Source organism: Petaurus breviceps, unplaced genomic scaffold (genome assembly GCF_028583685.1).
Source record: "Petaurus breviceps papuanus isolate PSGF00001 unplaced genomic scaffold, PetGlider_PUasm1.0 175, whole genome shotgun sequence".
In the NCBI taxonomy this organism is placed as follows: domain Eukaryota; kingdom Metazoa; phylum Chordata; class Mammalia; order Diprotodontia; family Petauridae; genus Petaurus; species Petaurus breviceps.
The window spans coordinates 62,922,758-62,983,705 of NW_027185764.1; the positions used below are offsets into that span (position 1 = coordinate 62,922,758).

Below are 60,948 nucleotides of genomic sequence, written 5' to 3' on the forward strand. Positions count from 1 at the left end.
TTCTCATTCTCCTTCCTTGGATCATCATAAGCTTTCATGAACTCAATTATCAGTTCCATATAGATGATTATCAGATCTACTTACAAAACCCTAGTCTGCAGTCTCCTATCTTCAACTTCCTATTATGACAATAAATGACAATTCTACCTAAATGCCCAAATTCTGCCTGTCCTATTAGACATCTCAAGCTGAATACCCTGTTGACATCTTAAACTCAACATGTCCAAAACTGAACTCAATTATCTTGCTCCACCCCACCCACACCCAGCTTTCTCTTCTTCCTAACTTTCCTATTGCTTTTGATGGGACAACCAGCTTCTCAGTCACTCAGGCTCACAATCTACATATTACCCTTGACTTCTCACTTTCTCACTCCACCATGTCTAATCTGCCTTTGCCAATTCCTATTGTTTTTATCTAAGTAACATCTCTTGTACACTCCTCTCCTTTGACACTGCCTCCACTCTAATACAGACCTTTATCACTCATATCTGGGTTATTACAATAGCCTGCTGGTTGGTTTTCCTGCCTCAAGTCTGTCTCTACTCCTGTCCATCCTCCTCTCATCTGTCAAATTTATCTTCCTAAAATGCAGGTCAATATACATACCACCTCCCTCCCCCTCACCATTCAATAAAATCCAATTGCTTTCTACTAACTCCAGGATCAAATATATAATTCTCTGTTTGGCTTCATAACCTGGCTTCATAGTCCTTTATAATATAGGCCCTTCCTACCTTTCCACATGTATTTCCCCCAAGTACTCTGCACTTTTAACACTGCCACAAAGCACTCCATCTCTCAACTCTAAAACGTTTTGATGACTGCCCCCAGACCTGGAATTCTCTCCTTCTTTATCTTCATCTCCTGGCTTCCCTGACTTCTATCAGGTCCTAGCTAAAACATCACTTTCTGGAAGAATTCTTCCTGATCCTCCTTAATGCTAGTGATTTCCCTCAAAGATCATTTCCAAATTATCCTTCCTCTATCTTGTCTGTACATAGTTGTTTGCATATAGTCTCCTGTGAGCTCCCTGAGAGCAGGGATTTTTTTTTGTTGGTTTGGTTTGGTTTTGGGGTACTTTTTGTATCCCCAGTGGTTAGCCCTGTTCCTGGTACATAATAGATGTCTTCAAAATGCATGTTGAAGAAAGGAAATTATAGCAATATATCACAAAGATTATACATTATGACCAGGTGGGATTAATTCCAGGAATGTAGACTCAAGATTAGGAAAACTATCAGCATAATTGACAATATCAATAATAAAAACAACAAAAATAATATGATTATTTCAACAGATACAGAAAAGGCTGTTGACAAAATATTAAAACACTGGAAAAGGGGGACCACTAGGTGGCACAGTGATTAGATCACCGGCCCTGGAGTAAGGAGGATATGAGTTCAAATCCAGGTTCAGACACTTAACACAAAACTAGCCGTGTGACCTTGGGCAAGTCACTTAACCCCAATTGCCCTGCCTTCCCCCTCCAAAAAGCAAAAAAAGAAACTAGCAAAGATAGGAATAAATGTAGCTTTTTCTAAAATAAGTATTAGATATCTAAAATCATTAACAAGTATTACCTGTAATAGGGATAAGCCAGAAGCCTTCCTAATAAGATCAAGGGTGAATCAATGATACCTATTGTCACCACTCTTGTTCAATATTGCACTAGAGATGCTAGCTATATCAACAAGGGAAGAAAAAGAAATTGCAGGAATTAGAACAGGCAATGAGGAAACAGTACTATTGCTCTTTGCAGATGAGAATAATTTTGTACTTAGAGAATCTTAGAGAGTCAACTAAAAACCAGTTGAAATAATTAACAACTTCAGCAAAGTTGCAGGATAAAAAAATAAACCCATATAACCCATATAGTATTTCTATATATTACCAACAAAGTCCAGTAGCAACAGATAGAGAAGTTCCATTTAAAATAACTGCAGACAAAAATTACTTGGAGTCTACCTGCCAAGATAAACCCAGGAACAATCTAAACACAATTACAAAACTCTTTTTTTGTCTTTATTAATTTGTTTACTTTAGTTTATAAGATTCAGTTCCACAATCCCTTGAGTTTGAAATGTTCTCCCCCTTCCTCTCCGCCCCCACCCATGGCGGTATGCAATCAAGTATAGGGTCTGCAAATACTTTCACATTAGACATTAGTCAGATTGTAAAGAAGGATTGTAACCAATGGAATGAACACTGGGAAAGAGGAAATCAAACCAAACAAGAAAAAGAATGAGAGCAGGTATTTTGCTTCAATCTGCATTCAAACTCTGTTCTTTCTAGTTCTTTCTCTGAATGTAGACATCTCTTTCCATCATGAATCTTTTGGAGTTGTCTTATAACCTTGCATTGCTGAGAAGAGTGCAGTCTATCAAAGTTGGTCTTCACACACACAATGTGCCTGTAATTGTGTACAAATTTCTCCTGGTTCTGCTCTTCTCACTCAGTATCAGTTTGTATAAGTCTCTCCAGGTAAATATGAAGTCTGTCTGCTCTTCATTTCTTTTTTTTATTTAAATGTTTTGGTCTACTAATTTGTCTACTTTTAGTTTACAAGACTCAATTCCACAATTCCTTAAGTTTCAAATTTTCTCCCCCTTCCTCCCCTCCCACCCATGACAGCATACAATTAAGAATAGGATCTACAAATACTTTCACATTAGACATTAGTTAGGGTATAAAGACAAATTGTATCAGATGGAATGAAAGATGGGAAAGAGGAAACAAAACCAAACAAGAAAAAGAAAAGGATCCGGTAGTTTGCTTCAATCTGGATTCAAACTCAGTTCTTTCTAGTTCTTTCTCTGGATGTAGACATCTCTCTCCATCATGAGTCTTTTGGGATTGACTTATAACACTGCATTGCTGAAAAGAGTCCAGTCTAACAAAGTTGGTTGTCACACATACATTGTGTTTGTAATTGTGTACAAATTTCACCTGGCTCTACTCTTCTCACCAGCATCAGTTCATACAAGCCTCTCCAGGTAAATAAGAAGACCATATGCTCCTCATTTCTTATAGCACAATAGTATTCTATTACACTCATATACCACAACTTGTTTAGCCATTCTCCAATTGATGAGCATCCCCTTGATTTCCAATTCTTTGCCACCACAAAAAGAGCTGCTATAAATATTTTTATACATACGGGTCTTTCTCTCACTTCTATGATCTCTTTGGGATACAACCCTAGAAGTGGTATTACTGAATCAAAGGGTATGCAATTATTTATAACCCTTTAGGCATAGTTCCAGATTGCTCTCCACAATGGTTGGATCAGTTCACAACTCCACCAACAATGCATTAGTGTTCCAATTTTTACATCCTCTCCAGCATTTGTCATTTTCCTGTTTTGTCATCTTAGATAATCTGACCAGTGAGATATGGTACCTCAGAATTGATGTCATTTGCATTTCTCTAATCACTAGTGATTTAGAACATTTTTTCAGATGCTTATATATATCTTTAATTTCTTCTTCTGAAATTAGGGAATAATTTGTATTCTTATAGATTTGACTCAATTCTCTGTACATTTTAGAAATGAGGCCTTTATCAGAGACACTGGTCATAAAAATTCTTTCCCAATTTCCCACTTCATCTTAATCTTGTCTACATTGTCTTTGTTTATACAGAAACTTTTCAATTTAATGTAATCAAGATTATCCATTTTGCATTATAATGCTCTCTAACTCTTGTTTGGTTATAAAGTCTTCTCTTCTCCACAAATCTGACAGGCAAATTATTCCTTGCTTTCCCAGATTGTTTACAGTATCAACCTTTATACCTAGATTGTACACCCATTTAGACATATGGTGTTAGATAATGATCTATGCCCAGTTTCTGCCATTCTATATTCCAGTTTTCCCAGCAGTTTTTGTCAAATAGTGAGTTCTTATCCAAAAAATTGGGGTCTTTGGGTTTATCAAACAGTAGATTACTATAGTCATTGACTGCTGAGTCTTGTATGCTCAATCTATTCCATTCATCCACTACTCTATTCCTCAGCTAGTACCAAGTAGTTTTGATGACTGCTGCTTTATAATACAGATTAAAATGTGGTATAGCTAGGCCACCTTCCCTAGCATTTCTTTTCATTAATTCCCTCAATATTCTAGACTTTATGTCCTTCCAAGTGAATTTTGTTACTATTTTTTCTAGCTCTATAAAGTAATTTTTTGGTAGATTGATTGGTATGGCGTACAAAACACTTTTGACACTAATAAAGATAGATCTAGCCTGGACAGTGTGGTGCAAAGAGGCCCGGATGACATGGCATGCAGAGGCCCAGACTAGGCCTGGTCAATGTGGTGGCAAGTTGATCCACCAACCACAAGGGCTATTCCCAGGCCTATCAACCCAGGGCTAAGAGCTGTCAGAGCTGGGTAAGAGACAAATGCAGGGCCTGTGGCAGGGGCAGCAGTTACTCCTAGGACTACCAACCCACAGCCTGTAAATTTAAAAAGCCCCTACCTGAACTTCCAGGGAGCAGGATGGCAGAGTGAACCCTGGCTGCTCCATTCCCTGCCCCCCCCCCGCCCCTGAAAACACAGTAATTATTACCCCAGAGCAAAATTTTAAACAGTAAAGGCTTGGGAACCCTAGAGGAAGAGCATGGCTAAGGCCTGGCTTCAAAATGGGTAAAAAAAACAGGCTGCAAAGACAAAGACTCTAGAATCCTATTATTGTGAGAGGGAGGAACCAAATTCAGAAGAAGACAGTATTGACTCCACACCTACAGCTTAAGCCTCAACAGGGAATATGAACTGGTCTCAAGCTCAGAAAGCATTCTTAGATGAGCTCAAAAAGAACTTTGAAAACCAAATTAGAGAGGTAGAAGAAAAAATCAATAATTCTTTTAAAATCAAAATTGCAAAATTAGAAAAACATTACAATGAAGAAAACAGCTCCTTAAAAAGAAAAAATGTGTGAACTAAAGATGAAATCTGAATATTGGAAAAGGAGCTTCAAAAATTGAGGAAAATAATTTGCTAAAAATTAGAATCAACCAAATTGAAGCTAATGATTCTATTAGGCACCAAGAATCAGTCAAACAAAACATCAAGAATGAAAAATTAGAAAAAGAGGTGAAATATCTCAATGGAAAAAAATTGACCTGGAAAACAGATCCTGGAGAGATAATCTGAAAATTATTGGTCTACCAGAAAATCATGATGAAAACATGAGCCTGGACAACATCTTCCAAGAGCTCATCAAGGAAAACTGCCCTGAGATCCTAGAACCAGGGGGTAAAATAGAAATCAAGAGAGTCCACCTCCTGAAAGAGATCCCAAATTGAAAATTCCTCTAAATGTTGTAGCCAAATTCCAGAACTATCAGGTAAAGGAGAAAATATTACAAGAAGCCAGAAAAAAAAATTCAAATATCATGGAACCACATTGTGGATCACACAGGATCTGGCAGCTTCTACACTGAAAGATCAGAGGAACTGGAATATGATTTTTCGAAAGGCAAAAGAGTCAGGTTACAACCAAGGATCACCTATCCAGTGTGATAGTAATGGCAATTAAAGATTCCCCTGTATTGGCTTGGTTTTCAAATTGATTGTATTAAAACCCAGAGTTTGTTAATCCCACCTGTGGGATGGGCTTGTTGATGTGAAAAGAAAGTCCTGAAGTGGGAGGAGCTGGTGATGTAGATTTGGAGAGACAAGAGAGAGGCGGAAGTTCTTTTTGGAAGCAGCACCTCGTGGAGAGAGAGAGACTAAGAGATTGCTGGTGGCCGCTTTGAATTGCCCTGGACTTTTGAGACCTGCCCCCTGAGCTGCCAAGGACTGAGGATACATGGCTGTTTTGCTGGTACTTTGTCTGTCTGTTTTGATGTTATTTTGCCAGATTTGTCCACTGGTGAAAGACTGTCCTGTTGAAGAAGTCCTGGAACCTGGCATTTGGTTAAGAAGGCCTGAGACTGTCCTGCAGACAGAGAGTGAATACTGTCCACTGGTGAGGGACAGTACTGTTGTTGCAGGGGTCTGGAGACTGTCCGGCAGACAGAATGAATACTGTCCACTGGTGAAGGACAGTGCTGTTGTTGCAGGGGTCTGGGAGCCTTTCTGTTGGTTCAGAAGCCCTGAAGAAGGATTTTCTTGTTGTATGTTTACAGAAATCCTGTGAGAGGGCTTTGCTAATGTGTTCAGGGGTTCTAGGACTGTTCTACAGACAGAGGATAAATTCATGAAGGGACTGGCAATGTATCTTATGGCCTTGCTAAGCCTTGTCTCCCCAGGAACTAAGATTGCTGAGAACTTGCCTCGTGTCAAGATGAAGAAAAGACCTCCATTTGGGTATTAAGTGCTGTGTTTAAACTTGATGTAACTCTGGGGTAGATTCAATTGTGATCCTAGGGGTGGGGAACTTTTGACCTTATTGTGTTCTGTGATTGACAAATGAAGGTACTTTACCTATGTTTGGAAAATAATCTCCATTTGAGAAGAGGGGTTTTGTGGTGGACCAAAAGAAGGTATAGCCTAGGGGTGGAGTAGTATTTAGAACAGGGACTTTGTAATTGATTGAATGATTGGAAAGTCCTGGGGTGGGGTAGTCCTTGGAGATTATTTAATCACACTTAGTAAATGCTGTATTTTGAATGATGTCATGTTTCGATCTTCTCTGTTCTTGGTTTGTTACTGAATAAAATAGAGAGCACCTATGCTGGTATTTTGAACCTGGGAAGTTGCCTTTCCTTGGCATTACATTACATCCAGCAAAACTGAGCATAATCTTCTAGGCAAGGAGATGGTCATTCAATGATATAACAGACTTCCAGACCTTCCTGATGAAAAAGCCAGAGCTCAGTGGAAAATTCAACCTCCAATTACAAGACTCAAGAGAGACATAGAAAGGCAAATAGGGAAAATACACACATACATAACTTGTTATTCAATAAGAGCAAACTGTTTACATCCCTATATGGAAAGCTGATACCTGTTAATACTGAGAATTCTATACCTATGGCAACATCAAAAAGAGATATAGATAAATAGAGAGGGTGTGGGTATAAATTACACAAAATGATGATAGAAAACTTTATTAAGGTCTGCAAAGGGACTGTAATGGAAGAAGAGGAAAGAATGAAGCAGAAAATGGTAAATTATGCCACACAAAGAGGTATAAAAGCATTATAGTAGAGGGAAAGAAGGGAGGGAGGTGAGCATTATATGAGCTTTTCCCTCATTGGTTCTGGTGCAAGGAGGGAATAACATAATCAGTTAAGTATAGGACTCTATCAAGAAGAGACATAAAACTTATCATAATAGAGGGAAAGAGGGGAGGGAGAGGAGAATTGCATGAGATCTATTCTCATCAATATTGGTTCGAGGAAGAAATAACATACTACATTAAGAATTAAAATCTATCATACCATACAAGCAGTAGGAGGGGGGAAGGGCTAAGAAAGGGGGTGTGCTTAGAAGGGAAGAAGTAGTAAGGAGGAAGGGTAAGAAAAGGGAGGGGGGCTGATAAGAAAGTAATACTGAGGGAGGCAGCAGTCAAAAGGAAAACTCTTAAGGAGGGTAAGGGAGAAGGGGGACAAATAAAAGCATAAACAGGGGAGGGAATAGGATGAAGGGAAAGAGACAGATAGTAATCAAAACTGAATGTGAAGCAGAATGGATTAAAAACCATAATCCTACAACATGCTGTTTATAAGAATCTTAGAGAGATAACACAGGGTAAAGGTAAAAGGCTGGAGTAAAATATATTATGCCTCAGCTAAAGTAAAAAAAGCAAGGGTAGCAACCCTTATCTCAGACAAAGCAAAAGCAAAAATAGATCTAATTAAAAGAGATAAAGAAGGAAACTATCCTACTAAAAGGCACCATTGAAAATGAAGCAATAGGTCGGCTAGGTGGCGCAGTGAATAGAGCACCGGCCCTGGAGTCAGGAGGACCTTAGTTCAAATCCAGCCTCAGACACTTAACACATTAGCTGTGTGACTTTGGGCAAGTCACTTAAGCCCAACTTCCCTCTAAAAAAAAAAGAACCAATATCATTACTAAACATTTATGCACCAAGCAATACAGCATCCAAATTCCTAAAGGAGAAATTAAGGAAGATGAAGAAATAGATAGCAAAACTATGCTAGTGGGGGACTTCAATCTCCCCCTCTCTGAGCTTGATAAATCTAACCTCAAAATAAACAAGAAAGAAGTTAAGGAGGTAAATAGAATTTTAGAGAAAATTGATATGGTAGACCTCTGGAGAAAATTGAATGGGGATAAAAAGGAATATACCTTCTTCTCAGTGGTATATAGCATATACACAAAAATTGACCATGTACTAGGGCATAAAAACCTCACAATTCAGTGCAGAAAGGCAGAAATATTAAACACATCATTCTCAGATCATGATGCAATACAAATTATATGTAATAAAGGGCCATGGAAAGATAGACTAAAAACTAATTGGAAATTAAATAACTTAATCCTAAAGAATGAGTGGGTCAAACAAGAAATTATAGAAACAATCAGTAACTTCATTCAAGAGAATGACAATAATTATACAACATACCAAGACTTGTGGGATACAGCAAAAAGCAGTTCTTAGGGGAAGTTTTATATCCCTGAATGCATATATAAATAAAATAGAGAAAATGGAGGTCAATAAATTGGGCATGAAACTGAAAAAGCTAGAAAAAGAACAAATTGAAAATCCCCAATTAAATACAAAATTAGAAATAATGAAAACCAAGGGAGAGATTAATAAAATTGAATTTAAGAAAACTATTGAATTAATAAATAAAACTAAGAGCTGGTATTATGAAAAAAAAAACAATGAAATTGATAGACCTTTAGTCAATATGATAAAAAAAATTCTTTCTAGAAAAAAACCAAATTATGAATATCAAAAATGAAAAGGGTGAATCTACCTCCAATGAAGAGGAAATTAAAACAATAATTAAGAATTATTTTGCCCAATTGTATATGTATAAATTTGACAATCTTAGGTGATATGGATGAACATTTATAAAAATAGAAGTTTCCCAGACTAACTCATGAGTAAGTAAACTACTTAAATAACCTCATATCAGAAAAAGAAATTGAACAAGCCATCAATGAACTCCCTAGGAAAAAAATCCCCAGGGCTAGATAACTTTACTAGAGAATTCTACCAAACATTTAAAGAACAATTGACTCCAATACTTTACAAACTATTTGGGAAAATTGGAGAAAAAGGAGTCCTACCAAATTCTTTTTTATGACACAAATATGGTACTGATACCTAAATTGGAAAGAGACAAAACAGAGAAAGAAAATTACAGACCAATTTCCCTTATGAATATAGATGCAAAAATTCTAAATAAAATATTAGCAAAAAGACTACAGCAACTTATCACAAGAATAATGCACTTTGATCAGGTAGGATTTATTCCAGGAATGCAAGGGTGGTTCAATATCAGAAGAATAATGCACTTTGATAAGGTAGGATTTATTCCAGGAATGGAAGGGTGATTCAATATCAGGAAAACTATCAGTATAATTGATCACATCAACAACAAAACTAGCAGAAACCAAATGATTATCTCAATAGACACAGAAAAGGCTTTTGACAAAATAAAACACCCATTCCTATTGAAAATACTATAAAGTATAGGAATAAGTGGAGTCTTCCTTAAAATAATAAGTAGCATCTATCTAAAACCATCAGCAAGTATTATATGTAATGGGGGTAAGCTAGAAATATTTCCAATAAGATCAGGGGTGAAACAAGGATCACCCTTCTTATTCAATTTGGTACTAGAAATGTCAGCAATAGCAATAATAGAAGAAAAAGAAATTGAAGGAATCAAATTAGGCATAGAAGAAACTAAGCTATCACTCTTTGCAGATGATATGATGATATACTTAGAAAATCCTAGAGAATCAAGTAAAAAAAATACTTGAGATAATAAACAAATTTGGCAAAATTGCAGGATATAAAATAAACCCACATAAATCCTCGGCATTCTTATATATCTCTAACAAAATCCAACAGCAAGAGATAGAGAAATTCCATTTAAAGTTACTTTAGACATTATAAAATATTTGGGAATCTACCTGCCAAAACAAACCCAGGACTTATATGAACATAATTACAAAACACTTTCACACAAAGTCATATCTAACTAATTGGAAAAACATCAATTGCTCATGGCTGGGTTGAGCTAATATAATAAAAATGACAATCTTACCTAAATTAAATTACATATTAATGTCATACCAATCAATCCACCAAAAAATTACTTTGTGGAGCTAGAAAAAATAGTAGCAAAATTCATTTGGAAGAACAAAAGGTCCAGAATATCAAGGGAATTAATGAAAAGAAATGCTAGGGAAGGTGGCCTAGCCATACCACATTTTAATCTGTATTATAAAGCAGCAGTCATCAAAACTACTTGGTACTGGCTGAGGAATACAGTAGTGGACTAATGGAATAGATTGGGTACACGAGACTCAGCAGTCAATGACTATAGCAATCTACTGTTTGATAAACCCAAAGACCCCAGTTTTGGGGATAAGAACTCACTATTTGACAAAAACTACTGGGAAAACTGGAACATAGTATGGCAGAAATTGGTCATAGACTAATAGCTAACACTGTACACCAAAATAAAGTTGAAATGGGTGCATGATCTATGTATAAAGGCTGATACTGTAAGCAATCTGAGAGAGCAAAGGATAGTTTACCTGTCAGATCTATGGAGAGGGAAAGACTTCATGACAAAGCAAGAGTAAGAGAGCATTATAAAATGCAAAATAGATAATTTTGATTACATTAAATTGAAAAGCTTCTGTACAAATAAAGCCAATGTAGACAAGATTAAGAGGGAAGTGGAAAATTGGGAAAGAATTTTTACAACCAACGTCTCTGATAAAGGCCTCATTTCTAAAATAGACAAAGAATTGAGTCAAATCTATAAGAATACAAGCCACTCCCCAGTTGATAAATGGTCAAAAGATATGAAGAAGCAGTTTTCAGAAAAAGAAAGTAAAGATATCTATAAGCATATGAAAAAATGTTCTAAATCACTAGTGATTAGAGAAATGCAAATCAAAACAACTCGAGGTTGCACGTCTCACCGACCAGATTGGCTAGGATGACAAAACAGGAAAATGATAAATGATGGAGAGGATGTGGAAAAATTGGAACACTGATGCATTGTTGGTGGAGTTGTGAACTGATCCAACCATTGTGGAGAGCAATCTGGAACTATGCCTAAAGGGCTATAAATCATTTCATACCCTTTGACTCAGCAATACCACTTCTAGGGTTGTATCCCAAAGAGATTATAGAAGTGGGAGGAAGACCCGTATGTATAAAAATATTTACAGCAGCTCTTTTTGTGGTGGCAAAGAATTGGAAATCAAGGGGATGCCCATCAATTGGAGAATGGCTGAACAAGTTGTGGTATATGAATGTGATAGAATACTACTGTGCTATAAGAAATGAGGGGCAGATGGACTTCATATTTACCTGGAGAGACTTATATGAACTGGGCAAGAAGAGCAGAACCAGGAGAAATCTGTACACGATCACAGATGAAATGTATGTGTGATAACTAATTTCAATAGACTGGGCTCCTCTCAGCAACGTAAGGTTATGAGGCAACTCCAAAAGACTCACGATCAAAAAAGATATCCACATCCAGAAAAAGAGATGTGGAGTCAGAACGAAGATTGAAACAAGCTACTTGCTGTGTTTCTTTTTATTGTTTTGTTTTGTTTCCTCTTTCCCACTGATCATTCTATCAGTTATAATCCTTCTTTACAATCTGACTAATGATTAATGTGAAGATATTTGTAGATCTTGTATTCAAGTGCATGCTGCCATGATGGGGGTGGGGAGAGGGAGGGAGAGAAAATTTGAAACTCAAGGAACTGTGGAACTGAATGTCATAAACTAAGAGTAAATAAACAAACCAATTTAATTTTTTAAAAAAGATAGAGCTAAGCAATTGGAGAAATATTAGTTGTTCATAGGTAGGCCAAGCCATTATAATAAAATTATAAATACATAATACAAATAAATATTAATCAAGATTAATTTACTTTTTCAGTGCCATACCAGAGTACCAACAATTATCGTATAGAGCTAGAAAAATATAATAACAGAATTCATCTGGAAGTACAAAGGGTCAAGAATATTAAAACAATTAATGAAAAAAATGTGAAGAAAGTTTTTCTAGCAGTACCAGATCTTAATTACCAAGCAGTAATCAATGAAAACAATCTGGTACTGGTTAATAGAGTGGTAGGTCAGGGGAATAGATTAGGTACACAATGCACAGCAGTAAATGACCATAGTAAACTAGTGTTTTATAAACCCCAAAATTCATTCTCTTGGTACAAGAACTCACTATTTGACAAAAATTCCTGGGAAAACTGGAAAGTAGTTTGTCAGAAACTAGGTATAGACTAATATCTCATGCTGTATACCAAGAAAAGGTCAAAATGGGTATATAAATTAGACATAAAGGATGATATAAGCAAATTATGGGAGCATGAAATATCTTACCTGTCAGAACTATGGATAAGGGAAGAGTTCATGCATTGTATACAGTATCAGCAAAATATGTGATGATCAACTATGATAGGTTTAGCTCTTTTCAGCAATACAATGATCTAAGACAGTTCCAAAAGACTCACAATGGAAAATGCTATCCACACCCAGAGAAAGAACTATGGAGTCTGAATGCAGATAGAAGCATACTATTTTCTCTCTTTTGTTGTTTTTTTTCTTTCTTGTGGTTTTCCCTTTTGTTCTGATCCTTCTTTCACAACATGACTAATGTGGAAATATGCTTAATATGATTGTGCATGTATAGTCTATATCAGATTTCTTGCCTCTTGGAGAAGAGGGAGGGAAGAGAAGGAAAGAGAACAATTTGGAACTCAAAATCTTATAAAAATGAATGCTGAAAACTGTCTTTATGTGTAATTGGAAAAAATAAAATAAGAGAGAAGAGGTCATGACAAAATAAGAGATAAAGAGCATCACAGGATAAAAAATGAATAACTTTGATTACATTAAGTTAAAAATGTTTTGCACAAACAAAATCAATGCAGCCAAAATTAGAAGAAAAGCAGGAAAATGGGGAAATTTTTACAGCAAGTTTCTCTGATAAAGGCCTCATTTCTCAAATATATAGAGAATTGAGTCAAACTCATAAAAATACAGATCACTTCCCAATTGATAAATGGTCAAAGGATATGACCAGGCAGTTTTCAGACAAAGAAATCAAAGTTTTCTGTAGTCATATAAAAAAAATGCTCTAAATCACTATTGATTAGAGAAATACAAATTAAAACAACTTTAAGGTACCATGTGACAACAATCAGATTGGCTAACATAACAGGAAAGGAAAATGACAAATATTAAAGGGGATGTGGAAAAATTGGAACACTAATGCATTGTTGGTGGAATTGTGAACTGATCCAACCGTTCTGGAAAGCAATTGGGAACTATGCCTAAAGGGCTATAAAAATGTGCATACCCTTTGACTATATGTAAAAAAATATTTATAGCAACTCTTTTGTGGTGGCAAAGAATTGAAAATTGAGGGGATGCCCATCAATTGGGGAATGACTAAACAAGTTGTAGTATATGATTGTGATAGAGTACCATTGCGCTATAAAAATGATAAGCAGGATGGTTTTTAGAAAAACCTGGAAAGACTTGCATGAATTGATGCAAAGTGAAGTGAGCAGAACCAGGAGAACATTGTACACAGTGACAGTAATATTATATGATGAGCAACTGTGAATGACTTAGTTATTCTCAGTAATACAATGATCCAAGACAATTCTGAAGGACTTATGATGAAAAATGCTATTCTCACTTAGAGAAAGAACTAATGGAGTCTGAATGAAGATTGAAGCATGACTTTTCCACTTTCTTCATTTTTGCTGGTGGTGTTTTTGCAACATGGCTAACATGAAAATATATTTTGCATAATTTCACATATATGGTTGATACCATATTTCTTGCCTTCATAATGGGTAGGAGAGAGGTTGGAGGGAGGGAGAGAATTCAGAACCCCACATTTAAAAAAAAATAAATGTAAAAAGTGAACAAATTTAAAAATTAAATGCGTCATTTGACCTGAAAAAAAATGCACATTAATTGTTGACATATCTTGAAGGCAATCTACAGCTCCAGCAAAATTGGGCCCTAATATCTTCCTGTGATACCCACAAGCTGCTCCTTATAAGGCACAATGCTTCCTTTAAGCAAGATTCTCTTCTGGGTCCTCTGGGCTGGCTTCTGGGTGGTGCATATGACTCCAGTGTTTGGCAGTGGTCTCTACTACCTTTAGTTTTTGATTCAATTGAATTCTTGCTATAATGTTCTGCTATGCATTTTGAAAGAACTACAAACCATACTCTAGGACTAGTATTGTATATGTGTGGGCCCACACATACATACATACATATACATACTTGAACATTGTCTTCACTGTCTCTAACTTCAGACTCAGTTGAAATCTTGGCCTAGGGTAATACTGTGCCCTTTTGGGAATGTAACAGTTTAAAAATTAAGGTAGACTGATGCACAACATTCCAAGCATGATCAATTTAATACTAAAAATTGAAATTTACCAATAAATAGAATCTCAGCTTCCCCAGCAGAGCTAAGACCCAGTTATGGGGTTAATAGCACAAAGGAAGGCTAGCATCATAGATGGAAGAAAATATGGATGGAAATTGGGAATAGGGCTAGCAACAACCCTTCCCTCCTGTGACTAAGAAATGTTCATTGTTTGAGTCCAGCTGTAATCTTCAAGGATAGTGATAGGAAACCAGACTTCTTTGGATAAGAAACCAGACATCCTTGAAAGATAGCTTTGTGGTTTAAAGATACTAGGCCAGACTGCCTGGTGTCCACCTGCATCCCTCAAGGGCAACAGATTTCCTTGACACAAGAATAGCACAGTGATTAACAGGAGAACTGGATTTCTAAACTTAACTCATTGCAGGTCAGCTAAATTTCTTAATTAAATTCAGAGACAAAGATTCATGACTTAGGCAGTTACAGGACAAAATCGATTAGTTGTAAATAGGATCAGTTTAAAAAAAAAGACACAGCATTAGTCTAATTATTTCAAAAACTAAAATCCATACCCCAGGAGTAGCAAGGGTCTCAGTTCTGGGCCTGCCATCTCCAGAATGGAATCTCAGCATCAGGTTCCTGTCTGTGAACGCTAATGAATTTAACTCAACTCTGCAGTTGGACTCTGCTCCACTGGATGTTGCCAGGTACTTCTGTTGCAAAATCCCTTTGCTGATGGGTCAGGGAGGAATGAGAGGTCTCTTCACCTCTCCTATCATTCCCCTTTTCTGCATTCTCCTGAGGCACAAAGAAGAAGCTAGAGTATTCTCTACTGCTACATCTAATAGTATGCTGATATAAGTTTAACAAGAGCTTTGGAAAACAAATGTATTCAAGAAACACTTTTAAGTTTAATAGGCAATTAACAAAATAATAAATCAAATACTGATTTGTAGCACTTGCTGATGTAGAGGTGTAATACTAAAATTTTAGCAATTAGCTCTTAGGAACTGGTTCTATGTAGTTCCAGCACATCCCTGCAGGTCTAAATCCCTCCTCTACGCATGACTGATTTAGGGGCCAGAGAGCCTTTCATCTAGGCCCCAAGAGGCATTACTGATCTTCTCAGTCAAATATTGGAAGTTATCTGTGTTCATCTGTTGCCTCTGGATGATGGAAGAACTTTATCAGGCTGCTTGGGAAACTTTTCAACTTTTCAGGAGCCAATTCACTTCTTTTACTCATCTTTTATACATAAATTTGTTACAATTGGCTATTTGCTCCCAAACCATTTGAGGTTTTTTCATCCTTCCTAATTTTGGCCAAAAGAAAAACACATTCACATTATTTTAAAAATATACTCAATAAATTAAATCAGAACTGAAAAGATACACATACCAAAATTCCTGTCCTCTCAGTTCCTCTAGCAATGATTTGAAAACTTCTTCCAGTCTTCAGTTAGATATTGGCACTCAAACCCATGTGACCTTTTAGGGAAAGCCACAGGCACATTCTACTTTTGAAATCAATGGAGAAAAGAAGAGAAAATAGTTTCACTAACAGCTATCCATGCCTCTTTTAAGTAGACCATCAGAAGTTCAAATACAGGTTTCACAAGTATGAATAAAAAAAATTCAAAACCTATGCTGATATTTTAATTCTTATATGAAAGTATAGCCTTCATTTGGGGCAGAAAGACTTGAGGGAAGGAGCCTAAGCCACCAGATGGACAGTCCCCAAACTCTGAAGCTCTCCCCTTCCCTTTTAGTAGGGGCATTTATGGGAAAAAGAAAGTAGCAGATGACATCACAAGTGGGAAGGGAGAGCATGGAGAGCTATCTAGCAGTTGTCAGCCTCTGGAATGGGTCCTGAGCTAGGATGGTAAGAATTATTCAAGTGCAAGCTATGTATGGGATAAGTCCAAAACCCGTGATCTAACTTGGGCTGAGAAGAAAAACCAGTGAAGATCCTATTTCTTTCCCTCTCCCCAAGGGCTGATTGTACAGTACTATGGATTATTTACCAGTTTTAAACCCCCTCTGCCCTTGAGCAGTGTTAATATTTGTCACAATTTTTGCTTTCTCTCTTAAGCTAGTTAATGTGATAAAACTAAAACTGTTGATCAAAAGAACTCCAGAGCTGTATTGAGTATCTTAATTAATGATTATAGATATGGGGAGAGACAAAGATGAGTCAGAGGGAATTCTCTATTTGGAAAGAAGAGACTATCAGATCAACATAAGCTCATGTAAGGTCTTGGAGCTAATTTAGAAATGTCTACCAGTGGCAAAGTCTACCAATGGCAAAGTCTACCAGTCAATCAATCAATCAACATTTATTAAGCACATTAGGCATTGTGCTGAGCACTGGGGACCCCCCAAAAGAGGCAAAAGACAGTCTTTGCCCTCAAGGAGTTTATAATCTATAGGGAGAGACAACATGCAAACAAATATATATGAAGCAAACTATATATAGGATAAATAGGAAATAATTAACAGACTGAAGCCACTGGAATTAACAGGGATTGGGACTGATGTCATACTTTGTACCCCAGCAAGAACCTAAGATCTAGATATAAAATCTAAATTATGCAAAATAAAATCATGAGCTAGTAAGTACCTCAGGCTGTGAGAGATCAAAGTATAGACAATTTTGACTTTCCCCTTTCTTTTTCCTTTCTCTCTCTCTGCCTCTGTCACTCTCTGTGTCTCTCTCCCTGTCTCTGTCTTTGTTTCTTTCTGTCTCTGTCTCTGTATCCCTGTCTCTGTCTGTCTCTGTGTTTCTCACTCTGTGTCTGTCTGTCTTTCTGTTTTTCTCTCTTTCTCTCTCTCTTTCTTTTGAAAAGAAGGCCATGCTCCTAGGAATGTAAAAGGGGAGTGATTTGTTCTGAAACAGAAAAGACAGTCCACTGAGGGGAAGTGAAGCTTCTAGACAAGGTCCACCCACACAAAGAGAGAGGGATCAAGTTGTCCAAACATGTTCAGACTGGTTCTCAATCTGGTCAGAGGAAGATTGGCAGTTACGAAGAGAAAAAAATCTTAACCTAAACCACAAACTGCTTTCCTCACCTTGCCATTCATTGGTAACTTTGTGTTTTCTTCATTGACCATTCATTCCTGTGTTAGAAACAAGAAGGGCCTGAATGATTTATACTGAAGAAAAAGAAATCTGTCATTAGGGGCAAACTTGAAACACTTGAAGAAATGACTTTGTCATTGTACAAAGTAGGAGATATTAGGTATAGGATAGTTATTTATCTCCTCCTTCATAAAATAAATGTTTAGAATATTACTCAAGTATACCTTAACATATGATTAAAACATTTCAAGATACTAGGAGACACACTGTTTTCCAGAGCTAAGGCCCAGCAGGCATGCTGTGCCCTGAGGACTTTGGCATAACAACAGTCCTTTGTGTTCACCCTTTGGATGATTGCACCCTCTGACAAAATCACACAATTATTGTATTGCTTTGACTAGCACCAGGTGTTTTCTGAACTCGGACAAACACAGCCATGTTCTGGTCATGAAAGCCTGCTATATGAATCAGACTTGTCTCATTGCTGCTGTTAGCCCTTATTGTCAGGGCTGTAGCTCCTTGTGTAGCCATTGGTATAAGTATTGAGTTCTCCCCACACTGCCTCGGTTCCCCCCACTAGTGACAGAGCCCAGCACATGTGTCTAATGTGCCTCTTTGCTTGCAAGCTGTTTCCCTCACTTTGAAATTAAACTTATGTTTGATTTCTGACTCTTGTGTCTCTAGCCTCTGTTCCGCTCTGGCCATCCCCGGGTTAGAGGTCGTTTAGGTCCAGTTGACAAATATAAACTATAATATCTTACTACTATTTGATACTCCTAGGAAAGAAAAAAACTCCTTAGAGAATTATGGAACTACTAAATAACTTTGTTTTCTCTGTCTGCATTGAGTAACAACAACTCCAGTTACAGATATTCTGGCCAGCCAGGGCAATGCTCATCCACCAAGAGGTGGGCATGTCCTCTAAGAAGGATGTAGCTAGGGAAAAACTTTCCTTTTGAGCAAAAAACCCCACCTAATGTAAGGATTATAAAACTCTAAAACTCATGAAGAAGTTAGAAATAGCCATCTCTTTTTTTAAATTTTTCAAATGCTTTATTAACTTAATTTACATCATTAATTTCCACCAGATTTTGAGTTACAAATTTTCTCCCCATTTTTCCCCTACTCACCACCCCAGAATAGCAGTCCCATAGGATATCCCCTCTTCCAATCTTCTCTCTCCCATATCTTCTCCTATACTCCCTTAGACTTTTCCAGTAGGCCATGGTGGATCTCTATGCCCCAGTGTCTGTATATCTTCTTTCCCAATTACATGTAAGATAGTATTAATAGTAGTATATATAATTTTAAACATTTGATTTTAAAACTTTGAATTCCAGATTCATTCCCTTCCTCCCTTGTCACCCACCCTTACTGGGAAGATAAACAGTTCAGTATAGATTGTACATGTGTAGCTAATGCAAAACATTAACATAGTAGATATATTGTAAAAGACTGACTATATTTCCCTCCCTCCTATCCCACCACCCACTTGTTCTATTCTCTACTTTGATCCAGTCCCTTTTCAAAAGTGAGTGCTTCCAACTTCCCTCCCCTCCAGCCTTCCCTCCCTTCCATCATCCCCCCTCTCATCTCCTTCCCCCTACTCTCCTGTAGGGTGAGATACCCTATTTAGTGTGTATTTTATTCCCTCCCCGAGCCAAATTCAGTGAGAATAAAGTTGATCCATTCTCCTTTGCCTTCCTATTCTTCCCCTCCATTGTAACCCTTTACCCTTGCCTCTTCTTTATGAGATAGTTTATCCCATTCTGTCTCTCTCCATCTCCTCTTATTATATTCCTCTCTTACCTCTTAATTTCACCTTTTAAGTATCATCCCTTCTTATTAAATTGGTCCTGTGCCCTCTCTCTATGTTTACCTGTAAGCATATATACACACATTCACACATGTATTCATACGTCCATATACCCTCTGATATATATATTTCCCATTCCCTTCAACTATTTTCATACTGAGAAAAGTTTCATCAATTACAATTGTTGTTTTTCCATGTAGGAATGTTAATAGTTCAACTTTGATCAGTGGCTTATGATTTCTTTTCCCTGTTTACCTTCTCAAGCTTCTCTTGCTTCTTCTATCTGAATGTCAAATTTTCTATTCAACTCTGGTTTTTCATTAAGAATGCTTGAAAGTCCTCTATTCCACTGAATGACCATATTTTCCCCTGAAAGATGATACTCAGTTTTGCTGGGTAGGTGATTCTTGGTTTTAATCCCAGCTCCTTTGACCTCCAGAATATCCTATTCCAGGCCCTTCGATTCCTCAGTGTAGAAGCTGCCAGATCCTGTGTTATCCTGATTGTGTTTCCACAATATTCAAATTATTTCTTTGTGGCTGCTTGTAATATTCTCTCCTTAATCTGGGAATTCTGGAACCTGGCTATAATATTCCTAGGAGTTTTCTTTTTGGGATCTTTTTCAGGAGGTGATCAGTGGATTCTTTCAACCTCTATTTTGCTTTCTGGTTCTAAAACATCAGGGCAATTTTCCTTGAGAATTTCTTGGAGGATGATTTCTAGGTTCTTTCTTTGATCATGGCTTTCAGGTAGTCCAATAATTTTTAAATTATCTCTCCTGGATCTATTTTCCAGGTCAGTGGTTTTTCCCATAAAATATTTCACATTGCCTTCTATTCTTTCATTTGTTTGGATCTGTTTAACAGCATCTTGATTTCTCTTAAAGTCACTAGCTTCTCTTTGCTCCAATCTAATTCTGAAGCAATAATTCTCCTCATTGAGCTTTTGAGATTCTTTTTCCATCTGGCAAATTCGGCTTTTCAGGGCATTCCTCTCCTCATTGCCTTTTTGAGCCTCTTTTGCCAATTGAGTCAGTCTATTTTTTAAGGTATAATTTTCCTCAGTCAGGCTGTTGGCCCTCATTTCATAGTTTTCTTGCATCGTTCTCATTTCTCTTCCCAATTTTTCCTCCACTTCTCTTATCTGCTTCTTAAGGTCCTCTATGGCCTGTAACCAGCTCATATTTTCCTTTGAAGCTTTTGGTGCAGGAGTTCTGACTTCACTGTCTTCCTCCTGTTCCATGCTTTGCTCCTTTTTGTCCCCAAAGTAGAAGTCTAATGTTGGAATCTTCTGTTTGTTTTGCTTCCTTTGCTGACTCATGTCGCCCCTCAGTCACTTGACCTTTGGGCTTTTTGCCACAGTAGGACTCTGCCACCAGACAGGGGAGCTTCGTACCAAACGCTGGGGTTTTCTCAGCTGCTGGAGGTATTAGTTGGGTGCCCCCTCTTAGGCCTCCACACACTCTGGCAAGCTGGACACACACCCCAGGACTTCCACCCTAGACTGCAATCCAGATCCAAGAAGGTTAAAGCAAGAGCGATTGCCCCTCAGACTGGTTGCTTGGTCCACCTGATGAGGGATGGCTCCCAATAGGTTCAGCAGGAACTCTGATCTTATCTACGACCAGAACCTGCAATTCAGTCTGGAAAAAATTCAGCTTAGGCTAACTTGGAGTCAGAGTTGAAAAAGTTTATTATACGCCTTACAGCAGGCAAGGATCCTTAGGGGACCTGTAACCTCAAAGGGGAGGGGTAGAATTAAGGTTTTTATAAGGTAATCCATAGTAGAACCTGTGCCAATTATGCTAACGAGGTGGGTCAAGGGCTGATGGAGAAGTGCCCAGTCTGCCTCCCATCAGTGTCATGTTTGACAAGATTGATGTCTGGGAAAGACTGATGTCTGGGAACCAAGGTTAACCAAGACTCAGTGGATAATAGGCTAAGGAGTTAACCCAGAGATAGGGTCCTGAAGGATTCATGGGGGCAGCGGGACACTATACAAGGGGGAAATAATAGTTGCCTAAGCTGAATGTTTATAGATACTTTAGTAAAGGATTCATAGGAATAGTTTGTTATTGTTCCAAGCTGAGATAGTTGTTGCTGGTCAGAGTTATTGCTCTGAAGCTAGCGGTAGGGGGGAGAATGGGCAGAGTTAATGCTCTGAGACTTGGGAGGAGGGGGGAATGGAGTGTGATTTTACAAACTGGTTTTACAGACTGATGTTACAAAGTTTTACAGACTGATGTTACAAATATAGATCCCAAGCACCCCATCATTACTGATGTTACAAATTGGTATTACAAATTGAGTTTACAAATTGATTTTACAAACATAGATCCCAATACCCCATCATTCCCCCCTTAAACAGATGATACCTGAATTCATTTGGGGACAAGGGAGATGATCTAAGCTTCCCAAACTGCTTCTCACTGGGAAGGGGTGTAGAGCTGTCCCTGACTCTCGGGGTACCATTGTTCAAGGGGTGGGGTCAGTAGCCAGTGTCCAGAACATGGCTGATGTCAGGTCCAGGGGATGATGGGTCATGGTCTTGGAGAGTGGTTGGTACTCAGCCTGAGACGTCACCTGCAAGTGAAGGGTGCTGAGCCTAAAAGACACAAATCTAGAAAAAATATTAAACAAACAAGGGCCAGAAAGGAGTAAAAGAAAATTGACCAGAAGTGGGGTGAGTATGGGCTAGTATAATCCATTACTCAGACTATTTCACTTTACTTTATATTTTCCCATAGACAAGATACCTCATAAGTTTTTATTCTTTTACTAACATAATTGTACTGCCTTTAACAAAATAAGTTCCTGACTTGAACCTCACAGCTAGATAGTAGACATACATCCTTGTTTCACAAAGCTTGTTTATCCTCTGATTATATTCACTCTGGAAGAAAGAGATACTTCAGAAATTTAATCTTTTACATGTACAGTCAGTTACAAATGTTAACTTTTGCTTAGATAATGGAATAACTACAAATTCAGATCAAAACAGCAAGATCTCTTCTGCTGGTTATCTGGAGTCCCTCCAGCTGCCGGCTGATCAGGCCCACCCTGGGGCTAAAACCTCCAGCTCACAGGGGGCTGGGCTTGGCTTCCAGAGCGCTGTGCTGGCTGATTCCTGCCAGCCTGCTGGGCTGTCCTCAGCGGGAGGTTAGCTTCTCTGTGTCATTTTGTGGGTTTTGCAGCTCCAAAGTTTGTTCAGAGTCCTCTTTTACATGGATTGGGGAAGGTGGAAGCAGGACCTCTGCCATCTTGACTCCGCCCCAATAGCTATCTCTTAATAACACTATTTGGTGATCAGGGAAAGAAGCAGAAATCAGAAGAGATAGCCAGGGAAATGAGATCCAATCTCAGGGTCACATAGACAAGCATATTTTTTGTTGCTATGTTTGTTATAACACCATAACTGCTTCTAAGGTGCTTCTAACCCCTGAAATCTTTTTTTTTTTTTGCTTTTTTTTTTTGGAGGGCAATTGGGGTTAAGTAACTTGCCCAAAGTTACATGGTTTTTTGTGTGTGTGTGGGTGTTAAGTGTCTGAGGCCTAACCAAACTTGGGTCCTCCTGACTCCGGGGCCAGCATTTTACTCACTGAACTACCTAGCCGCCCCCTAACCCCTAAAATCTAAGGGAGAGTTGGCTTTCATTGTGTTCCAACAAAGAGGCCCCTTTTAAAGAGATTTGAAGCTGTTGATTATGAGTTCAGCAGTCATGAGAACACCAAGGCAGTGAGTCACAACATAATATCAAAGAGAACTTTATTAAAATGATGGAAAATAATTGAGGAACCTTGTGCTTCTAACAGTAGGGGGGGGCCCCAGTAGAAGCCCTGAGGAGAGGACTGGTCAGGTGGGGGATTTAGCATCCTAGGTATGATCTGGAGTGAGGCTTCATTGAGCCAGTGCAGAGAGGTATTTTTATATGAAATGGTTTTTGTTTTTTGTTTTTTCTCCCCTGTTACAGAGGAATTATATTATAACTGGACCTTATCCAACAGGTTTAGGACCTGGGAACGCCACAAAGGAGTTCTGCCAGTGGCGTTAAGGAAGAAGTCATTAGAGATCCTTTGTTCAACCTGTCTTTCCATAAAAAACTTCTACTAATTCCCTCTCTCCTATGGAAGCCATCTCTCCTACTATATCCGATAACCCCCAGAGTGAGTGGTTCTTCCTGGCTTAGCTGTCAGTTGTCTTTAACACAATCCTGGGTCACAGGAAACAAAAGGGATTAATGAATGCATCAACCTAAAGCAAAGCAAGAGGCCACTGTATATGTCTGTCTCCAGAGAGCCAGAGCAAATACTCCTTATGGCATAAAATGTATAAAAAAGTAAATACAAGATAATTTTGGGACGGATGCCAGCAATTGGAGGATCAGAAAGGTATAATGTAGAAGGTCTTCCCTTGAGCTGATTTTTGAAGGAAATGAGGGATTCTTTGAGGTGGAGGTCAGGAAGGAGTACATTCCAGGCATGGAAGAAGACCATGGCTGAAATAAGGGAGTGCGTGAGGGGAGTGATGTATTATAAGTGTGGAGAGCTAGGTTGGGGTCAGGTTTTGAAGGTTTTTAAAATCTAAACAGGGGGTGGCCAGGTAGCACAGCGAGTAAGAGCACCAGCTCCAGTGTTGGGATGACCTGGATCAAATCCGGGCTCAGATACTCAGCACCACACCCAGAAATAACTGGCCATGTAACCTTGAGCAAGTTACTTAACCCCGATTGCTTAAAAAAAAAAAAGCTAAACAGAAATTTGTATCTAATCTCAGAAGTGATAAGTGGTCCCTGGAGTTTCTGGAGTAAAGGAGTAACATGATCAGTTGAATGCTGGAGGAAAATCAGTTTGGCACCTGAATGGAGGACAAGTTGGAGAGGTAAGAGGCTTGAAGCTGGTAGACCAACTATGAGTCAACTGCAATAGTCCAGTCAAAACTTGGCAAGAGTCTGAACTAGTGGCCAAGTAAAAATAAGGTGATGGAAGTGAGAGATGATGGGGAAGTGAAAACAAGGAATTTTGGCAAATGATTGCATATGAGGTGGAGAGAGTAAGAAGTGGAAGACAACACTGATGTTGTGACCTTGGGTGACACAATGGATGAATAAGCATTTGTTAAATGCTTACTAAATGTAAAGTTCCACTCTAAGTGTTGGGAATAGAAACAGAAAAAAGCAAAACAGTCCCTGCTCTCAAGGAACGCACATTCTAATAGGGGAAGACATGTGCCTTTGACAGAAATAAGGGTGTTCAGAGAGTGTTGTTTTGGGATGGGGGAGGAAGAGAATCAGCTTTGTTTGGAACATGTTGAATTTAAGATGACTGCAGGACAATCAGTTTGAAATTTCCCATAAGTGGCCAAAGATGCACAACTTGAAGATCAGAGGAGAGATTTTGCTGGATGTAGATTTAAAAAAATCATCTATATAATAAGATTGAAGCATACTTTTTTCCACCTTATTTCTCTTTTGATATGTTTTTTTTTTAAATATTGCTACCATGGAAATATATTTTCCATGACTTCACATGTATGATCAATATCATATTGCTTACTTTCCCACCTTTTCAAGGGGTGGAAAAGCAGGGAGAAAGAATTCAGAACTCAAAATTTTTAAAAATGTATGTCAAAATTTTTGTCCATGTAATTGAGAAATATTTAATGAAATAAGATATATTTGTAAAAGAACGTTTAAAAATTTAAATGTAACTGGGAAACATTTAATGAAATAAAAATATATTTTAAAAAATAAGGATTATCTGCACAGAAATGACAATTATTTATGGCAGCCAATGAGGTCACCAAATGAGAAAGTAGAAAAAAGAGAAGGCACAGGACAATATCATGATTAAGGGATGTGATACAGAAAAGGAAATGGAGAAGGAATAGTCAAAAAGATAGGAAAAAAATAAAAAAGAATAGTACTAGAAATCTTAGAGAGGAAAGAGTGTCTACTGGGAGGGTGATGAGTACTGTCAAAAACTGTAAGGAAGTTGAGAAGTTTGAGAGAAAGCCCCTGAATTTGGACTGTGTAAGAAAAGGGCCCTTGGTGCTTATCATCAAGAGCCTTCTTCCTATGTCCCTTATTCTTCTATCACTCAGAGCCAGGTATTCGAGAAAATATTACCGTTTCAATTAATGATTTATTTGACTCTTTAGAATTTTCTAAATAGACCATCATATCCTCTGCAAAAATTTCTTATTTGTCTATGCTCATTCCTTCCATTTCTTTTTTTGTTTTATTGCTATAGTTACCATTTCTGGCACTGTATTAAATGATAGTGGTGTCTATGGACATTTTTACTTCACCTCTGATTTTATTTATAAAGGACTATGGAATTTCTCCATTACCTATAATGTTGGCTCTTTGTCTTACATAAATACTATTTACTATCTTAAGGGAAGGTATTTTTATTCCTGTAATTTTTAGTGTGTGTGGTTGTTGGTTTGTGTGTTTTTTAACAGAAACCGTCTTTGAATTTCATTAAAAGTTTTCTCAGAACCTATTGGTATAACTGTAATTTTTGTTATTATATGATGTGTTATAAACTATAAATAGTAGTTTTCCTAAACCTCCCTTATAGTCATGGTATAAATCTACCGTAAACTGCTCAAGTATATAATCTTTTAAAATACACTTAATTTAATATATTTTATTTATTTATATATGTATTTATATATATATACTTTATTAAATATATTTTAAATTTAAATAAATATAAATAAGTAGCCTCTTTGATATTTTTATTTAATAATTTGTATCAATATTCATTGAGGATATCAGTCTATAATTTTCTTTCTTTTCTTTTTCTCTTCTTGGTTTAGGTATCACGACTATATTTGTATAATAGAAGAAGTTTGGTAGTAAACCTGTATTCCTATTTTTTGCAAAAAGAATTGTATAATAAGGAATTAACTATTCTTTAAATGTTTGATAAAATTAAATTGTAAATCCATTGGGAGGATTTTCTTGAGGAGTTCATTTATGACTTGTTCAATTTATTTTTTCTGATATTGTGTTAAGTTCTCTATTACCTTCTTTTAATGAGTATTTAAGTTTTTTAATAAATGTTTTCTCTTTGTTGACATATAATTGGGCAAAATAATTTGATCCCTTCCTTTATTTTATCTTACTTTGTTATAAATTCTTTTTCATTTTTTATACTGGAAATTTACTTTTTCCTCTATTTTTAATGGAACTAGTTAACTTTGTAATTATTATTAAAACAGCTCCTAATTTCATTTATCAGTTTGGTGATTTTTCTATTTTGTTAAACTCTGATTTTCATAATTTGTTTTGTTATCTGTTATTTACTTTTTAGCTGTACACTCAAATTGTCAATCTATTCTTTCTCTTTCCTCAATATTTAGACTTAGTTATAAATTTACTACTGAGTACTGCTTTTGTTACATACCCAATCTTTTGATGTTTGTCATTCTCTTTGATGAAATTACTTGTTCCTATGATTCGTTCTTTGATTAACCAATTCTTAGGAATTATTTAATTTTTTTCTTTAATGCCTCCCACCTGCCTTTCCTAAATGGTAATTAGTAATGATGTGTTGAAGATCCCTTTGGTTTTCTTTCTTTCTATTTTTTTTTTTAACTAGACAGGCAAGTGGAGTTTACATTGAAAAATCACAAAATGGATTTTTACCTCATCCCTACTTATAGCAGAAAGGTCAGGGCTATGTAATCAGAGGACCTGTCCTTGGGCTTTATAAAAAATAAGTATTTATTTATTGTTTTTTTTGCATCACTGTTTTAGGACCTTGGACAAAGACTTTTTCACTCTCTGAGACTTTCTGTAAATTGAGTCTGTGGGACGTAAGAAATGATCTCTGGAGTCTCTTGTGGGTCTAAATACTAAGAATCCTCCTAAGAAAGCTCCTATACCGGGAGGTTTTGCCGGCATTAATCTAAAGAGACTGTGATCAGCTCTGACATTTCATGGTGTGCAGAAGGCATGGGGAAACTGGTAAGAACAGGTAGGTAGGTAGCATTTATAAAGCGCTTTAAAGTTTGCATTTTATCCGCACAACAGCCCTGCAAGGTAGACGCTATTATTATCCCCATTATATAGATGAGGAAAATGAGGCAGGTGGAAGTTAAGTGACGTGCCCAGGATCATTCAACCAGAAATTAGGGGTCCTAATGCAAATTCCTGGCAGTGCATCGAAGAAGAGGTGGTGAGAGAAGTCCTAACGGAGAGACCCCAAAAGACAAGGCGTGACTCGGGCCAGTCACTCAGCCGCTATAGAGTGCCCACCCTGGAGTCAAATCCGGTCTTAGTCACTGTGTAACCCTGGGCAAGTCATTTAACCCAATTTGCCTCAGTTTCCTAATCTGTAAAATACGATGGAGAAAGAAATGGCAAACCACTGCAGTATCTCTGCCCAGAAAACCCCAAATAGGGTAAAGTGGGGTCGCAGGCGACTGAACAAAAACAAAAATGGGAGAAGGGGGCGGCCAGGACTAGACGGTCTCTAGGAGGAGACTTCCCGCGGCTTCGGAACCCTCTTCGGTGGGTACAGGACTCCCGGAAGCCGGGATCGCGCCGACACTGCTCCGTAAACCTGAGCTTGAGGATGCGCAGACAGCCCCGCCAATAGTTCGGGCGAGGGGAAGAGCCAACAGGCTTCGGGGGATGGGGCTTGAGAGGAGGGGACGAACCAGATACCCGTAGGAAGCAGGATTGAGAAGAAGAGGACCAACCGGTAGGCGTCGGGGGCGGGGCTTATAGGGAGACAACCAACCGGCAGACTTGAGAATACGAGGTTGAAATGCTACGCTTTAGGAGGCGGAGCTTGGGGGAGGGATTGGGTAGGGAGGTTTTTCCGGCCCGGTGGTCCCACCTCTTCCGGGTGAAGCAGGATTTGGGGGGCGGTTTCCTGGAGACTCCACATGTGAGCTGTGTGGGTACTAGAGGAGTGAGGATTGTTGGCGGCGGAGCAGCTCCAGCCATGTCTGCGTTTGCGACCTGGAAGTACTGCGGGGAGCCGGGCGAAGGGCAGAAGGCTGCTCTGGGTAAGGCTCCCAAACCTAGGGGCCGGGGGAGGCAGGGGCTCCTTCGTTCCAGTAACCGGGGAAAGTAAGACAGCTTTGCTACCCACCTTAGGGGTTGTGAGAAAAGTGCATCCCCCAGCTGGAGCGTCTGGAGATGCTGGCGACATCTGGAGCATCTGCCCATGTCTCTGTGCCAGCACCTACCAGCACCGTGCTTGTAAGTGTCAGAGGCAGGATTTAAGCTGGCTTTTCCTGACTCAAGTCCCACACTATCCACTGTACTTACTCCTCGCTCTCTAGGAAGAGAATGATGAGAGATGCTTGGGAAATACACGGTACTAATAGATTGTGAGAGCCTTGAATGCCTGGATAAGATTGCCCTTTGTTCAGTACAAGTCAGGCAGCCATTAACAGATTCTTGGTCCGTTGAAATCTTCCTCTTCAAGACCCAGCTCAGGTACTACCATCCCTCAATATGTTTCTGAACTGCTGTTTTTAATCCTTGTGTCTCCCCCGCCCACAATTTCTCCAATGTCTAAAAGATAGTTAAGTTGATTGATTGTGGCTCCAGGATTTGTGCCAGGATCTGCTTCTACACCTCTGAGACTAGATGATGGAGGTTGGAGTTGATGGATTTGGCCATATTGGGCTCCTGGCAAGCAGGGCTGCTCTCACCACCGACAGAATCGGCATTATGCACTTCAGTGACCCCTTCCTTGAGCTCAGCTACTTGTTGATATGTTCCAAAGTGATTCCACCCATGGCAAGTTCAAGAAAACTGTCAAAGCCAAGAATGGAAAGCTGGTGATCCATGGAAAAGCCATTATTGCTGTCTCCCAGTGGGGTAATCCCATCAATATTAAATGGGGAATTGTTGGAGCTGAGTATGTAGTAGAGTCTACTTCTGTCTTTACCACAGTCAAAAAGACCAGGGCCCACTTCAAGCATGGAGCTAAGTAGGTTATTATCTCTGTCCATTCTGCTGATGCCTCTTTGTGACAGGAATGAACCATAAGAAATGTGATAATTCCATAAAGATGTTCAGTAATACCTCTTGTACTACCAACTACTTGGCCTCCTAACCAAGGTTATTCATGACAGCTTAGGCATTGTAGAAGGACTGCTACGCAGAAGATAGTAGATGGCCCCTCTATCCATCAAACTGTGGTATGATGGGCCTGGAACTGCTCAAAACATTATCCTTACTACCATTGGTGCTGCTAAGATTGTAGGCAAAGCATTGGGCAAGATTCCATTGAATCTCTTGTGGATCCACCCAGCTGCCTGGAGAAACCAAACATGATGAAATCAAGAAAATGGTGAAATAAATATCAGAGGGTCCATTGAAGGACATCTTGGGCTACCCAGAGGACCAGATTGTAACCTGTGACTTTAACAGCAGCACCCACTTTCCTATGTTTTATGCAGGAATTGATATTGCCCTTAATGACCATTTTGTCAAACTCATTTTCTGGCATGACAATGAGTTTGATTATAACAACCATGTAGTAGACCTCATGATCTCCATGACCTCCAATGTATAAAGTAGAAAGCATGGCTCTTCACCCCCCACCAAAAGAAAAGTTTTACCACTGGGGATCCTACATCCCTAACTTAGTTCCCTCTACTGTGGATCTCTTGCCCCATACATAGTTCTTGCCCCAAGGTACCCCTCTAATAAGGCGAAGAAGGTCTGAGTTCTACATTGTAGACCATCCAGAAAGTCTCCATATTGAAGCATCTAGGTGGTGTCATGGATAGAGCATTGACTTTGGAGTCAGGAGGACCAGAGTTCAAACCTGACCTTGGACACTTACCCTGTATGACTGCACAAGTCACCGAACTATGCTTGTCTCCCCCCCCCCCCCAAGTTACCACATTATGTATAAAAAAAAGTAAGTAGACTGACCATCTGAGCTGTAAGGAAGAGTCAGCAGGTAGTGGTGTGAAGGATGGATTAGAAGAGGGAGAAGTCAGAATGGCTTCTCTCTTTCCCCTCAATCTTTACCATTTTTCCACTTCAGCTGGCATCAGAATTTCTTTCCTATGGCCCATCTCAATGTATTTAGCCATAGCTAGGTGAGACACCAATGTTTATGTATTGATAGGATTTTTTTTTTCTTTTTTCAATAACTAGTCCCTTATCTTCTCTCTCCACTTCCCATTCTCATCGTGGATGACCATCTTGGTAAAATGCACAATAACACCAATAGCTCTTTTACATAGTAGTTTATAGTTTATATGTGGCCTGGTTAGGGAGGATGTTCTGAGATGTCCTTATATTTGTTATTCAACTACAGAGAATGATGCCACCTTCAGTTTTCCTCTCCTACTTTTAGTTATTGTATTCTGATTTGTTTTTCTTGTTTTCCAGTTATACTTTACCAGAGTACAAGTTTGTCATTAAACTTCCTTTATTTTTTGCCATCAAATTTCATTTAGCCTCTCCCTCAGGACCTAGTCAATTTTTTTAAAACCACCATGACTCTTCCCTAATTCTTGATCTCCCATCATCCTCTCATTCTTTCTTGACAAAACTAGTTTTTTCTGTTGTTTCCTCTCCCATGTAAAGGAAGGCTGGATCTGATAGGATTTGCTTTCTGTGACATTCATAGATACTATAGTCCAGAACTGGGGATTCTCTTAAGTAATTTTCTGTTTTTAATATTGTAAACACAGTTCTTTATCATTAATGTAATTTTTTTAAAAAATCCACTCTATATTCATTTATCACTTTTTGTGTATTACAGTTCAGTTTTCAAATGGGAAACTCCAGAATTCTGAAAATGTGAATTTTTCCTTATATAAGAGCAAAGATACCAATAACCCCAGGAAAAAGTTCAGAAGGATACTGGTAAGTCACTTTGCCTATAGTTTGTCAGTTTTTGCAGGACCAGGTAAGATTGTCTTTTTTTACAAGGTGGTGTGTGCTTGGAAACAGGGCACTGATTCAAAATTCTAACAGTTTTGCTTCATGGGGTCCTGGGGGAAACTGATTAAAATATTCATAAGCTGTTTAAAATCCAGTCAGTTAGTATTTCATGCTTGGCTCTGCTAGGTGATAGGGGTACAAAGATAAAAATGAAGTACTTCTTGACTTTAAAAGGCACTTATATATACAATCAGAGGAGACATCATGTACACATATAAGTATATACATAGTCATTTGGGGTACAGGCAAGGATGCACCAACATCTTTGGGTAGAAGGTGAAGATCAAGAAAGGCCTCATGGGAGGTGACTTTTGAGCTGATCTTTGAAGAAAGCTAGCAATGGTCTTTCTTACATTGAACTGAAACCTGCTAGCGTCCGTTGTTCCTGGTTCTGTTCTGGGGCCAAGGAAAATGAATCTCAACCCCTTTGTACGTGAAAGTCTTTCAGATATTTGAAGATAGCTCTTATTTCCCTGTCTTTTCCCAATTCAGTATCTTCAGTTCCTTTGGTTGATTTTCATAACCTTGTTTTTCATTCATCATCTCTGTACTCCTTCTTCTACATGTACTTTTTGGTTTGTCGGTGCTCCTCCTACAGTGATTGCCCAGAACTGAATAAAGTTGAATTTCAAATGTGCTGTGATCAGTACAGACTGTAATGGGATTATTAACTTCTGTGAATATAGTCTAAGATCCCTTTATTGTAACCATGTCATATGTTATTGACATAATCGAGGTTGTAGTTACCTAATACCTCTAAGTTGTTCGTAGAAACTGCTATTTATCCACATCTCTCCAATCCTGTATTAGAGGATTTAAAAAAAAAAATTAAGTACAAGGCTTTACATTTATCCCCAAATATTTTAAAAATATTTTGTTGATGCTTTTTATGTTTCACTTTTCAGTGATGTATCTCCCCATAATCTTTCCTATAAAATATAGTTAAGCAAATCAAATTGGCAAATTGAGCATATACAGTGGGAAAAATGCAGCATTTTAAAATCCCTGGGTTCAGATTTTAGCCCTGTTACTTCTTACCTGTGTGATTCTGGTGAAGTCAACCTATCTGGGCCTCAGTTTTATTATCTGTGAATTGATAGGATTGGATGAAGTAGGTCTCTCCCAGTTCTCAGTCTTTGATTACAAATGCCTGGTTCTGCATCCAAATCTGTATCCTTTTACCTCTCTGCCACAAAGAGGAAGGTGTGTCCTCTGATGTTGTCCAGTCCCTGCACTGATCAGAGTTATGATGTCTTTCTGTTATTTTCCTTTATGTTATTGTGGTCATTATGTAAATTGTTCTCCTTGCTTTTCATCATTTTATTCAGATTATAGAATCATAGATTTAGAGCCATAAGGAAATCTTAATGGCCAGCATGTCTAGCCCCCTTATCTTTTACAGATAAGGAAACTGAGACATAAAGAGGTTAGGTAAGTGATTTCTCCAGAGTCATGGAGATACTAAGTGTCTAAGGTGGAATTTGAACCCACCTTTCTCAGCTGAGTCCATTGTCCTAACAGCTCCATGCTGTTTTCCCCAGTTTCTCTGACGTTTTCACAATTATTATTTTTTTTAATAATTAATTAATTTACTTTTAGTTTACAACATTCAGTTCTACAAGGATTCGAGTTCCAAATTTTCTTTTCTTTCTTCTTCCCCCCTCCCCCCGTATGGCAGTATGCAATCCAATATAAGTTCTACAAATACCTTCACATTAAACATTAGTCAAGTTGTAAAGAAGGATTATAACCAGTGGAATAAACAATGAGAAGAAGGAACAAAACAAAACAAAAAAAGAGGTAGAGCAAGTAGTTTGCTTTAATCTGCATTCAGACTCCATAAATCTCTCTGGATGTGGATAGCCTTTTCCATTTTGAGTCCTTTGGAGTTGTCTCATAACCTTGCATTGCTGAGATGAGCCCAGTCTATCAAAGTCAGTCATCACAAATACTGTGTGTCTGTAATTATGTACAGTGTTCACCTGGTTCTGCTCCTCTCACTCAGCATCAGTCTATAGCAGTCTCTCCAGGTTATTATGAAGTCTGTCTGCTCCTCATTTCTTATAGCACAATCATATTGCATTACACTCATATACCACAACTTGTTCAGCCATTCGCCAATTGATGGGCAACCCCTTGATTTCCAATTCTTTGCCACCACAAAAAGAGCTGCTATACATGTTTTTGTACATATGGGTCCTTTTCCCACCTCCATGATCTCTTTGGGATACAGCCCTAGAAGTGGTATTGCTGGGTCAAAGGATATTATGCACGTTTTTATAGCCCTTTGGTCATAGTTCCAAATTGCCCTCAAGAATAGTTGGATCAGTTCACAACTCTACCAACAATGCATTAGTGTTCCAATTTTCCCACATCTCCAGCATTTATCATTTTCCTGTTTTGTCATGTTAGCCAATCTGACTGGTGAAATGTGATACCTCAGAGTTGTTTTGATTTGCATTTCTCTAATCAGTAGTGATTTAGAGCATTTTTTCTTATGATTATAGATATCTTTAATTTCTTCCTCTAAAAACTGCCTGTTCATATCCTTTGACCATTTACCAATTGGGGAATGACTTGCATTCTTATAGATTTGACTCAGTTCTCTGTATATTTTAGAAATAAGGCCTTTATTAGAGACACTGGTTATAAAAATTCTTTCCCAATTTTCTACTTCCCTCCTAATCTTGGTTACATTGGCTTTGTTTGTACAAAAACTTTTCAATTTAACGTAATCAAAATTACCCATTTTGCATTTCGTAATGCTCTCTATAATTCTTCCCTTCCCCATAAATCTGACAGGTAAATTATTCCTTGCTCTCCCAGACTGCTTACAGTGTCACCCTTTATACCTAGATCATGAACCCATTTAGACTTTATTTTGGTGTATGGTGTAAGATGTCTATGCCCAGTTTCTAGCATACTATTTTCTAGTTTTTCCAGCAGTTTTTGTCAAATAGTGAGTTTTTATCCCAGAAGCTGGATCATTATTTCTTTTTAGAGGGGGGAATGCAGGGCAGTTGGGGTTAAGTGACTTGCCCCAAGTCACACTGCTAGTAAGTGTTGTGTCTGAGGCCAGATTTGAACTCAGGTCCTCCTGACTTCAGGGCTGGTGCTCTATTCACTGCACCACCCACCTGCCCTTGGATCATTATTTCCTACAGCATACTGTTCCATTACATTTCATTATGTTCATATGCTATACCTTGTGCAGCCCCTCTCAGTATATAGGCATCCACTCTGTTTCTGTTTTTAACACAAAAAAAATTGCAAACATGCAGAAACGTGTGAAGACTGGTACCAATTTGTGTGATGCAGAATGAAGTGATCAGAAGTAGAATAATAATATACATAATGACTATAGTGCAGAAAGACCAAAAAAAGTGAAACAGAATTCTGTATGGTTAATAATGATCTAGATTGGCCTTGGAAAGAGTTGGGAAAATTTACTTCTCTCTCTTTTATTCAGTGGTCTATGACAGTAGGTAAGGAACATTGCATGTACTATCAGACTCAATTGATGTGCATCATTTTGATGAACTACTTTCCTCCCCCCTTTTTTTCCTTTTGTCGAAAGGGATGGCTTGTTTAATGAATAGTAGAGGTTAGATAGATAAATTCAGAAATGAAGGTGATATGAAAGCAATATGACTATCCAGCTTGGATCTATGCTCAAAGGGCTGTAAAACTGTGCATGCCCTTTGATCCAGCAATACCACTCACTACACCAAAGAGATCAAAACAAAGGGGAAGGAACCTATTTGTGCAAAAATATTAATAGCAGCTCTTTTTGTGGTGGCAAAGAATTGGAAATTGAGGGGATTGGGGAATGGCTGAACAAGTTGTGGTATATGATTGTGATGAAATATTATTGTACTATAAGAAATGATAAGCAGGATGATTTCAGAAAATCTTGGAAAGACTTAAGTGAATTGATGCAGAGTGAAGTACACAGAACCAGGAGAACGTTGTACTCAATAACAGCAGTATTGTATGATGATCAACTGTGAATGATTTAGCTATTCTTAGTAATGCAGTGATCCAAGACAGTTTCAAAGGACTTATGATGAAAAATGCTCTCTGCCTCCAGAGATAGAACTTATGGCATCTGAGTACAGACTGACGCTTGCTTGCTTGCTTCCTTTCCTTTCTAGTTTTCTTCCACCAAATGACTAACATGTTTTACAGGGTGGCTAGGTGGTGCAGTGAATAGAGCACCAGCCCTGGAGTCAAGAGGACCTGAGTTCAAATCCAGCCTCAAACACTTAATACTTTACTAGCCATGTGACCTTGGGCAAGTCACTTAACCCCAACCACCCTGCCTTCCCCTCCAAAAAGCAAAAAAAAAAAAATATATATATATATATATATATATATGTTTTACATGACTACATGTGCATAACCTATATCAGATTGCTTACCATTCACGTCGAGGTAGGTGAAGGGATAGAATTTGGAACACAAGGCTTTTTAAAAATGTTAAAAATTGTTTTCATATGTAATAGGGAAAAATAAAATAATATTTTAAAAAATGTTGCTACCAATATTTTGTATACATGGTAAAACTTCACTGACATTCATTGGATATATGTCCCCAATAGTGGCATTACTAAGACAAAGGGTATATACAGTTAGTGATTTTTCTAGCATAGTTCCACATTATTTTCAAGAATGGTTAGACCAATTCATTCTTTCACTAACACTGGATTAATGTTCTTGCCTTACCACAGCCCCTCAACCATTTATTGTTTTGGCCTTTGTCATCTTTTCCAGTCTGGTTGAATTGAGGCAGAACCTTAGTTATTTTTACTTCAGCATTTCTCTTATCAGTGATTTTGAGCATTTATTTAACAAACTGACTGGCTTATTCCTGGTTGTTAATAACTCTTTTGAAAACTGCCTATTCAAATTCTTCAGCCACTTATCTATTTATCTCTTTTAAATTTCATCTTATTGGATTTGTCCCACTGTTCTAACCTTTTCTGGTTCCTGATTCTGAGATGTTAGTACTGAGCTTCATTGATTTCTAAACTTTTATTTATTAATTTAACTATTTAATTATTTATTTTGGCAAATCTTGTATCTGTTTTTGTTTATTTTTCTTTTTTTTTTTTTAAGAAGAAAATGTAAAATATTTTATTGGAAAAACAACTGACCTAGAAATAGATCAAGGAGAGATCATTTAAGATTTATTGGGCTGCCTGAAATCCACGATCAAAAAAGTCTAGGCATTATATTCCAAGAAATGATAGAGGAAAACTTCTTATATCTTAAATCCAGCATGTAAAATAGAAATTAAAAGAATTCAACAATCACTTTCTGAAAGATTATGTTTTTGGTTTTTATCAAATTGCATGAAAACTGACTTGGCCTCAACAGCCACAGCCTAATTAAGGCACATAATTCAGTGAGTTTCTGGTGAATTTACAGATTGTAGGCAAATAATTTAGGTTATTCAGTCACAGTGTACGTATGATTTGGATTTTGTTTTGTTTTGCTATACCCACTTTTCAAATTTCCTGGGTAATTTATCAAACCTTCCCTTTGTTTTTATCTAGTGTACATAATCAGCATTTAGTTATCTTCTCTGATAGAGGGGAATAGAGACATTTACATTCCATATAGAGAGATATAAATATAGATGTATAGCTAGCATTGAGCACTGTCTTTTGTATTTGAAGAAAGATATTTTATCTGGAAATGAATACAAGTTCAAACAAAATCATGACCCTATATTGTGACCATGAAAGAGATGATAAGCCCATTGTTCTGCCAGCCTTTTTTTTTCCCCTCTCCTCCCCTCCACACACACACCACACACATGCACATACACACACTCTCTCTCTCTCTCTCTCTCTCTTTCTCTCTCTCTCTCTCTTTCCCTCTCCCTCTCTCTTTCTCTCTCTCTCTCTGTCTCTCTTATTTGTTGAAGGGGACACATAGCCTCACCTCTCAGACAACATGAGCCCACTTGCCTTCTGTCACCACCATGAATTGAAGGGGCCTCTACCTACGCTCCTTAGCTTCTCTGTCCCGAGCCCTAATTAGCACAAATATCTGTGCCCAAAGGTAGTGTCTACTTCTAGGCCTCAGTTATTAAAAGTAAGAATTATTTCTAAGATAACATATTTGCTGAAGTTGTTGAGGCTTCCTATTCTAATGACTTTGCTCCTGCTTAAAGAACAGATCCTATCTTGATGTTCTCCACCATTGGGTAGAGAGGTGATAGACTTGGGGTAGAATGAGACCAACATTTTCTGACATGAGCAGTGTGGGAATTTGTTTTGTTACAGGGGTTTGATTTTTCCTGTTTGGGGGCAGTTGGGAGTGTGGGGCTAAGTGACACGATACCATTTTACAGTCATGTTCAGTACTGAGTTTATCAACATAGTCTTTTATTTTGTGTTCAGAATAAAAAAAAGGACATTTTTTAGAAAAGAAAAAAGATTATATGTTGATAACTACAATACTGAAAATGAACAGAAGCTGATGGTCTAAAAAAAGGTTCTGTAATTTGAAAAAAATTAGTTTAGTAGTTACTCAGTTGTGTCTAACTCTTCATTACCCCATTTGGGGCTTTCTTGGCAAAGATTCTGGAGTGGTTTGCCATTTCCTTCTCCAGCTCATTTTACAGATGAGGAAACTGAGTTAAACAGGGTAAAGTGACTTGCAGGATTTGAACTCAGGTCTTCCTATCTCCAGTCCTGGTGCTCTATCACACTGGTGCCACCTACCTGCCCTAAAAAAAAAAAGTTTTTATCTGACATTTCCTCTGAAAATATTTGTGTCTTGAATTCTAGAGATGACTTTAGAGGGAATTGACTTGGCTTGCCTGAAGGCTTTTCTTTATAATAGAAAACATGTTGTATGCTTAGGGTAGGCTAGCAAATCTTGATTCAAGAAGAATTGCATTCTCAACCTCGTCTGAATTTCATCACTCTCTTGGATGAAGAGCCAAGGTGAAAGGGGTTTTTTTGGACACCATAGCCTCTCAGCTGGTTTAGTGGGGGTGCAGAACCGGAACAAGCCACCAGGGGTCAGTGTCGCCTCAGTAAGGACTATGGTTTTTGAACAGGAATCAACAGCTCATTTTTTTAAAAATACCAGTTCATAATTGAACTCATCAGTTAAGTCAAATGCCATTCTTTATTGCCAGATTTCAATTTTTATGATACTGTCAGCTGTGGTTTGTGGATCACTTTTACTGAAGTTTAAAATATATTTTATGATCTAATAAATATTAGATGCTCCAGTGTTACTGTGGATTACCCAGAAGACACAAGGCTATCATTCATATCAGAGACTCTGATAATAAGTGCCATGAGTGCCATTATTATCTTGAAAACTGATCTTGACTTATAGTTTATTTTTAAATGAAATAGTAGTTCAGCCGCCTTAAAGCCCACGGATCTTGAAGGCCCCAGTCTCCAGGCTTTAGAATGTCCCATTCTTGTCTAACAGTGTCTAATCCTGTCCCTAGAATATTGGATCAATTTAGGAAAGGAGACAAAACAATGGCAGACACCTTTTAGATACTGATAATAAAATAATTTCTCATTTTTCCTCAATTTTTAGGCTGCTGAAACAGACAGACTTTCCTATGTAGGAAACAACTTTGGTACTGGAGCCCTAAAATGCAACAATTTATGCAGGTGTGAAAGTTTGGTGGGGGGCGTTGTTTGTGGAAGTGGGGGAAGGTGCTCCACTTGCCTTCCGTGGTACAAAGAGCTGGTTGCTTGGTGCAGTGGGAAAAATTTCACTAATTCCTATCTTATGATAACTTTACCAGAGCTAGCTTAAAGTTTTACTTTGCACTATAAAGGAAGGTTTTTAAAAAAAATAGGGTAAATAAATTTGGAGGGATGATTTTAGTTTGATTTAAAGAATAGCATGATTTGCAAATCTGTACTATCTGTCAAAATGTACTCTCCAGAATCACCATAGGAAGTTATGTGAGGTTTGGTATATGTGTGAAAGTAAAAACTGCCTTTTTTGTTTTGAATGTTTTATTGATGCTTTTTAAAAACACCACAGTCATTTCCCAATTTCCATCTCTATCCCCATCATGGAACTGCTTCTTACAATGAAGAAAAACATTTAAATAACACAAACTGATGCAGCTACCCCATCTGACAGCCCTGTGCCACAATTATTTCTGTATTCAGTACCCCACCTCTCTCTCACTGAGGGTGCGTGGTCATTAGTTCTTTAAAGCTTAGATTAAAATTAAATTCCTGTGAACCTTTCCCTATTTAGTTCAAATATTTAAATAAGGATGCTATTGTATTTTTATAGTGACATAGAGAAGATTTGCAGAGTATTTATGCAGAATATTTTAATGTAAGTTCTGAATACTTATGAAATGGAAAGGATAGTCAATACGAGATACAGAAATGTGAAAAAATTTTTGTTAATATGTAAATGGTTTTATTTTGATAGGTACTTTGTTGGTGTTTTGAATAATAACTCTGGCCAAATGGAAGTATATGATGCTGAATTGTTTAACATGCAACCAGTGTTTTCAGGTAGGTTCTTTTAGAAGCTTTTATTTGTTTTTGGCTCATCATATAGCTTGCTTGACTTTTAAGTCTTAAGTCATTCATTTTAAAAAGATGAAATTATGCCAGTTGTCATTTCAGTGGTAAATTTTTGGAAATTCACTGTTTAGTAATTCATTTGAAAAGTTATTTACGCAGATTTTAAAATATGTGTGTGTGTATATATACATATACATACATAGATGTGTGTGTGTGTGTGTATGAATAGGTTTTAAAGTGATTATTGCTGAGGTTCACTCATTCTTTACTATACACAACCTGAATGGGAATGAGTGTAGGAACCTTGTTAGTGGGTAATGGAGGTTGAAAAGTAATTTAAAAGTGAATCATAGAATCATGGAATCTCATGGTTAAAAAGAGTATTAGTCTAGTCCATTTGTAGTAGAAATTCTCTTTATATGTGTAACACCTGTTTGGCAAGTTGCTCTCTAGATTACAGATTGCCTCTGTCTTTGAGATGTACACTTTGTTTTTGAGATAGACTGACTCTGTAAGAGTCGCATAGAATGTAGCAGAAAAGACATTTTGGAGACAATAGCTGAGATTTCAGTTGTAACTGTCTTACTGTGAGATTTTTCTCCCCGTGGAGTCAGGCAGATTAGAGAAGGGTGTAAGAGTTAACTTTGGTTTTTGAGAAATCTGTGAGGAATGAAGTAGAGGCCGAGAAAAAAACATGAGGAAAAACTTTTCTCTTGTTAGAGCTAACTTAACCTAATTCCGTGAAGAGTCTGTATAATCTAGAGTGACTGTTATGCATAATAGCTAGAGAAAAGACAAAGAAAAAGGACTTAATTAAAAAAAAAATAACTTAGGTACTGAAGAGACTGAGTTTAGCTTTTTTCTTGGGAAAATGGGAAGTGGATTCCAAAGAGGATTAAATGGGTTCTGGAGTAAATTGGACAGTGAAATGCAATTGTCTGCCGCCGTCCTGAGGATTGAAGTTATTCCTGCTGGGCCTGACTCAGGCCGGTCCCCAGGTAGTTTTAGATCTTTCCTCAGAACTCCTTTTTCACCCTTTCTCTTCTGCTTCATTTTTCCCATGTACTCTTCTTGTCCTTGTAGCCAAGTCATTTTTTTCTCTCTGAGGCTCTGTTTTTAATAGTGGTGCTGCTGTCTTCTTCTAGGTTTGTTCCTTGGGCATCTCTTAACCCATATTTCTACATATATGGTGTTTGGTATTTTCTTCTGTTAAGTCACGTTTTCAACCTCACTTCCTCGTTTGGGACTCTGTTGTCTCCTGCAGCCTATGGTGGTGAGGTTTGAGTTTGGTCTTGTCCTCTATTTTGTACTGCTCAGAGCACTAGTGGCTTCATGCCCCCATAAGCTTTGTTTGTCAAAACTGTGGCCCCTTTGAATGTGCTTGGTCAAAGCCCTGCAACCTTCTGGCCCCTTGGGGTGTCCCTGATCCACTCGTACTGTGGGCTTCTGGCCTCTTGGGGTGTCCCTCATCCACTCGTACTGTGGGCTTCTGGCCTCTTGGGGTGTCCCTCATCCACTCGTACTGTGGGCTTCTGGCCTCTTGGGGTGTCCCTGATCCACTCGTACTGTGGGCTTCTGGCCTCTTGGAGTGCCCCTTGTCAGAGCTCCAAGGAATTCTGTTCCCCCACATTCTTGGCAAGTTTCAGGCCTATGTTTCTGTGCCCAGAAGAACTTGCTACTGTTTCTCTTTGAATTTCTTTTTTTTTTTCTTTTTGGAGGGCAATTGGGGTTAAGTGACTTGCCCAAAGTCACACAGCTAGTAAGTGTTAAGTGTCTGAGGCCAGATTTTAACTCAGGTCCTCCTGATTCCAGGGCCAGTGCTCTGTTCACTGTGCCACCTAGCCACCCCTCTCTCTTTGAATTTCTTGATTGTTGTTCAGTCTGGTGCCCATTTTAGATCTTTGCTGTACTATGTGTGGGAGAGCTGGGCTTCTTCTTCGTGACACCATATTTAGTAAAAGTCAAATGTGAGCTGCTAATAGTTTATATAGCATACTTATGGTCGTTTTGTAGAACTTTGATGGGGTAGGTGCATTCTGCTGTATAGTAAGAAGAGTTCTGGGAAGTCCAAGTTCTCATGCCAGTGCTGGCACCAAGTGACTAGTTAGCTTTAAGCAAACAGTCCCAGCAATGCCATCTATAAAATGAGGTGGATGAGGTGGTTGTGCTGTGGGGTTGTGTGTGTGTGTGTGTGTTTTATAGCTCACATTTCTTTAGTAGTTTACAAAGATGATCTTTCAGGTCCCTTATAGGCCCAGATGTTCAATGACTGAGTTCAAACATAATTTTGTTCTTATCAAATGGTTGTGGGAAGTTGCCAGCGTACGTTTGCAATTAGACTTGCTGTTGGTCAGCTCCGTGATTCATTTGATGCCAATTCCTTGATCAGAATTCAGCCCCTATTTATGTCACATTTGTTGTGTGAGAAATTAGGGTTCCAGGAAAATCCACTGTGGTGAGCAACTGGGGATGTCTCTACATCCTTTAAGCATTAATACTTATTACTCCCTTCCAGTGGTGAAACTACCTCAATTATACTCTTCTATTTAAGAGTGTGTTCTCAAAAATTGGGAGAAAATTATTTTCCTAAAAAAGTGCTAAAAATAAGTGAATAGCAGGGACAGAGAAATTGAAATTCAGCTTTGATCTAAAACTAGATAATGGAAAATGTGTTGGCATAAAGTGAAGGGGGGGGGAAAGTTGTTGAAAGTAGATATGAATGTTGATATGATTATATCTAGGTATTATCCAATATTTATTGTGCATTTTTTGTTTATCTTCATTTAAAATGTGTTTCAAAGAATATAGTGGCTTTTTAAGAGGAATTATTTGAATTGTAAAGTATTTTTTTAAGCATCTTGGTTTATTGTGGTTTTCTTTTATAAGTAACAAAAAATTTAAACAATATAAGATTTACATCTGTTGAAAAGAAGAATTTACATAAAGGAACATGCTGGGCCACCTAGGGGAGTACTTTAAATTGTTGTCTTTTAAAAAAATTATTTATTACAAACTTAATGTTGAATAGCAGTAATTTTATACCTATTTACATTTTAATTAGTTTTTTTTTTGCTTCTCTAAACCATTAAGTTGCTAAGTAGAATATTTTATGCTATTAGGTAAAATTATAGACTACATTTAACTCATTGTTGATGTAAAAAAACTGCTTGAAATAGATGCTTATAGTGGCAGTATGAATGAAATTATGGTAATTGTAATACAAGGAGAAGCTTTACAGTTTGCTTTTCTTTCTGCAGATGACTTGAAAGATAATGAAGCAACATTAGGAAATCAGGCTAAATCTTACAGAGATCAGGTAAGTACCCTGAACCTCCAAGATGGACAGTAAGCTGTTAGGGGGCTTCCCAGCCTGGACAGAAAACTTGAATTCCTTAACTATTTCCAGATTATTTTATTATCAATTTAGGTTCTGTAACCTGGAGTTAGTGTAGTCATAATGTAGAAAGGTTATCAACTTTATTTTTTTACAGTGAATCCCCCAGCATTAATGCCTTTGCACTTAGAGTTTAAAATTCAGCAACATTTTTATTGAGCCCCTGCATTGAGAAGATTCCGAAGGAAATAGAACAGACTTGGCGGGGTTCTCACCCAATAACCGAAATCTTGTTTGAGTTGTTGTTGCTATGGAAACAAGTTTCTTGGAGTGTTGTATTTTAATGATGCTGGTGTGTATATCATGATTGTCACACAGTCCATTGTCCCACTGAAAGGAGATAGAGGGGGCAAGTAAATTTTATTTATGTGTTTTAAAATTTTAATGTTTAATAAGCTGTGCAACCAAAAAAAAAGCCTTTCTCTTAAAATATCAATCGCAATTTACTGAACACTTTAGTGTTATTCATCCCTTATTGTACATCTGTACGCATGTGCATACGTGTACTCCATAGTGACCTAGATTTGCAAGCAATTCTCCTAATTCTACTTTTTCTGCTTTGCATTATTGCATATTGACATTTTTGTGTATTCTTCCTAGTTGGCATTCTCTATGCTTTAGTAGTGTTTCACGTCATTAATATATTACTCTCTGTTTAGCCAGGCTCCAAATGTTGAACATTAAGATTATATCTAGATTTTTACTATTAATTTGGCTGTGAAAATCATTATTAAAAGGGTCTTATTTTCCTTTATGATGATTTCCTACTTATATTCCCATTTGTAGGATTACTGTATCACAGAGTATGAAGACCAGTTTTTAGCATATTGAGAAACTGTTCTGCAGTAAAGTGTAGCTGTTTGCATTACCATACACAGTGTGCCAGCCCTGCACCTATCCCCTGCCCGTATTTACTTTAAAAATTTTTTATTAGTGTACTTATTTTAGCTCACTTTTCTCATATATGTTTGTCTTAGAGTTAAACATAATACACTTCTGCAACTCAGTTTTTAATACATTTATTTAGTATCCAGTATAAGCACTGTGCTAGGTGCTAAGAGAAAAACAGAGTTTTAATGAGACACAGTCCCTGCCGCCAAGGATCACGTGGTCTAGTAGGGGGAGAGTTTACCAGTGCAGATAGCTATAGCAAACAAAATTTTGTGAATGGATAAAAAAATTTATTAAGTGCTTATTATATGTCAAGTACTGTGCTAAAAGTTGGGCATGTAAAAGAAAGTGGAGATAGTCTTTGCTTTCAGGGAGCTCACATTCTGATTTGAGCTGAGAACACAGAGGAGGCTTTTGCCTCAGGGCAGATGAGAAACTCCAGGGATCCTTAGGGCTCATTGGCAGGTTAGATAGCTTAGCCATTCAGGCAGGTGCTGGGTGACTGCACAGTGGATAGAGGGCTGGGCCTGGAGTCATGAGATCACTTCACTCATACTGGTTACTTAAAAAAATGCTCATTCCCTTACCTCCTCTCCTTCTCCGTCTTACTGGGAGAGTTGTAGTTGGTGACTTCCTGCTTATCCAGGCCTTGTGAGCAGCCATGTCCATGTGGGTATGAAAGCGGGACATGGGCCAGGAGGTCATAGCCTCCCAGAGTACAGGCTTGGTACATTCCCTCTGTCAGGGATGGGAGAAAGGGGAATGAGAGGTCAGGATTCAGCAAGGAGAGGGGAAGGGGAAGGGACATTGACAGGAAAGTTGGGCACAAGAATTCCCTACAGTGCTTGAGTTCTCAAGACCTGGACTCAGACAGGATGTCCTCAGTGTTGTTGTTTAGTTATTTTTAAGGTGTGTCTTACTCTTTGTGACACCCTTTGGGGTTTTCTTGGCAAAAACACTGGAATGGTTTGCCTTTCCTTTTCCAGCTCACTTTACAGATGAGGAAACTGAGGCAGCAGGGTTGAGTGACTTGCCGAGGGTCACACAGCTAGTAAGTGTCTGAGGCCAGATTTGAAATCAATAAGATGAGTCTTCCTGACTCCAGGCCCAGCATTCTATCCACTGTGAAACCTAGCTGTCCCCTTAGTATATAGCAACAGCAGCAATAACAGTAACAACTAGTGTTTATATAGTGTTTGTTTTAAGATTTGCAGAACAGTTTACAAATATTGTCTCATCCTCACAACAACCCTGGAAGATAGGTGCTATTATTGTCCCCATATCACAGGCAGACAAATTAAGTAATTTGCCCAGAGTCATACACTTAATGAACATCTGATGTTGGATTTGAACTGATATTTTCCTGACTCTGGGTCCAGTGCTCTGTGTATTCAAAATCAGTAACAGGGTCATTTGGAGTGGAAAAGGTTCTCATGGAGGCCCAAGAAATCAGGAAAGGCTTCATGTAGAAGGAGATGCAAATGCCGAGCTTTGAAGGAAATAAGTGAGAAGTGATTTTTTTTAACCATAGATTGTCTTCTGGACAGGTTTTTTTAATCAGTGAATTATCTCTTATCCATGAATTTTTTTTGTTGTTATAAACCCAGAGCTCATTGACTTTTATAGATTCTCAAAATTGTATCTGGGTCACTCTTACTAGAGTATTCTATGTATCCTAGATGAATTTGTGTTGTGATTTAAACTGGGTTTATTTTTTTGTGCCAGGTGGACTTCTGCATTGAGGCCTTTGGGACCACCAAACAGAAGCGAGCTCTGAGCTCCAGAAGAATGAACAAAGTTGACAGTGAAACTTTAAACATAAATGTGGCCAAAGCAGCCGAAAATATCATAAATGAAAAGGGGATCACTGGTAAACAGCAGACACTTTGAAACTCACTCCTCTTTTTTCAAAAGATTATTTTCTTGATCCACATGAGTTGTGCCCTGTATTACACTGTTTATGTAATGACATTTCATTTTATGTAATGACATTCAGCCAATGACTTGGCTGAATTTTGAGTCATTGTAATTTAGAGCAGAGACAGTAACACTTCTGGGAAATATAATCTAGATAGTGAAATTATTTCATTTTTAGAGAAATATCTAGTCTGAGGTATCTTTGAATCTTTGGGTGGTCCTGAGTTCCAGGTTAACAATGAGTATGGGGGGGGGCGCGGCTAGGTGGCGCAGTGAGTAAAACGCCGGCCCTGGAGTCAGGAGGACCTGAGTTTGGTTCTGGCCTCAGACACTTAACACCCACACAAAAAAACTAGCCATGTACCTTGGGCAAGTTACTTAACCCCAGTTGCCCTCCAAAAGGCAAAAAAAAAACCAAAACCCAATGAGGATAGTAGGGGTCTAGCTAAATGAAATCATTTTGTCGTATTTTTACTTCAGCATTGATTTCTTTTTTGAAAAGCTCTCGTTAATGATGCGGCCCAAGATGACCTACAAGATGAATCTGCCTACCTACCCCCATGCCATGCTGATGGTGCTAGGCCAGAGGAAATTTACAAATTTGAAGACCGTATCCTTCCTGGGGCAGAAGCCTTCTTTGTTTCAACAAGATGCCCTGATTTCACACAAATAGGAGAGTTGGGCTCATTGAATGACTATATGAATAGTAATAGCTGAAGGTGTACAAAATGTTTTTTGTCCATCAGCTCCTTTGATCCTCACAACAGCCTTGTGAAGCAGGTACAATTATTATTATAGCTCCCATTTTACAGATGAAGAAACTGAGGGGCACAGAGGTGAAGTGGTTTTTTCTTGTGGTTACCAGTTTAGTAAATGCCAGATTTTAACCCATATCTCTTTGGCCTTCAGATAGGCATTCTTTCCATTATACCACGTTTCCCCAAAATAGGGGGCATGCATAACATTATCCAGTTTTCAAACCTTGGGTTGTGCCTTCTGCCAATATACTTAAGAGATTAGGAGTTTGAAATGATTTGTGACTTTTAAAAATTAGGAAATTGCTCTCCCCAAAGCCACTAGTAGGTCTCATAATTGCCATATGTGATGGCATTCTTAGTCCTCATATGTTTGGCCTTTCTGCAGCATTTGAGAAGTTGATCAGCCTCACCTCCTGTATAATCTTTCCCCTCTGAGTTTTCATAACATGATTCTCTTGGCTCTCCTGCCTATATGACCACTTCCTTTTAGTCTCTTTTGCTGGTTCATCCTCCATGTCATGCTAACTGTGAGGATACCCCAAGGCTCTGTCCTGGACCTTCTCTCTGATATTGACTTTATTAGCTGCCATGGGTTTCACTGTCATCTCTATGCAGATAACTGTCAGTTGTTGCCAGATAGCACTGGTCTCTCCTGATCTTCAGTCCCACATCACTAACTTCCTGTTGTATATTTCAGACTGGGTTCCATGCTTGGAATGCCCTCCCTTCTCACCTGGGTTCTCAGAATATGTCCTTCAAGCCTTAGCTCATGTGGCACCTTCCACATGAGGCTTTTCTAATTCCCTTCATCTGCCAGTACCTCCCTCCTTCTCCTTGCTGCCTATTTATTTTATATAGTAGAATTATGTGGGTGCATGTTGTCTGGCACCTTTCCCCCAAATAGAATGAGGGCAGGGACTGCTTTGTTACCTTTATATCCATAAGCCTAGGACAGTGCCTGGTACATAGTGAGTGTTTAATAAATGTTTGTTGATTTATTGATAGAAAACCAACTTATAGCCTTTAATTAATGCATTGAAGACATTAAAGATTTTCTGAGCCAAAAGGCACTTTGGAGACCATCTAGTACAGAGATTGACTTGGCCAAGGTCACTCAGCTCTTTTGAGGCAGAGCCAGAGTGAGGACAAATGTCTTCTGATGCCTTGTGCTTCTCTGGCCATTGCAGCATCCTGAACAATAGAAAAATAAAGGAAAACTTGGTCACCTAGGTACTCTAGATTGAATGAATCTTGCCTTTATCTCTAGAGTTTGGCAACCACTCACATGTTTGGAGAAATCTTTGTTTCCTGCCTTTGTGACATTCAGGGTTTCATGACATCATTTAAGTTTAGCTAGCTTTTAATCACATGTTATAGTTAGAGTACCACAAAATTAACACTGGACACATTTATCTGGGATATCACATTGCAGAGTTATTTTATTGACAATTTCCTTTAAATCATTTGTAAAGCACAGCAAAGATCTGTGAGGAAGCAGTATTTTATAAGTTGGATGTAATAGTGAATCTAGTAAGTGCATTTTTTCACTGCAGTTTTAAAAATACCACTCAGAACAGATGTGTCTCTTTTTCAAAATAAGCTTTTCTTGGTGCTCTCTTCAGCAATCAGAAGCAGTCTTTGTATCTTAATGGATATCCTCTTACTATAATTTAATACCTTTTCTCTTGTTTTCTTTCCTGTGGTCTAAATTTTTTCAGCAGACCCTCAAATACTTACGGGTAATTTTAAATATTTTGTTTTTTAAGCAAGCAGCCCCACCTTTCCCTCTTAGGGATTTTTCTGTTTCTTTTACTCACAACATATTTGTTAGCTCTCCTTGTTTGGTGTGAGTAGATGGTCTTGTAGATGATATTATTTCAAATAATGTTGGGGACCAAGATCCATAGATTGCTCTAGACTTTTGTTAGACTTGATTTGATGAGTCACAGTTTGAGAAAAATCTGGGCGTTGGGATGGAGTACAAAGGATCCTAGGTTAGGAGTTTGTGCTCTAACTGCTACCTACTACCATTAAACGTCACTGAACTTTAGTCTCCTTGTCCATAAAAATCAGGATAAACCTGCTCTTCTTTCAGCCTGTTGTGAATCTCAGATGAAATCATGTTCACAAAGGCCATTTGTAACTCTAACACACTATCTGTAAGACCACCTCCTGACCTGGGAATCTGTGCAAATTATCCAAGTACTTACTTAAAGCTAGATTTTAGAGTAATTTTTTTCTCTTCTACATTTTATTTTGAGTTAGTTCCTTAACATCCTTTTAGTTCTTTCTCCTGAAGAGTATGAAGCCCTTCAGGTTCCATCTGGAGCTCTAAAGAATGTTACATCAGAAGAAATACTGAAAATGATAGAAGAGAACAGGTAAGGCTTATAATGGAGCATAAAGCAATGTGGAAATCCAGCCTGAGAGACTAGAAGAGAAAGTAACACTGTCTCACGGAAATGTATAGAAACTTGTCATGAAGCTTGGTTGTCATTGAGAAGTTTTGCCCTGGCTCTGAAGTTGCTTGTGTATTTTACAAAGTATCTTAATCAGGACAATCTTTCCCCCAGATCCTCAGGTTCTGGCAAAAGTCCTGCCAGACTGGGAAAGCTTCTAGTGTGGACCCAGTCTCTTCTCATGACTGTTGTCCAAGGACAAGAACAACTAGTTTGAGGATGCTCCTCTACCAGAAACTTGACCACTGGCTGACGTGTAGTTTTTGGCCATGACTGCTCTTGAAATGGTCCTACATGGAGAGGAGCTGCAGCCTGCCTCAGTGGAGGGAATGTCCACACCGATGCAGTTGTAGGCCCTTCAAGCAATTGGGCCCAAAACACAATGAGGATAGTATATTTAAAAAAAAACTTCTTTATAAAGTATGCCTATTTTTAATGTCAGAAAATTCCACTTGCTATGGCACAGTGGTATTTATTTTTGTGATACATCTAGGCAGTTGTGTTACAGTGAGGGCTTCCAGCCTTCCTGGATAGACCACATCACTCAGGGAGCTGTAGGCTTTCTGCCTTACCCTAGGATGCCCACAAACCTTTTTTTGGTTCTGGTTCAGGTGTCAGTTTTTATTTTCTTAAGGTGAATTACATGCAAATTAAGTTAAATCAGTGAAGCACAGAGTTTTTACCCTTAGGGAGTGCCAAATAAATGTTTATTGAATGAAGTGGGTGCTGTGAATTTAGAAGCTGGAATATGGTAAAGGCACCCCCCTACCCCCCCACCCCGCCGCAGGATCCATTTCCCAGGATGACGGTCCTTTGCAACCCTTCCCAATTTCATTTTGATGCTCATTCTTGAGCAGTGCTTTTGCTGACTTTCTTGAGTCGACTTTGATTCTTTTTCTTTTTTCACCTGCCAATTTTAGCTACTGTCCCTTTGTCTTAGAAGCCCTGAAGAACTTGCCCTTAGATGAGGAGAGCCGGGACCACAAAGCTCGATGTCTGTGGTTTTTGAACATCCTCATCAAATTCAGATCCCAGACAGTGATTAAGAAGAAGAGTAAGTAAACAAATGGGGAAGATTCTATTTCATTTTTTATTGTTTTCTAACCAGAAGAACATTTCCAGTGAGAGAAGGAAATAAGTCCGTCACCCCTGCTCTTGGGCATGCATGTCTCAGTAAAATGATTAAGCGATTGTTACAGTTCAGTTCAGTTACTCTGCTGGATCACATCATACAAATCTGCTGCATTCTTAAGAAATTCGCTGTATTATTAGAACAGTTCCAGAAGGAGAAAAATGATCTTGTGCATCGAGTTATTTTTAGTAGGCTGATAATTGTGTGTATTTTTGATACTGAAAGATGAAGAACAATTTTTTTGTTTTGAAAGACAGAGAGCCATATCATAGCTAGGACAAGATATAGAAGTGTTTTCTTTTTTTTGTTTGTTTAGACTTTGTATCCAGTTTGCTTTTGAGAAGGATCTCAGGCTGATTATACAGTGAGCTTTATACTGAAGATGAAAGAGGGGTGAGGGAAAAAGAAGTAATTGAGATAGTTTCTTTGTATCTAGATGGCTGAATTATATCTATTACCTGTGTGCAAGATCTTGTCCATATTTGCTTTTATCTTTCATATTTATCAGCTGCAAGTCAGATTAACAAGTATTTAAGTGCCTGTTGCGTGCTGGGTACATGATCTCTTACTGTTCTGCTGTCATCCTTTTTCTTTCAGAACATTGTTCTTTGCTATTTTGACACTTAACTGTAAATAGCATAGACCAAAGTTCTATAACTTTGATACTCGAATAATCAGTCTATGAGCATGTCACGATGGGTTCTCCCTTTCCTGGTACAGACCACAACCTTCCATTGTTATTTTGTCACATGCCATGTCTTTCTGTAAATCCTTCAGTAAAGATACACCCAGCATGGTGGAGAGATCCTCTGATTCTCATCTTGTATCACGGGCACCAGTGCTGGGCTCAGGCTGCTGGGCTCCTATTTAGTAATCTTGTTGCTTGACCAGCCTGCCCTCCTCTTCCAGTCTCACATGTGTTTGTTGATGGCCTTGATGATGCTAGTCCTCACTCATAACATACTATACTCTCTGTGCCTACCAGGCATCTTTTTGATAAGGTCAAATAGATTAAAATCTATTTCTGTTGGCTACATTTTATATCCATTTTCTTGTATATGAAGATACCTTTGAAGCTGTTTCATTTTAAACCTGCATTGTAAATATTGATTTCTTTTGATATTTGTTAGAATAGTTTAATTCCATTTTGGTCTTAGAGTTCATAATAAGGCATAGCTTTTGTTTTTGTTTGGACCTGTGATTTTTGGAGTTGCCCAGATTGAGGAAATTCCCTCCACTAATGCAGTAAGGCAGCTGCCAGATAATCGAGCATCTTAGAGTTTCCTAGAGTCACACAGCTTAATATGTGGTGGGCCTGTTCAGTCAGTTAAATCAGCAAAAAAGACGCTTATTAAGTATCTGCAATATGCCAGAGACTGACTATGTTAGCAGCTAGGGATGCCGAGACTGAAAAAAAGAAACAATTCCTCACCTTACATTTTTTAGAGGGAGACATTATGTATAAATATAAACACAGATATGAGAGAATGTGGACGGGGAGAGGGAAGTGGCAGTTGGAGGAATCAGGGAAGACTTCATATAGCTAGCACCCTGAAGCTGATAAAGGAGTCTTTGAGAGGTAGGCATGGCGATGGCCAGTGCCTGAGCATAAAGAAGGCCATGAGTAAGGCACTGAGAGAAAGAGGTCTGGACCAGAGATGATTGCAACAGTCTCCTAATTGAACTCTTGACTTCTGCTTTCTCCCCTCTTTAATCCAGTCTCCACACAGTTTTCAAAATAATGTTCTTAAAGCAAGTCTGACTAAGTTATTCTCTTGCTTAAAATTCTCTTAGGTGTCCTGCCATTAAACCTAGGATAAAAAACAAACTCCTTAGCTTAAAAAGAAAAGCCTTTCACAGTCTGGCTCCAGTCTGTCTTTTGGGATTGTTGCACATTCCTGGTTTGCACGCAATCTTTGTTCTGGCCAAACTGACCTTCCAAATGTTCCCTTAACTCAGCATTTTATCACTGTCTTTGTACAGTATCTTCCCTATGCCTGGAATATATTATACCTTTCTTAAAGTAATTAAAGAATTATAATCAGCATTCACAAGTACATTAGTACATAAATAGTCATATCGAATGTGGGGAGAAATCTCTACTTTAGAATCCCATAATTAAGCTATTTAAGTTTTGGTTAAGTAGATGAAAATAGTAAAACTTTTTTTTTTTTTTAAGCAATTGGGGTTAAATAACTTGCTCAAGGTTACACGGTCAGTTATTTCTGGGTATGGTGCTGAGTATCTGAGGCCAGATTTGATCCAGGTCATCCCCGACACTGGAGCCGGTGCTCTTACTCACTGAGCCACCTGGCCGCCCCTAAGCAATTGGGGTTAAGTAACTTGCTCAAGGTTACACGGCCAGGTGTTTCTGGGTGGGTGCTAAGTGTCTGAGCCCGGGATTCGATCTCCAGGTCTTCTCAACACTGGAGCCAATGCTCTTACTCGCTGTGCTACCTGGCTGCCCCAATAGTAAAACTTTTAAAAAAATGTTACTGGACTTGTAATTTCATTGGTATGTGGAGCTCCCAGTGAGGAAATTTCCTCTGCTTCTCTGAAATTTCTTTACAGAGTTGCCTGCTATCCTGAGTGGGTCAGTGACTAGCTGGAAGACACAGCCAAAATGGAGTTGGCCTTGGAGACAGAGAGTTGAGAGGCTGCATTTCTGGCTGCACCCTTGACATCCATTTTAAAAATTAAAATTAAAAATTTTAAAAATTAAATTTTGTTTTATTCTCAGATCTGCATTCTCTGTCTCCCATCTTCTCATCCACAAAGCAAGAAAAAAATCCCAGTTATAAACATATATAGTCAAACTAAACGAAATCCCACATTGGCAATACCTGATGTAAATTTTTACAAGAAAATAAACCAAGAAACATTTTTTCCTTGTGTGCCCTTCAAAATCAGAATGTTTACTCTGTTTGCCTTCTATTTTGGATTTTGTCTTTTTTTTTTAGTGACATATCTTATTTTGCTGATCTTTGAATCTTCATATAAGTCATTCCATATTACCTTATAAATAACACAGAATAATAGACCAATTGTTAGGCATATAGCTTGTTGGCAGTTACTATTATAAATAAAGTAGCCATAGATTTGTTTTTGTTTTTTTTTGCTTTTGGAGGGCAATTGGGGTTAAGTGACTTGCCCAAGGTCACACAGCTAGTTTTTGTGTTGTCTCCAAGGCTGGATTTGAACTCAGGTCCTTCTGACTCCAGGGCTGGTGTTCTATTCACTGCACCACTCAGCCACCCCCTACAGATAGATTTTTGATAGTGTTAGTATAATTTTAACATTAGGAACACTGGGTCAAAGGGCATATCAGCTTTGTGATCATTTATGGCATATTGCCAGATCATCCTCCAAAAAAGTTTGGTCTTCTGCTCCTCAGAGAATAGAAGACTCATTTTCCTGCACCATTGAATTTTATAATCTTTTGTGGATTCTTGGCAGTACGACTGCAGTGTGGAGCCTTGAATTTTTTTTTAATGTACATTTCTCCAGTTATTAGGGAATTTGAACAACTTTTCACTGGTTTAGCAGGTGGTTTGTTTTTTCATTAAAATTGTATATTTATATTCTTTGACTATTCTCAATATGTAATTATACTCACAGACTGGGTGGTTCCTTAAAATTTCTGGATGTCAGGCCCTGAGCTGATATATTTTCTACCAAAAATTTTTCCCAGTATATTTTTATTTTGCTTTAGAGGTGTTCTTTTTGCTTGACAATTTTTTTCTATACGTAATTATCCATCAATTTTTGTCTCCAATAGCTGCTATTTTTCCATGTGAATTTTGTTATGACATTACACAGTTCTGTGAATTAGCCATTTGGTATTATAAATTTGGGAAATATTGGTATTTTTCTGTATTTATTTGTAGGATAATGCCAGTTAGGCTGTGGCAGAAATCCAGATGAGGGGTGACAAGGGCCTGAGTTATGGTAATATCCATGTGAGGGAAAGTGAAGGAGATGAGTGAGAGATGTTGTGGAGGAAGAATAAGAAAGACTTAATAACCATGAGACAGGGGGTGAGGGGTGATAAAGAGTCAAGGACAAGTCAGATTGTAAACCTGAAGGACTAAAAGCATGGCAGTGCCCTCCACGGAAATAGGGAGATATGGAAGAGGGATACAGTTGTCAGGAAAGCTAACAAGTTGTGTTTTGGACACGTTGAGTTTGAGCTGCCAGTGGGACATTCCTGCCCAAAGCTTATATCTATTCATTTCAGGACATCTTGAAGTATTTTATATTTTTTTCTATTTCTATATATATATCACTTCTGGTCCTTTAGCTTTTAAGGGTTTTTTTGTCTCTTTTTTTTTTTGGAGGGGGCAAGGCAGGGCAATTTGGGTTAAGTGACTTGTCCAATGTCACACAGCTAGTGTTTCAAGTGTCTGAGGTCAGATTTGAACTCAGGTCTTCCTGACTCCAGGGCTGGTGGAGTCACCGGTGGAGTTCACTGCACCACCTAGCTGCCCTTGGTCCTTTAGATTTTTAGTTGATAGTATTTGGTTTTGTAGTGCTAGTTGGCTTTCTTTTATTCAGTTTATCTTTTGGTGAAAATTTTAAAATATAGATAGATGTTTTTTGTTTTTGTATTACACCCTTGGTATCCTTTCTCAAATGCTTCTAAGAGAACCATCCCTTATGATAAAGAATTCTTTAAAAAAAAGAGAGAGAATTCTTAAAAATAAGAACGAAAATGAGTTTCACAAAACTATCATGAGTGAATTACAAAAAAGAAACATTTATCAAGCACTTACTATGTGCTAAGCCCTCAAGAATACAAATTTTCAAAAAAGAAACAGCCCTCAAGGAATGTACACATATAGAAATTATGGTGTTATATACAGTATTCCACATAGATCCATGATTCCCCCCCCTTCAGAAGATTAGAGAAGGTCTTCTCATATCTCTTCTTTGGGGATAAGCTTGGTTATTTTAGTTTTTATTTTTGTTCTTTTGATTTACATTGGTCCAGTCCTTGTGGATGTTGTTTTCCTGGTTCTGCTGACTTCATTTTGCATCATTTCATATTAAACTTCCATGCTTCTCCTTGTTTTTTGTTAAAATGTAATAATTACCTCGTGTTGTTAGTAATTTTTCTTCTTTTTGGTGTTTTCTCTCATTGTTTTTTGAGGGCAGTTTAAGGACCTGGGCTCTCTGGTTCACTGTCATCTTAATAACAAGTTCCGTAGCATAAAATTTCAGAAAGAAAACAAAATAATTTCTCAAAACTTTCCATTCTAGATTCACTGGGACCTGATGTGCCACATATTATTAATACCAAACTCCTCAAGAATTTTACTAGTTTGACTTACAATAATGGCAGGTAAAGAAAAATAATGTTTCTTGGATTAATGTCTATGAACAGTAGGTGCGAGGAGGAAGCAGCATATTGTACACACAGACCATTTATTTGGTTTAAAACTGACTTAGCAGTGTGCGCAGTCTCATAGTTGTCTTCACGGTGTATCATCCTTTCAGTACTGGCAGCTTGCTGAGAGCTAATTCCAAAGGGTCATTAAGCCCTTCACACCTCAGCTCATACACCTTTTGCTCATATGTTTGCACAGATCTTTTTTCCCTGTATTCCACACTTCAAAAGTAGAGAATTCTGCAAACCAACTTCCATCAAGTTGGAGGTACATTCTATGGAATTCTGTCCTCCAATATTGGAAAAAATTTTTGGTAAGAGAGGACCGAACCCCGTAACATACTATAACCTCTGTGTTGTATAATAAATATATATGATCTGAAATGCTGGCATAGTTCTTAAATTCTGTGTTTACCTCCTGGTTGAAGTGAATGTTGAGATAAACAATACACTCTATTGTTTATTTTTATTTGGGTGCCTTTAAAAGGAAAATGCCTTATAATTTTAAAGTGATAAGTGAATTATTTTCCTTTTAACTAAGAAACAGAAAACAAGTAAGAATGTAGGGTGACATTTTAAAATTTTGTTTTCAGTTCAGAGTTTTCTTAAGTCTAATTTATTCTAACTTTCCACAGTTTACGGAACTTGATTTCTGACTCAATGAAAGCTAAAATAACAGCCTATGCAATTGCACTGGCTTTGCACATTAACGATTTCCAGACTGACCTGACGATGTTACAGAGGGACATGAAACTCACTGAAAAGAGGTGAGTTTGAAACTTTCGTTGTGTGATCTTTTGTTATTTAGTAATGTCATTTAGAAATGTTTTATTGATATTTTTACATACTTTCATTGTTCAATATAACTCCCAACCCAGAGAACTATCCAAAGAATTAAAAAGGGGATAAAAAAATCATCTGAGGGATGGGCGGCTAGGTGGCACAGTGAGTAAAGCGCCGGCCCCAGAGTCAGGAGGACCCGAGTTCGGTTCCAGCCTCAGACACTTAACACCCACACATACAAAAAAACTAGTTGTGTAACCTTGGGCAAGTTACTTAACCCCAGTTGCCCTCCAAAAAGGCAAAAAAAAAATAATAATTTGAGGGGAAAACTCAACAACATGGGTAATGTTCTACACCCATAGACCCTGCCCCTCTGCAAAATTGAAAAGGGGTACATTTTAAAATCTCTTCTTTAGAGCAAAACTTGGTCATTATAATTATAGTGTTCAGTTTTGATTTTTTTGGTTTTCTTTCCATTTACAATTGTAATCACTGTGTTATTTCCAAAGGTGAAAGCAGACTTGGAGTCTATGTAAAACAACAAAATACTGTCTAGTTTCACTGACAGACCCAGTAGATGAAAATCTTTGGTCAGAACTACGAACTGCCTTTGTGGTCGCATTGCTGATGTGGGAAGGACTTGGTAGTGAAAGTCTGATGGATCAGCGACATTAAGTGGTGCCCCTTGACTGACTGTCTTTATTATGTTTTTTTCTGTAGGATAATTGAGATTGCAAAAGCCATGAGGTTGAAGATTTCTAAAAAGAAGTTGTCTTTGGAATCTGGAGGTGAAGAAGACCACAAAATGGGAACTTTGTCCATTCCCCTGCCTGCCTTACCACGCAGAAAAAGGACTTAAAGGCACATTGAGAATTGGGGCTTCAAGGGAGACTGTGAGACCAAAGATAAAGGGTTTCTACCCTGGCCTGCCCCAGATAGGCTGGCATCTGTTTCCTCAAGAAGCCATTTGCTTTTCTGTATAGCCACAGACAACACCCTGGTCTTGTGTGACCAGATTATTTGTAAAAGTGATCAATTAAATAATGTTTTAATCAAGGGCTTTATTTTGCTCTGATGATCCACATCTTCTTTGTGTCCTCTCCTTCATATTCTGCTGTTCAGTTATTCTGAATGGGAGATTTAGTGAAAATCAGCTTGATAATCCAATTCAAGGAATGACATAAAACAGCTACCTGTGGAGGCTGGCCAGAGGCCTGCCTCTGATTGGCTATAGGCCCCTGGTTTTCACGGCTCCTTGTTAGCCTCTCTTACTTGCAAGCTTTGTCCCCTTCAACTGGAATGTGCAGATAAAAATCTCAAGTGAATCTTGTGTTTATGTCACTAAGCCACCCAGGGGGAAGGCTGGGACAGGAACAGTCTGTGACCATGAATAGGTGTCCTTGTCTTCCATCCCTGGGACTAGAAAAAAGAAGCACATTCTTATTCTACAGAAAAGGTAAGAGTGCTTCTAAGAAGGTTTTAGTTTAAAATTCTCATGGATTTGACACTTTTGAGGCCTAATTCCACCAAAACACAAGACCAGGCCCCTACCTCTGGAATATTAATGCCAACCCTTATACCAGTTGGGAAGCTGTTTTTCTCCAGTCACCCATGAAATGAGAGGTTTTTAATAAGGAAGAGAGTTTGTGAGTGCTCGAAGAAACTTCTCCTAGGTAAAGATAGGTGTGCCTCACTGGAAGAAATAGTGTCCTAAAGGTTAACCTGAAGGAGAATTTTTGAGTCAACTAGCTTGTGAGCAGGGACAAAGGAATTAATGGTAATCACTAAGAACCAACACAGACTCTGTAAGAACAAGACTTACCAAACTAACGATTTCATCTTCTGATTTGTTATGTAGTTGTTTTGCAGTCATGTCCTATTCTTTGTGGCTTTTCTTGGCAGAGGTGCTAGAGTGCTTTTCCATTTACTTCTCTAGCTCATTTTGCAGATGAGGAAACTGAGGCAAAAGGGTTAAGTGACTTGGCCAGGATCACACAGCTGGTAAGTAGCCAGATTTGAAAGTTCTTTGTAACTAAAGGCGCAGCATTCTGTCACACCACCTACCCGACCTACATCTTCTGGTAGGGTTTATTAAAGAAAATTAAATTTGCAGTCAGTAGATGCAATTTTGACTTCTAGTTCAATTTCCTGGTCTTCAGATTCTTCATTTCACAAACCGAATGGGCAGGACTGGATGATTGCTGAAGCTCCTTCTAGCTCTAACAAGCTGTTTTTAGGCCCCTGCCCACCTATTATACTCTAGTGGGGGAAAGAAGGTGTAATGAGAATGGGAATCCCTTAATAGACCTGGGCGGGGGGGGTTTAAGACCTCTCCTGCTCCCTAATAGACTGAGTGTGGTCACATGGAACCTGTGGTGGGAGCAGTTTGCTGAGGAGAAGCAGAGCCCACAGGAAGCTGGTAGAGAGCTAGCGAGACAGTTGGGGACAGGAGCTTGGGCAAGGAGAGAGAGAGTTTTGTGAGTAGATACTGATCTTGTATTGGTTTGTGGGAAGGCTAAATAAAGGATGGCATGGCTCTCAGCATTATTATGGCGTCCGAATATCTTTGGTTATTATGATGGAATCATCTTACTGGTTTTGGGATTCAGTTTTCTGGTGTCCAAATAAATCCTTCAGTGCTGTCCTCTATTTGGAGAGTGGCATATTTTGTGACCAAACGTCATGCAGGACTTATAGTCACGGTCTTTCTTGTGGTTCTGGGCACTGTAAATATTGCATTGGCACTACAGAAGGCAAAAAGCAAAATGCAGAGGATCACAGAAGCCTTCCCTCATCCATCTCTGCACCTGTAGCCAGAGAGGACTGACACAGTCTGGAATGGTTTTATGAGAGGAATAGAATTTTAACAGGGTAAAGGGAAGGTAGCAGTTTGGAGATGATTGGTTCATTGATTGTCAATGTGAATGACTCCCTTTAGTTCAGCCCAAAAGATAAAGCCATTCATTCCTTCAGCCTTTTCTTTTCCCCACATTAGGTGCATTTTACAGAGGGATGATCATCATTTACTATTGTTGGTATTGATCATAATGTCTGTGGGAGAAAAATAGGAGCCACAGTTGTGTTGCAACATCTTGATAGATGGATCCCCTAACCTGGGAGTGGGGAACCTGCAGCCTTGAGGCCACATGTGGCCTTGTAAATCCTTAAGTGCAGCCTTTTGACTGAAAACAGAATAAATCTCTTCTATAAAATTTGGATTCAGTCAAAAAGCTGTACTTAAGGATCTAAAAGACCACATGTGGCCTCAAGGCCTCAGGTTCCCCACTCCTGCCCTAACCACTCAGTGGCCTAATAGAAAGTCCTCAAACCTTACTGAAGGAGAAAAATATACAAAGCAGATGGTCTCATCCTCTGTTGTAACAACTGTTTGTTGTCTTTGGAAAAGAGACCCTGCAGTTTAATCTAAAAGAACTTCTTTCACAATTGTAACTGCCTCGGCCCTTGCCTTTTGTCTGCTGTCCTTGAACAGGAAATGAATGTTTCCTTATTAAAAACAAGCCCTGGTCGTTACATTCCATATACTCCTTTTTTTCTTCCTTGGCTTTTGTCTTTCTCTGCCTCTCCTCTTGTGAAATGCTTCACGTGTCTGTCCCAAGTTTCCAACAGAATACTGCTGAGAGAAGGTCTGAAAGGATATTAAAATCAGACTCTCATTTAGCAAGAACAGTAATGCTCATCAATCTTATGCTTTCAGTTTGGCCTCTTATCTTTGACCCAAAGTCATCAGTCCCAAGCTATCTAGTTCCTCTCAGTTGAGAGAATCCCCCAGCTTGTACACAGTTCATACAAAGTCCTTTACCCACAAAAACCCTGGGAGGTGAATATTTCTAGCTTCATTTTATAAACAGGAAGCAAAAACTAAAGATTAAATTATTTGTTCTTAGCAACATTGCTAGTGTATGGCAGTTTGGATTCAAACCCAGGTTCCTTGACTTAAGTCCAGTTTAGAGGGAGAAGGGGAAAGAGAAATGCCCAGATGTCCAGATGTTAATTCCTACCCTCTTCTCTTCCCCCACATGTCTGACTAATGCCAATGTTCTGCTCCTTGTCTTTCAGGAGTCTCGGCTTTTTTCATGAGAGGCCCCTGCATCATTTCATTCTGTTCTTCTCCAAGGTGATAGAGTGGAAAGAGCTCTAGACTTGGTGTCAGGAGATCTGGGTTCAAATATCCAACATTTACCAGCTGCTTTCCCAGGGACAAGTCACAGGCCTTCTCAGGACCTGGTTCTTCATTATAAAATGGGAATGTTACTTTCACTATCTACTTCACGAGGTGTTGGGAGAAAG

At 38.3% G+C, this 60,948-nt stretch overlaps 1 protein-coding gene across 1 annotated transcript; it reads left to right on the top strand.

Annotated features, from left to right (window-relative positions):
- The first annotated feature begins 28,273 nt into the window (after window positions 1-28,273).
- Window positions 28,274-57,725, top strand: POLR1E (RNA polymerase I subunit E). Its single transcript, XM_069085262.1, has 12 exons — window positions 28,274-28,472; window positions 31,202-31,305; window positions 38,959-39,035; window positions 39,823-39,908; window positions 43,178-43,236; window positions 45,931-46,075; window positions 46,625-46,732; window positions 49,165-49,261; window positions 50,260-50,393; window positions 55,731-55,812; window positions 56,493-56,624; window positions 57,361-57,725. The coding sequence occupies exons 1-12, from the start codon at window positions 28,409-28,411 to the stop codon at window positions 57,497-57,499; spliced, it is 1,227 nt and encodes a 408-aa protein (XP_068941363.1). The 5' UTR covers window positions 28,274-28,408; the 3' UTR covers window positions 57,500-57,725.
- The last annotated feature ends 3,223 nt before the right edge of the window (window positions 57,726-60,948 follow it).

Bases quoted from the DNA above. Each gene is read 5' to 3' on its own strand.
- POLR1E (XM_069085262.1), top strand. From the start codon at position 28,409: ATGTCTGCGTTTGCGACCTGGAAGTACTGCGGGGAGCCGGGCGAAGGG. The intron at 28,473-31,201 runs GTAAGGCTCCCA...TGTGTATTACAG, and splicing joins AGGGCAGAAGGCTGCTCTGG to TTCAGTTTTCAAATGGGAAA. The intron at 39,909-43,177 runs GTAGGTTCTTTT...TTCTTTCTGCAG, and splicing joins CATGCAACCAGTGTTTTCAG to ATGACTTGAAAGATAATGAA.